The following is a 72,089-nucleotide window of genomic DNA, read 5'->3' as shown; positions in this document are numbered from 1 at the left end:
ATTTGATAATCCTGATGTTTGTGATGCTTCTAATGAAAACACACCAATTCCACAGGTCACACCATCTGATGCATCCTTACTCATCTCACAACCTGTTTCTAACACATGTTCTTGTGGGAAAAGTAAGGGTGTCAGTAAAGAAAATAAATCTGAGACAGGCAGTACCAGTTTTAATAATAATCAGATTTGTTTTAATTGTGGTATTGGTGGTCATATAGCTAGGAATTGTCAAAATAGGATTTTTGTGCATTATATGTCACCAAGAAGGGAGAACAAATCTAGAGGAAGGTCTTTAACTAGAAAGTCCTCAAGAACTCGTTCTCGGGATGATGATTGGAAGGATGATCGAAGTAGAAAAGGGCGGTTTTTCAAAAGAATAAAAAGATTTTTCATAACAAAGTCTCAAACAGTTTGCCAAAACCGAACAAGGCTCCGCCAAGATCGGTTTCGTCAAAGAGCAATTCTGGATCTTCAACCACTTCTGGTAGAACTCCAGATGCTCAATGCGAACTAATAAGAAACATATTTCAAAACCACCTGTGACTGTTAGAAAACCTAAATATCATTGGATGCCCAAATTAACTTCCAATCAATCATCAGCATCCTCTGAAAAGATTAGAAATGATAATTCAGAATTGAAGGCTTGGAAAGATCAAACAGAGAAAGTGAAGAGGAAACCCAGGACAGTGATGACCTGGGTTCCCAAATCTAAATGATCCCGCTCATTTTGCAGGGACAGTTGCGGAGGAATGTCGTCAGACCTTGGTACGTCGACAGCGGCTGCTCCCGGCATATGACAGGAGACATCTCCCAACTGAGCGACATTCAGTCTTTTAATGGGGGATATGTTTCCTTTGTGGGCGGAGAAGGTGGCAAGATCACTCAGAGAGGAACCGTAACAAATGGAGTGCTGAGTTTTGAGAACGTCAACTTTGCTCCCGAGTTAAAACACAGTTTGTTGAGTGTGTCTCAGATTTGTGACAAAGGTTATTCTACACATTTCACCGACAAAGAGTGCATGATTCTCAAGCCAGACATTATCATCCCAGAAGAGTGGATTCTTGTCAAATCAAAGCGGGATGGAAATGCGTATATTATTGATATGAACAGCAACATTCCTGAACAAGTCACTTGCCTCTTTTCGAAGGTCTCAGAACAGAACGCAATGCTGTGGCACCGAAGACTCGGTCATGCTAACGCTAAGAACCTAAATCTTCTTGCAAAGAATGAGATGGTCTGAGGCTTACCTGTCAGAGACTTTATCACTTTTGATAAGTGTGTGTCATGTGCCCAGGGAAAACATCATAGAAAACCACACCTGCCAAAACAAGTTAACTCAATCAGTCAGGTGCTCCAATTATTGCATATGGACTTATTTGGTCCGGTCAACGTCCTGAGCATCAACAGAAGCTCGTACTCTCTAGTTGTGATCGATGATTTCTCTCGTTTTACGTGGGTATTCTTCTTATCCAACAAAGATGGGGTTGCTGATCTGATAAAGAAGTTCATTGTGATGATTGAGAACCAAAACAACAACCAGGTGAAGGCGCTTCGTACTGATAATGGAACAGAATTCAAGAATGCAATTCTTGATCACTTTTGCGCAGAAAAGGGAATTGTGCGTCAATACAGCTCTGCTCACACGCCTTAACAAAATGGTGTTGCTGAGAGGAGAAATAGAACATTAAAAGACGCTGCAAGGACAATGCTGTGTGACTCCAAGTTACCTGTTTTCTTTTGGGCTGAAGCGATTAACACTGCTTGCTACGTTCAGAATCGTGTTCTAATCAACAAAGCTCAGATGAAGACACCGTACGAGATTCTATATAGTCATAAGCCTTCATTCAGTCATTTCCATGTATTTGGCTGCCCTTGCACCCTTCTTCACCTGGAGTCCAACCCGAAGTTCAATGCCAAAGCCGATGATTGTTATTTCGTAGGATATGCTGCACGCACCGCGTATAGGGTTTACAATAAGAAGACAAAGTAGATTGTAGAATCCTTCGACGTGCGTTGGTTGGAGGAGAATGAGACGGATGCTCGAGTGGGCCCTGATTGGTTATTTGATTACACATCGCTCTTCAAGTCCATTAATGTGTCTTCAGATGGTTCATCTGGGTCTTCCTCTGGTTCGAAGATTGTTTCTGAAGACGAAGACGAAGAAGTTGTCTACAGACCTCCAACGGTATCCTCTTCACCACCTGAGGGGGAGTCATATGTTCCACTTGGTAGTCCAGAGTCTCCAGTTCAAAATGATAGTCCAGATGCTGATGCTACACCTCTTACTCCTGTTGAAAGAGAGTTCATGTCTAGAGATGCTTCCGCTGTCACTCCAACTTTTATGGAACTACTCTTTCCTGAAGAAATTGCTAATGAGTTTGTAGCAGATTCATCTAATGTGGATCAATCAGCAAATGATGGAGGTTTCAACATTCACACTCTTCCCGTTTCATTCAATGATATCAGCCAAGACATACCTTCAAGAATTCAACGCGATCATCCGATCAAAAACATCATTGGTCAGCTGGGTGATGGAGTTAGAACCAGAAGTCAGAGTGGAGATGTCAATACATGTCTCTATTCTTGCTTTATCTCTCAAATAGAGCCCAAGAATGTTAAAATGGCTTTGAATGAGCCCAGCTGGGTAGACGTTATGCATGAAGAGCTAAATCAATTTGAAAAGCTCGGGGTTTGGAAATTGGTTGAGTTACCAAAGGGCAAAAAGGCTCTTGACACACGCTGGGTCTATCGAAACAAGTAGGATGATTCTGGTGTTATAGTGTGCAATAAAGCAAGATTGGTGGTTTGCGGGTTTCGTCAAGTCGAGGGTCTTGATTATACTGAGGTTTATGCTTCAGTGGCTCGCTTGGAGGCTATTCGTATCTTCCTTGCATATGCTTCCTACATGAACTTCACGGTTTATCAAATGGATGTCAAGACAGCCTTCTTGTATGGCAAGGTGAAGGAAGAAATCTACGTTGATCAGCCCCCTGGGTTCGTTAACTCGAAGTTTCCTAATCATGTCTACAAGTTGGACAAGGCGTTGTATGGGTTACATCAAGCTCCTCGAGCGTGGTATCCGACTCTCACAAAGCACTTGCTCGATCATGGATACTCTCGTGGCAATATCGATCAAACTTTATTCATCAAGCATGTTGGTAATGATCAGATTCTAGTCCAGATCTACGTTGACGACATTATCTTCGGGTCTACCAGTCCACAGCTATGCAAAGAGTTTGAAGGCGTTATGAAAAATAGGTTTGAGATGAGTTCGTTAGGTGAAATGACCATGTTTCTGGGGCTTTAGGTCAAACAAAATTCAACCGGAATCCTGCTCCATCAAGCTAAGTATGTGGAGGATATTCTTGAGAAGTTCGGGTTTCAAGACGCAAAACCTGCATCGACGCCGATGGCCGAAAGACCCCTGCTGAATCCAGATACTGATGGCGAATCCGTAGATCAGACACATTACATATCGATGATCGGATCGTTGATTTATCTTACTGCAAGCCGTCGAGACATCATGTTTGCAGTTTGTCAATGCGCACGTTATCAGGCTAATCCTAAACTTTCACATCTTATTGCTGTCAAAAGAATTTTTTGGTATATCAAAGGCAGCCCAAAATTGGGTCTTTGGTATCCGAAAAATTCCGAATTTGATTTATATGCTTTTGCTGACAGTAATTATGGAGGCTGTGAGCTTGACAGGAAATCTACATCAGGAGGGTGTCAATTCCTTGGAGACAGGCTGGTGTCATGGCAGTGCAAGAAACAGAATACCGTCTCAACCTCAACAGCAGAAGCGGAATATGTTGCTGCATCTGCTTGTTGCTCTCAAGTTATCTAGATCCAACATCAGTTGTTGGATTACGGTTTGAATTATCTAGAAACCCCCATCTACTGTGATAATGAGGCTGCGATTCAAATTAATAAAAATCTTGTCCAACATTGCAAAACCAAGCACATTGATATCAAAATTTATTTTATCAGAGATTGTTATGAGAACTCGCTCATCCGGCTGGAACAGGTTCCTTCTGCTAATAATGTGGCAGATCTGTTCACCAAGCCTTTTAACAAAGCTCGATTCGATGTGCTTGTGGGATTTTTGAAAATGATTCGTTTTGAGGATTAAATTTTTGTTTTAGGTTAGGTTAGTTTAAATTTGCGCATTTTAGTGATTTCATTCTCACCCATGCACATATTTAGGGGGAGAAATAAACAAAAACCAAAAAAAAAAAATTGAAAATCTAAAAAATCCAAAGACATTAAAAAATCAGAAAATCAAAAAAAAATATGTTGCTAATAGTTTTGCTTGTAGGTGATGTGACGGGAAGTAATATTATCAAGTGATAACAGACAATCTGAATCTGCGTAACGTACCAAAATTAAATCGTCTACGCTCTGTGATTCGATGCGCTGGTAGGCACGAAAGATTCTAAATGGACTTGACTAGGCAGAGTTGAACTTAAGGAATTCAAAGACTTGACAAATCTTGACCTAGTTAAATCCGTTTAGCCTGACAATACGACGCTCGGATAGGTTGAGCAGGGAGATATACATGGGAATCTACTGGTCACATTAAAAGAACTCGTATCTAGAACTGTGGATTAACTTTTCCTCGATGTGCGGATTCTGTCCTTAATTCCGGTATTGATGGGGTGACTGGGGAATTCCGATAAGTTAGGTCTGTAGAAGATTATTTTCTTTCTCTCTATCTGTTAGTCATATGTTGCCTCCTTTGCGCGATCGGAAGATTCGACCTGGACTGTAACATATGCAACTCTATCTCTATGCATCTTCTATCTATGCAATTCTTTATATCTGTTAGCCATATAATGTCTCCTTTGCGTGACTTACAATCCGACCTGGTACACAGTATATGCATCATTCTTCTTCTCAATCCCTCTAAAACTTCAGTTAGTCATATGTTTCACCCTCTGCGTGATTGGAAGAGATCTGACCTGGGTGTATAACATATGCATTCTAAATCTATTTTCTCTCTTAATAATTGTCTGCTCACCCGATGTAAGGAGTATTCTGGAAGTCCTTGATTACTGGAGCATATCAGGATGCGGGAAACATGTTCTAGTACAATTAAAAATTGAACAATTACAGATTGTCTGTAGATCTCGCTGCTCAATTTAGGTGGACAACAATATCCCTCATCGTCGTCAGATAAATCGTCTTTGGGAAATATACTTGGGATCATAGGGTCAAAATGTCTTATTATTCTTAGTCTGTCCAAATTTATCATAAATTTTTCGTGTTTAGGTGGACCACAATACCGACGATCGACCAGACAAAGACATGAAGATAAAGGTACCGACAAGTGGATTAAGGCTGTCTAACAACTTTGATCCCAGTGTCACAAAATTATATTCAGTGATTATTGAGATCAATTTTAGTCTGCATTTATTTTATCTTATTTTTATTTTTATTTTTTATTTTATTTTATTTTATTTTTATAATTGTCAAAATTTAAATTTTTTAAATTCTTAAATTTTAGAAATTATTTTTATTTTTATTTTATTTTTAGTTTATTTTAATTTTAATTTTAATTTTTAAAATCCTCAAAAAGTTTTATTTTTGAAAAATATTTGGGATTTGGACTGTGCCTTATACTGTGTGGAAGACAGGTAAAATCGAATAGGGTATTTAAGGAGAGCTTACAGCCAAAAACTCTCTCACCTCTCACTTTTCAATTTCCGGCCGTAAACTCTCTCCCATTCTCTCTCCTCTCGAAAAAAATTTCTCGTTTTTTTGTGAAATCGTTCGTTTCATCTCAAAGGTATAACAAAATCGACCGTGGGAATGTGTTTTGTTCATCAAATCGACGGATTTTGGGGCGTAAATCGAAGAAAAACGATCTGTCGGAGCTTACGGTCGAAGCTTACGGCCAAGGAGCTTACGGTCGTAAACTCCGTTTACAGCCATGAGCTTACTGCCATGGGTTTACGGCCGTAAACCCCTAGTTGACCGTAAACTCCAGTTTGGTCAAAATAATTTCTTTTTTAAAGGCCAAAATTAAATCGATTAATTAAGAAAACTTAAAACATTAATTGCTCAAATTTTTTTGTTTTCTTGCCTGCTTGTTTTAGTGCAGATCAAATGGCAAATTTGAAGTTCGCTGACATGCACAACTTGGCTATCGTACTGGCTGATCCTCCTGCTGTTCATGGAGAATTCAGGTCGATGATCCACAGGCTGAGGGATTGCTGCTTGGCGTCTGCTATTACTGTGAATCCCGTGGTTTATCAGAATATCATCAGGGAATTCTGGAGGACTGCCAAACTGAAGACAGATAGTGATGGAGCAGTTACTGTTGAAGCTGTTGTGAAGGGTTGCAAGATTGCTATTACTGAACAATTCATCAGAGAAGCGTTGCTAATTGATGATCAACCTGGCTTTCCTACTGAGATTGGGATTGAAGATGCCCAGAAGGTTCTTAAGAAGATGGGTTACGAAGGCAACTTTCCTCCCACTGTGAAAAAGCTTCTGCCACCGTACTGGAGATTCTTGGCTCATGTATTTGTGAGCTGCATTTCTGGGAGAAGGTCTGGAGCTGACGAGATTTCTCTAAGGAACACTGGAGCCATTGCTTCTCTTGCTGCCGAAATAGACTTCAATTTCTCAAAGTTTATCTTAGACGAGTTCGTGGTGAACATCAACGCAATAACCCGGGATACTTTCTTGATGTATCCTAGGTTCATCCAACTGTTCATCAATATTCATTTTCCGGAGATGGTCAAGGAGGGAGATACCCTAGATATGAAGTCATTAGGTCCCCATACTGTTGGGCTTATAAAGCAGAATCGCAAGGGAAAGGTCGTTTTCCAAGGACTGTATCCGCTTGTGAAGTTTGGAAAATTTGCTTAGCTAAACGAAGCATCTGAGTCTCATGGATCTTCAGATAAAGTATCCTCTGAGCCTACTTCTTCAGAGAGGGTGATTTCAGAAGATGATGTTATCACCATGTCAGATCATGAAGAAAGAGAAGAAACAGCAGCTCCAAATGCTTTTGTGGCAGAGGAACATAATCTGACATCAGTTCCAGTCCAAAGTGATTATGATGAAGGGTCTTCAAAGAATGTGACTGAGACTGATTTGTACGAAGATCTTGATCTTTCTGGCTTCGATAAGGATGAAATTTCGTTGAATTTTGGAAGTAATGAAGATTTCTTGTCAAGTGAAAATCTCAACTCGCTGCTTGACAATATCAATGATGTTGCTCATCCAGCAACGGAGATACGAGCAACTGAAGACGTTCTTGAATCTACGCCTCCTACTACCAAACAAGTGGCTGAAACAGCAACTCATATGGTGACAGTGTCAGGGATTACTCCCCTTGATATTGTTTCTCCTACATCTGAGCCGCTTGAGAGTGATCACACAACAACACAGACCTCTCAACCTCCTCTGAAAAGAAGAAAACGTGACCCTAGACAGGGAATTCCTGTTTCTGGTGTACTTCAAGGCCTTTCAACACCACCGATAACCAGTCCTGCCATTGTCTCATCAGAACCTTTCAGTGAAGGTCCTAGCACCACTTATGAAGCTGGTGGTTCTTCTATCCCCGCAGGATTTTCTCCTCCTAGGCCCGATCATGATGCTGCTTCAGTGAGGCTGGCCATGTATTTGGTTGAAGAGCAATTCTCAATGCCTCCCTCCCGTGGTAAAGGAATATATTTTGGGGAAGGAAACTTTGGAGAAGAGAATCCTACTATTCTTGGACTACAAAAGGAGATCAACGTACTAAATCAGAAGAATATAGAGCTTGATATCCGGGTTACTGACCTTCAGACTGAAAACACCAAGCTCACCATTCAAGTTGCTGATCTTCTAGAAGACAAAGCTCTGAAGACTAAGCAGATCACTGATCTTCAGACTCACTTTGGTCTGTTGACTGCCAGTTACTATGACTTAAAGAAGAAGCTGGAAGAAGAACTTGGTGACAAATTTAAGACGTCTGTCGATGAGCCAAGGATCTATATTCCTAATCAAGCTGCTCCCATAGTTCCACCACCTATAAGAACAACCCGAGTTGTAGATCGTTTTGATAAAGAACCAGCACAGGCTCCGAATGTTGTGGCTTTGAAACGTGCCAAACTGGCTAAGTCTGCGGAGAAGAGACAATTGTTGTTCAAAAAGAGCTCTGATCAGAATGCTCCTGGGGATCAACCCGAAATCACCATCACAGACCTTGAGAAGAAACGGTTTGGAACCGAATATGGTGACAGGTCAGGAATTGTCTCTTGGGGCTTTCACGACACACAAAATATGTGGTATGTGAGACGCAAGAGTGGCAACACGGAGCTATACAAAGACCAATATGATTTTCATTCCTGGACCAGGGTTGATCTTACAGAACTATCCAATGCTCCTTTTTCAAATCTTTCTAGTAATCCCAAGGCAACACACCTTAAGATGTTTCTGGAAGATCAAGTGAAGAAGTGCTTTACTGCGATGAGGACTGCAGAGTCAATCGTCATAGAACACCCTGATATACTTGATCCCAAGACAAACCTTCCTATCCAGACGGTGATGTGGCCTCCCACAAATCAAGTGAAACATATACCTGTATTGAAGAGGCTTGGTGATGGAGTTCTAGAGAATATACCTGTATTGATGTGGCCTCCCACAAATCAAGTGAAACATATACCAGTTGTATGTTTACGGCCGTAAACCCCTTTACGGCCGTAAACCCAGTTTCCGGCCCAAGTTCCCTATATATAGAGGTGTTGTAGGTCATTATTGGTTGTTGATGCCATAGAGTTTACGGTTGCTGTAAGCAAGTTGTACCCAACGTTTTCAAGTTATAAAGCGTGTGCAAGCTTGTTTATATTCTACTTCTACTCCAATTCTTGTTCTTGTTGATTGTTTGATTGTTTGATTGTTTGATCACTGGTAAGATCCGTTTTAGGACCTTACATTCTTTTTGTGTGATTTGTAAGTGTTTGAGAAGTTTTTTAATACAAATTTTTTAATAATTGTTTTAGTGTTTTTATGTTATTAAAAGTTGTAATATTTATTTTTTATATTCTTTTGTTATTTGTTATAAATAGCTCATCATATGTTGAATAAATAATTTACACAACTTCAAATGTCTATAAAATTATCAATTAATTGTATATATCACTAATGATTTAAAACTATGATGTTTAATAAAACTAATAGGTTAAAACCATGATTTAAAACCATGAATCGGAGCTGATTGAAATAAAGATGAGAGGGCATCGCTTCACCTGTTTCCGTAATGAAGATTCGAAACTCAGCAAACTAGATAGATTTCTTGTTTGTCCGGGATTCCTAGATTTTTCCCCTCAACAACGGTCACGACACTACCTCGAAAACTTTAAGATCATTGCCCCGTGCTTCTATCTTCCACCTGGTGCGAATTTGGCCATTGAAGTTCTTTAATTATTGGCTAGCAAGAGACGGTTTTGAAAGCATCTTTATTAAGCCGTGGAATAATTTCAGAGGTTATGGCAACCCAAATCAGTATTTTGTAGCGAAATTTAAACATATCAAAGAAGAGTTGAAACGTTGGCAAGCCTCAGAATCTAAGAGGGAAGAAGCAGAGGTTCTAAAAATCCAAATGGTTGTTAATGATTTAGACAAGTTGGCGGAGTCCAAACCCTTAATAGAGGAAGAAATTGAAACCAGAAGGAATGGGTATAAGGATATTGCAGAAAAGGAAAAGCTTGCGGTTATCGAAGCGAAACAAAAATAAAAAATCAAATGGGTGATTGATGGTGACGAGAACACTAAATTTGTCCATGGATATGCTAATAACAATAATCACAGAAATCGAATTGACGGGCTAATGATAACCGGGGATTGGTGTACGGACCCGATAACGATAAAGGCGGAGGCTTTACGTTTCTTTCAAGAAAAGTTTACCAAAAATGGCCACAAAGACCGAAATTTCGAAGCTCCCGGTTCAACAGGATACCCACATCTGATGCACTATTTTTAGAGGCTCCATTCACACTGGAAGAGATAAAAGCTACAGTTTGGGCATGTAGCAATGAAAAATCCCCTGGACCAGATGGAATTATATTCAAATTCATCAAAACATATTGGGAAGTCCTTCTAGGTGACATAGCAGCGGTGGTAAAGCAATTTGAATGGTATGGCAGACTCGATAGATCTTGCACTTCATCATTTATCTCCCTTATTCCCAAGATTAAAGATCCACTCAAGCTAAGTGAATTCCGCCCAATAAGCCTCATCAGGTTCATCTACAAGATTATAGCCAAAGTTCTTGCACTACGAATAAATAAAGTAATGAGAAGTTGTATTAACGAAGTGCAATCAGCTTATGTGGAAAGTAGAAGTATACTCGAAGGTCAGCTCGTGGTTAATGAGTTGTACTCTTGGGCAAAGAAAACCAAAAAGAAAATCCTTCTCTTTAAGGTTGACTTTGACAAGGCATTTAACTCTATCAACTGGGAATTTCTAGACAGCAACCTTGTGCAAATGGGATTGGGGAAAAATGGCGCATGTGGGTGAATGCCCGTCTTCGCTCGACGCACACATCAATTTTGGTAAATGGGAATCCAACAGACGAATTCACAACTTCGAAGGGTGTCCGGTAAGGAGACCCACTCTCCCCCTTCTTATTTATTACCACAATGGAAGGTTTGAGTGTAGCTATGGAGGAAGCATGTTACGCAAGTGTCTTCCATCGTTTGCAACTACCAAATGTAGGCTCGTTGATCTCCCATCTATTGTACGCTGACGATGCTATATTCGTAGGAGAATAGTCCAAAAACAACATCAAGAACTTATCCTGCATTCTCCGTTGCTTTCACGTAGCCTCGGGCATAAAAATCAACTTTAATAAATCACGTGTGTTTGGTGTTTGTGCAGACATGCAGGAAGTCACACGTTGGTCCCATCCCTTAGGGTGTGAACCCACGACGTTACCCTTCACTTACCTTGGTGTACCTGTGGGAGCTAATATGTGGCTCAAAAAACACTGGACCCCCATAATTGAAAGGTTTTAGAAAAATTGTCAACATGGAAATCAAAAACACTGACGTTCGGTGGACCTTTGACGTTGGTCAAGTATGTCATGGGTAACTTACCAAATTACTACATGTCTCTATGATGGGTTTGAGCCAAAAGAACATCCTATGTGCTCATACAAACCCTAATGCTTGGATCTAGGTTTCTCTATTGTACATGCAATTCATCCAAGACTTTCTAACCCTATATCTAGTGTATATAATCGAAATTAAAATCACAAATCAGATCTAGATCTTTACCTTGTTGTTGATTGAAGATCTTAAAGCCTTGAGAACTTTAGCACCTCAAGTGTTGTGCCTCTAATGAATCACAAACACCAATAGCAATTGGAGGAAACAAGAGAGAGATGAGAGAGGAGAATTTCGGCTCTAGGACTTCTAGGGTTCAATTGGCCTAAATTCCCATGCCTAGGGGTCCTTTATATAGGTGTAGGAATTAGGGTTTCAATGGTTATCTTTATCTGATTACTTAGCCACCAAGCAGCCCAAGGATAATTCTAGTATCCCTAGAATTCTTAAGGCTTTATCCCTAGAATTCGTCCACCCTATCTATTAGGGTTTCCTTGCCCAACTTTGTAATTATCACATAATTACAGTTCATCCCCTTAAGTTCAATTAACTTCTTTTGATCACAAAATTAATTCTTAATTAATTATTGACCAATGTTAATTAAACAAATATGATTTCTCTTTTAATATATTAGTCTTATAATATATTAATATACCATAATCACCTCTTCCTATATTATTCCTCCAGTCAAGTTGCTTTGGTGAAGGCAACCCAAAAGGACCATGCATAACCGGGTTAAGTACATACCAAATATAGTTATGGACTTAGACACTAATCCAACAGTCTCCCACTTGGATAAGTCTAATAACTATAAATGCAAATGCAACTTCTGGATCCGATTAGCAATCGCAGTTCTCAAAACTCTTGAGCTTATCAATAACCTGTCCTTAAGATAAGGGATCGTATAATCCTCTGTTCTAGATTCGTGTGGACAATTACATGGAACATAGTCATACTTATTGTCCAACAGTTAGTTTCTCGATATCTGATTCATTTGACATAGAACTTAATTGAACACATCAATTCAATCCTGACCGGGCCCGACACATAAGTCAAACCAAATCATCGAGGGGCCCTGATATCGCTTTTACCCTCTTAGGATAAAAGGAATAGATAAACGTCGACTTATATGCATTTACTATCCACTAATCAAATCACACACAACAATGCGTTTTATAACATCAAGTTACTGATGCGTTTACACATTATCAATGCACAACTAATTAGCAAACAATAAACCATATATCTAGGTTTTAAGACCATATGATATTATCGTCTTGCAATCACTCATGATAAATTCCATGAAGTGATTCCAGCAAGCGTGGGTTTATTCCAATGCTCAAATCAAGTTCATAAGCACTCATGAACGTTGTATCAAACTTTTGCTATGTCTAATACTCTTTAGACAATCTACACACCAATTCATGACAGTCTTCATTCATACCTACTTCCAACATATGAACGACTGTGGATCGTTCGAATAATCTTGTTATTCAGGAAGTCAACACATGCAAAAATGAAACAATAGGTAAACAATTAACATAAGACAGTAACATTACTAATAAATAATACTCTTTTATTTAATCATCGAATGTTAATTACAATTTATCTATTACACGTTTCTAAACTATCTAATCTAAACTAATATCGTCCTTCAGCCCGATGCTCCTAGCGTGCTGCAAGTGCTTAACCCTGCTCAGTCCCTTCGTAAGCGGATCTGTTGGGTTATCCTCTGACGATACCCTCTTCACTACGAGGAGTCTTTCTTCCACTCGATGTAGAATAAAGTAATATTTTCTGTCAATATGTCGAGATCTGCCATGATCCCTCGGTTCCTTGGTCAAGGCAACCGCTCCTTCATTATCACAGAAAATCTCCATAGGCTCTCGTATGGCCGACACAACTCCAAGGTCTCCAATGAAGTTCTTCAATCATATTGCCTCCTTTGACGCTTCGCTCGCTGCAATGTACTCTGATTCACACGTTGAATCAGCCACGGTCTCTTGCTTGGAACTTTTCCAAGTCACTGCTCCTCCATTTAAGGTAAAGACCCAGCCCGACTACAAATGGTAGTTGTCCCTGTCGGTCTGAAAATTGGCGTCACTGTACCCTCGCATCTTTAAGTCATCACTCCCACCGAGGACTAGAAACTATTCCTTGGTCCTCCGAAGGTACTTAATAATATTCTTGACTGCGGTCCAATGCGCTTTGCCAGGGTTCCCTTGATATCTGCTGACCATGCTCAAAGCAAAGGCCACATCAGGGCGAGTACAAGTCATAGCGTACATGATTGAGCCAACTGCGGAAGCGTAAGGTACTTGACTCATTTCTGCTATCTCGACTTCGGTACTCGGACTTTGAGTCTTACTCAATTTGGCATTACTTTGGATTGGTAATTCCCCCTTCTTTGAATTCTCCATACTAAAACGTTTTAGTACCTTGTCCAAGTAAGTATTTTGACTAAGTCCTATTAGTCTCTTACTTCTATTTCTCACTATCCTTATTCCCAAAATATAGGCAGCCTCTCTGAGGTCCTTCATAGCGAAGCACTTCCTAAGCCATGACTTTACTTCCTGCAATGACGAGATGTCGTTTCCTATGAGTAGTATGTCATCAACATACAATACCAGGAAGCTTACTATACTCCCACAGGCTTTGACATATACACATGATTCATATTCGCTTCGTAGAAAACCAAACTCTTTGACTTTCTCATCGAAACAAAGATTCCATCTGCGAGACGTTTGCTTAAGTCCATAAATGGACTTCTCAAGATTACACACTCTATTGGGATGCTTCGCATTGACAAAACCCTCTGGCTGAGCCATGTAAACATCCTCAGCCAACTTCCCATTAAGGAAAGTGGTTTTGACATCCATCTGCCATATTTCATAGTCATGAAATGCAGCAATGGCCAGCATCACCCTAATAGACTTTATCTTTGCAACTGGTGAGAAGGTTTCATCATAGTCAACTCCGGGAGTTTGAGTTAAACCCTTCGCGACCAATCGCACCTTATAAGTGTGCACATTCCTATCCATGTCGGTCTTCTTCTTGAAGATCCATTTGCACCCGACTGTCTTACGACCTGGTACATTGTCAACCAAATTCCAAACTTGGTTGTCATACATGGACTAAATATCGCTGTCCATCGCCTCTTTCCACTTTGCAGACTCGGGGCCTACCATGGCTTCCTTATAGCTGTTAGGTTCGTCCAAATTCACTAGTGTACTATCACTAATGAACGTATCCCCTTCGGTAGTAATATGAAAACCATAAAACTGGGGTTGAACCCTAACCCTTTCGGAACATCTAAGAGGTAATGACTCGTCAATCGGTTCAACCGGAGTCTCCTCCTCGGGTTGAGCGCCAGCGTTAGAGGTTCCTTCATCGCTCGATTCTTGAATCTCTTCAAGATCGATTTGCCTCCCACTGTCCCCTTGACTTATGAGTTCTCGTTCTCGGAAAACCCCTCTCCTCGCAACAAAGACAACATTGTCACTTGGTCTATAGAAGAGATATCCAAAGGACTTTTGCGGGTAGCCGATGAAAATACATCGCTCACTATGAGGTTCGAGCTTGTCGTGAGTCTCTCGTCTTACGAAAGCCTCACAACCCCAAACCTTAATATGTGCCAACGAGGGAGCTTTCCCTGTCCACATCTCGTGAGGTGTTTTGGAAACCTTCTTTGTAGGGACTAAGTTAAGGATATGGGCGACAGTCTCTAAGGCATACCCCCAGAATGAGATAGGTAGTGAAGCACGACTCATCATGGAATGCACAATGTCTAGCAAGGTTCGATTACGCCTCTCAGCTACACCATTCAACTGCGGTGTCCTAGGTGGCGTTAATTGCGAAACGATTCTGCATTCCTTGAGGTAGTCGTGGAATTCAAGACTTAGGTACTCTCCTCCTCGATCGGATCGAAGCATCTTGATTTTCCTGCCCAACTGATTCTCCACTTCTTGTTTAAACTCTTTGAACTTTTCAAAGGTTTCTAACTTATGCTTGATTAAGTAGATATACCCATATCTGCTATAATCATCGGTGAAAGTCACATAGAAGCGGTTTGCATCCTTTGTGGTGGATCTAAAGGGCCCACACACATCTGTGTGTATGAGATCCAATAAACCCTCAACCCTTTCACAAGTGCTAGTGAAGGGTGATTTGGTCATCTTTCCAAGTAAACAAGACTCGCACACGTCATCGTCCCTAAGGTCGAATGACTCCAACACTCCATCCTTTTGGAGTTGGGCTATGCATTTCTTGTTGACATGTCCAAGACGACAATGCCACAAACATGCCTTATCCATACTATTGGACGAATCAATACACACCACATCATTTCCTAAGTTATCTACAACCATCATAATCTCATATATTCCATTACAAGGCAATGCTTCAAAATATAAAACACTATTAAGATAAGCATAAATAGAACCCTTTTCATTATCAAATGAATATCTAAATCCTTGTCTATATAAACCATGAAATGAAATGATGTTTCTTGCCATATCTGGCGAATAGCAACAATTATTTAAATCTAAACCTAATCCATTACTAAGCACTAAGGAATATACTCCAATCTTGGTGACAGGTGACGATCTTCTGTTTCCCATGATTAGGTTTATCCTTCCACGCTCCACATCCCTATTTCTTCTTAGTCCCTGCAAATCAGAACATATGTGAAAACCACATCCTGTATCAAGAACCCAAGAAATAGCATGCGATGAATCATTAGATTTAATAGTGTACATACCTGCGAAGGACGGCTTGATCTTCGCATCCTTGATAGCTTGCAGATATTCTGGACAGCTTCTTTTCCAACGCCCTATCTTGTGGCAGTGATGGCACTCTGCCTCTTTTGGGTTTGAGTTCGGTTTAGCAGAACCAACTTTGGTTCCACTTGAAGAGGTACCATCTTGGGACTTTCCCTTGTGGTGGCTCTTTGAGGGAGCCTTCCTCTTCTTACCCTTCCCTTGCCCTATTGCCAAGACAGGGGCAGCATCGGGAGGTGGAGTTGATGCAACAGACTTATCCTTGAGATTGCTCTCAACAGTCCTTAACAAGCCTTGAAGCTTGCTCAAGGTGACCTCTTCCTTATTCATGTGGTAGGTCATGCGGAACTGTTTGTTGCAGGGAGGCAAGGAGTGAAGGATGATGTCGATTGCCAGCTCTTCATCGAAGTTAACATTTAACTTTAGCAGACGATCAACATATCTCTGCATCTTTTGCAGATGAGCGGTAAGGGACTCTCGATTACCCATTTTGGCAGTGATCATCGAAGTGATGATCTCATACCTTTCTTGCCTCGCACTTTGGTGGTACCGGTCCAACAAGTCTTGATGCATTTCATAGGGATACATGTCCTCATAGGACTTTTGTAGTTCTGCAGTCATAGTCGCTAGCATGATGTAATGGAATTTCGTGGCATCACGCTCATGGGCCTCAAAGGCGGCGATCTCTTCAACAGTGGCAGTGTTTAGGTTGATCTCCTTTAGGTTTTCATCTAGGACATACTCTTTGTCTTCATAACGAGTGACCATTCGGATGTTGCGGATCCAATCATTGAAAGTGGACCCGTCAAAGATTACTCTCCCACACAAGTTCATGAGTGAGAATGAGCCGGAGGAGTTCGAGCCGGAAGCATTATTAACGTTCGACATCTGAAAGGGAAAAAGAACAAAGTTTGATTAGAAATGAATCCCCAATCAAACACCCAAATGAGAAATTAGGGCTAGGATCCAACAACATTATTTACAAATTAGAAGAGGGATGCCGTAATCTAATATGCAAATAATTTGAAGGTAAGTGAATGACGATTCACTAATTCTCCACCATGAAAAACGAAAAAGAGATTAAGTTTTAAATGTTTGGAAAACTCCTAGATCTTTTGAGATTCATTGAACTTTTCAATGGCATGTTTAAATCTTGATATTCCCCTCTAGTTTGTGACTAGGATGCCGAGGATCACAAAGTGGGTGTGAATAACCATGCAAATGTACATGATGCCCTCATTGTTACAGTCACCTATTCGATGTGCCGGTTAACCACACACGATCCATCGAACTATGACAAACAATGAGTCACCCTTTGCCACCTTTACTTAGAACCCAATTAGTGTGCCGGTTAACCACACACGCTCCACTAACGTCTTAGCAAGAGTACAAAGTGTAATTTCATGGAATTGCATCAAATTCACTTTTGCCTAAAGTAACTAAGATTGGGAATTTTTTGTAAAAACGTTTAGTTACTTTTATAATTCATTATACTTATTAATGAGGAAGGGGTTGCCCTATCCTACCCGTTCGGCTAACGACCCTCCACCAATCAAGGAAGCGGTGGGTGAGAGTGGACACCCATTAAACGGCCATTTTAAAGGCCATAACCTTATACCCCCTTATAGATCAGCTTCGTGAATGAGGCCTACTAACGGTAAGACTAGCATTTAAGTTATATATATATATATATATATATATATATATATATATATATATATATATATATATATATATATATGGAAATTATCATTTGTTTTGGAAAGGATAAACATATAACAGTAATAAAATTCGGATTTTATTAGTCAAAAACGATTTAGGTAATTATCCTTAAGCAAAACAGCAAGAAATCCCGAAAATCCCTCTGTCTGACGCTCCGACTCGCCGAGTCCCCTTATGGACTCGTCGAGTTCATCCTACTCGTCGAGCCCACATTGGGACTCGCCGAGTTCGTCAGGCAGAGAACACAAAAACTCGATTTTCAAGAGAGGATGAACAAGCAAGGCATCAATACAAAAGAAACCAAACAAATCTCTGATACCACTGATGGGTTTGAGCCAAAAGAACATCTTATGTGCTCATGCAAACCCTAATGCTTGGATCTAGGTTTCTCTATTGTACATGCAATTCATCCAAGACTTTCTAACCCTAGATCTAGTGTATATAATCGAAATTAACATCACAAATCAGATCTAGATGTTTACCTTGTTGTTGATTGAAGATCTTGAAGCCTTGAGAACTTTAGCACCTCAAGTGTTGTGCCTCTAATGAATCACAAACACCAATAGAAATTGGAGGAAACAAGAGAGAGAGAGAGGGGAGAGGAGAATTTCGGCTCTAGGACTTCTAGGGTTCAATTGGCCGAAATTTCCATGCCTAGGGGTCCTTTATATAAGTGTAGGAATTAGGGTTTCAATGGTTATCCTTATCTGATTACTTAGCCACCAAGCAGCCCAAGGATAATTCTAGAATCCCTATCATGGACGAATTCTTAAGGATTTATCCCTAGAATTCTTCCACCCTATCTATTAGGGTTTCCTTGCCAAACTTTGTAACTATCACATAATTACAGTTCAGCCCCTTAAGTTCAATTAACTTCTTTTGATCACAAAACTAATTCTTAATTAATTATTGACCAATGTTAATTAAACAAATATGATTGCTCTTTAAATATATTAGTCTTATAATATATTAATAAACCATAATCACCTCTTTCTATATTATTCCTCCAGTCAAGTTGCTTTGGTGAAGGCAACCTAAAAGGAGCATGCACAACCGGGTCAAGTACATACCAAATATAGTTATGGACTTAGACACTAATCCAACACTCTATTTATGGCTCCTAATGGCGTTCTAGATAAGCTAGAAAGAATCAGACGACTTTTTCTATAGGGTGGCTCGGAAGGTAAAAAGTCGATACATTAGGTCTCTTGGGATAAAGTAATTGCAGAAAGAAATAAAGGGGGATTGGGGGTTGGTTCACTGAATTCCCTAAACATCTCTCTCCTGGTGAAATGGTGGTGGCGACTGAGATCGGAACCAACCATGTTTGTGGGTAAAAGTGATTACAGGTGTTCACAAACTACATAACAAAGTGAATGATTGCTACTCCATGAAGACGATGACATACTCCGTGAACATGATGACAGGTGTGTGGAATAACATAGCATGAATTAGATGTGAACTAGAAAAGAAGGGCATTACACACGATTAAATCATAAAAAAGCAGCAAATTGACAATAACATATCATGGAAATGCAAAATAACAGTAGATGGGATTGGGAACTATATGGTAAGTGCACTTCGTCACATCTTGGCGGACAATGGACCAGTGGATATCAACAAATTTAAGTGGATCAAGGAAGTACCATTGAAGGTCGTGTGTTTTATTTGAAGGGTAAAATGGGGACGTATACCATCAACGGTTGTCCTTTCTAAAAGGGGTATAATTCTACCAACCACTATATGTTGTCAATGTGAGCTTGCGGAAGAAACATATGACCACAGCCTAGTACAATGCCCTTTTGCCAAAACTATCATGGAATGGGTTTTCAAATGGTGTACGTTCCGATGGTAAACTATCAAACGGTCTATGACATTCTCAACTATGCATCTAATTGGGGACATTGTCCAAAGAAGAAAAAACGACTACTGGGTATTTGCTATGCAACCTTATGGAGCATTTGGAAAGCTAGAAATGAACGAATCTTCGCCTATCAACGGATGTGTGTGACGAAGGTGGCAGATATAATCAAATCAACTACTTTTCTATGGTTTAAACAGAAAGGCGAAAAGAGGAGTCTAAATTGTGTTCATTGGAACGTATTACCTTTTAATTCTTTGTAATTCACTTTTTATTCTTTTGTTTTGAGACTGTTCTGTACTTGTTTCCTTTCATCCTAGCACCTTGCTCGGAGTGATATTTTTCAACATATTTACTCCTCTTTTGTCGGTTAAAAAAACTATATATTTATTTACTACTGACATTGGGTTTTTAAGTAGAAACATTAAATGATAATTTGTTAAGAGTTATTATTTTTACTACATAATTATATTTTCATGCAACGTGATAGGATTCACCTAGTTTATATAAAATAAAGAACTTTCCCTTTGTTGTCAATTAGCCTATCTCCTCTCCAAGTTCGTAAAAAACCCATGAAACCGGTCCTTTACCGTTCACGATGAAACCATACAACTCATCCCCCCATGCCTTATTTTAACCTTAAAGACCCTATCCATGTATATATTTTGCATTCTGCTAACTTTGTGTGCATGTAAGATAGTCATCATGGCTCTTAAGCTTCAAGTTCCTTTTCGACGACAATTGATTGTTGAAACAAAGTTTTATGTTTAAACCCGAGTCATCTACCTTTGCTAAACTTTAAATAGCGATCAACAACCTTAAAAAACATCAAATTAAGGGTTGAATTCCTATCTTGATTTTTCCTCCTGATAAATAACCAAATGTTGTAGGACGATTGGGAAACTAAGTTCAAGGAAGCTACTGTAGATTAATCATGATTGGAATGATATGTTTGTGTGAATATCCTTAATGGCTATTACATTTGATATTCATGGAGCTTTTTCAACATCTATATATGATATATTATATCATTTGTACCGATTTACCACCTATGTTTTGTTTAATTTATTTAACAAGTAATCTATGGACACCTCTAAATAGATGCAACAGTTTTTCACTTATTGTATGTTTTGTTGAATACATATATACTCGTATTACTACTAGAAAATATGTGTTTAATGACACATGAATTATGATATACACTAGTTTTATAATTGGAAAAAGTGTGTGTAGTAAAACAAGTGTCATAGTTTTGTAATAACTAAAGCATTTACAACAATCAAAAAAGCATGTCATGTTTAATGTCATAAAGAATAAAAAATAGGGGATGCGCTTTTTTATTCTCGTCATCTTCATTTATGACTTGGCTTTAATGACATATATTTACCTGTTATATGTATCCTTTAAGGACACATAATGTATGTCATCAAAAACCTATTTCTAATAGTGTTTTACTCTTACCAATATACTCATGTACTTTGGCAATATTTAAATGTGGGGTTATGTTCATGGTTTCAGGAACAAGACAAATGAGATTCTCGTTGAAAACGTAAAAGAGTTAAAGCTAAACGCCTTTGAAAGACATATCCAACAACCCAAATACAACGACTAAAAGGGGCTTGTGGGGTCTATTTTATTAATACTATATATATATATATATATATATATATATATATATATATATATATATATATATATATATATATATATAGAGAGAGAGAGAGAGAGAGAGAGGTAAAACTTCAACAATGAGTCATTTTATACCATGGAAAAGGAACTAATCTCATCCACAAATTTTGATTACTTAGGGTGGACGTGCATGCACCGAGTTATAACAAAAAACTTATTTTTTTTACTTTTTATGACTAACCCTTTTTCAAAAAAAAAAAAAAAAAAACTAAAGATACCGAAATTCACAATTTTTTATCCTCTTTTCATAGACATCCACATTGATATACATAAAATGATTTAAAAAAAAAACCCTACTTCGTTGTGTTAGATTTTTAAATCTTTAGGCTTATTTTTTATTGAAAAAATAACACACACACACACACATATATATATATATATATATATATATATATATATATATATATATATATATATCAATATTCAAAATTTTTGGTATTCTTTAAATAAACATTCATATGGATGATTAAAAAACAAGATTTTAGCTTAGATTCATGTTGTGAATGCTGAAGTTGTAGTATATATGCAGTACTATCAATCTAACCAACAAATTGAAAAAAAAATTATATCGATATATTATTCTATTTATAGAGGACACAAAATTGAGAATTTTGGTATATTTAGTTTTTTTGGACAAAAAATAAACCTAAATGTTGAAAAAATAACAAATCGAATTGTATTCACTTTATATTCACAATGTGAATAATAATAAGTCATATTCACATGGTGAATCCTTAAAATTGGATTATATGCACTTTAGATTCACAATGTGAGTAAATTCTCTTCTGAATTTTATAAAATCAATTTAAAAGTAATCAAAATGTTAAAATATTATAAATTTACTATGAAATATACTTCGATTCGCATGTAAATTTCACTAAATTAATTTGTGAATGATCAAAGTGTTGAAATAGTAAGTCAAAATTATATTGTGAATGCTAAAAACAAAATTCTATGCAGTTCAGATTTATAGTGTGAATGTAACCTGTAAAGTTAAAAAAAAAACAAATGTTTTACATTGATTTAAATGTTTATTTAAATAATACCAAAAATTATGAATTTTGATATTTATTTTATTTTTTCGATAAAAAATAAGCGTAATATTTAAAAAACAACAAAATGTAGTGAGTTTTTTTTCGAAAAAAATTTTTGTTTTTTATATATCAATATGTATGTCTATGGAAAGAGGGTTAAAAATTATTTGGTATATTCGGTTTTTTCGATAAAAAATAAATCTTAAAAATTAAAAAAATAAAAAAAAACAAAAAAAAGATATGAGTTTTTTTTGCTATGATCTGTTGCATGCACGTCTAACTTTTAAATGTACAACCCTTTTTTTGCCGTTGATCAATTGTTCTCTAACGGTCAAGATTGGTTTCTTGGTTCTACGGTTTAAAATGATTCATTGTTGAACCCAACTATATATATATATATATATATATATATATATATATATATATATATATATATATATATATAAGGGATCATTATAGAACCAAGTAAAACTCATAGAACTATAGAACCATACTTATAACCTTAGGACATTACATGAATGATTTAGATTATAAGGGTATACAATAAAAGCAGACACCCTTATAATGGAATCGCATACACACAAAGGTATAATTGAGATATATTCACATCTAAACCTAGTTGTCTTCACCTTTATCACTACACACCAGTCAAACCTTTCAGATGTCGATCACCACCAATCAAGCAACAAACAATCGCAAAAATCCAAACGCTCCACTAATATCAATGTGAAAAACGATCAACAATGAGGAGGTTTATGTGAAAAAAGAGATCGAAAAAGTAAATAGAAACAATATTATTGTGAAAGTGCATTGTTATTTGTGTGTGTGTGGATATCCTATCAAAAACGCACATATCTACATCTTACAAATATAAATTTCTAGAAAAGGGTTTATTTTCTATAAATGTTTATTTATGAACATATATGAAATCAATGTTCAGTTATGAACATTTATCAATGTGTACGAGTTTGTATAAATGTTCAAAAGGTAACATGTATGAACATATGATGAACAAAGGACATTCAAGTTTATAGACATATGTTCATTAATCGATTTTTTTCATATAATTTACGAGTTTTATATAGATATTCAGTTATGAATAAGTATGAACATAACTAATGTATGAATATTTGAGAAATTTATATACATGTTCAACAATAAACATTAATATGATAATCAACTTCTATTTTTTTGGGATTTAATCGTGGTAATATTCTATAATTTTGGCTATTAATTTTTCATTTTGAAGTTATTTTACCATCATACCCCTAGTTATTTAATTTGATCTAATGGTTAAAAATATGATTCTATGGTTCTATGATTTTATATGACTTTATGTTGCACTCACCCAAATCTATATAAATAAATTCCCATTTGGAATGAATGTACTAATGTGTTTATACCTCTTTTAAATCGGTAACCTATGGAAACATATAAAATGCTAACTTTAATAAGTGAGTGAATTCATCACGCCTAACAACTTATTCATATTCATTCTTTTTATTTTGCTTGACTATAATCACCATAATTTTGCTCTTGACTATAACCATCACAATATGTTATTATCTAAATAATATTAAGCCCTTAATTAGTCATCTTTACATTTTTTGTTGCACACGTTATGCTTTGATTCTATTTGGAAAAAATAAGCTTGATCAAAATGAAAAAACATATATCTTTTTGGGATATTCAAATTGTCACAATTGGCATTCTAGCTAGGAAATTTTGTTCTAATCAACTCTTGTAATACTTGTAATCTGAGTGAATATCATGTTCAATGCTTAATCAAAACTATTCATTTGAATCAAAACCCCTGAGTGAGTTCAAAACCTAATGGAATACATTTCACATATTCAACTGTGAGTCGAAAACCCTAAACACCCCAGTTCAAGTTTATTATGGACTAGGATCTTCTTATTGGAACTAAGGGACCAGTAAGTTTTCAATTTGACTATCTTGGGCCAAGGAACCCTATCTGGGCTCTAATTGGACCCACATCCATGAAACTAAAGTATTTTGGGCCATGTGGGCCTAGAATGATTCATCTTATCTCTAATGGGCCATGATGGGCCATATATGGTTTTCATTAGCCCTAATGGACCGTAAACTACCTATTGGGTTTCTTTTGGGTTGTGAACCCTCCTAAGGGCCCAATAGGCCGAAAAATATTATTTGGGTTTTAAAAAATTCGAGCTAAGCCAAGAAAGAGCCAAAATCATTCCATTTCCATTTTTCCTTAGCCCATTCTCGGCCCAAACCAAAAAAATGGGTTTTTCTAATGGCTTGACACCTCTTTATTGTCTAGAGGTAATCCAAGCATTAAGACCCATGTATCTAGATTAAAACTCCTTAAACCCCCCATGTAATGTCCAACAAAATCTTCCCCCTTCCTCCTTAAAATTCTCGGCCCAATATCACCACCATCTTTTCTCATCCTAACTCCTTTAAACATCTTTCCTATAGCATAAGAAGTTTCCTCCTATGTTCTCCAAAAAAAATCGTGAGTTGTGTGTGTGTGATCAAGAACACTACATCAAAGTTCATCACTCTTGGTAAGTCTTTACTTAAACCTATGGTTTAACTTCAAGATTGCATCAAAAATCTCTTCTCTTACACCCCATTTTAAGATCTATGCTCCTTAGAAACCTCCTAAGTTCGAGATCTACTCAAGAAAGCTTACTAGGACCGAGATCTCTCCATTTTCTTCACCACAACTGAAATCAACAAACCAAAGTGAGTTCATACCCCCTATTTTCAGTTTTTACTAAATTTTGGTGGAGAATACAAGTTGTTTTGTGTAGATCTATGTGTATATGCATGACTATGTGTGTTTTTCATGGTTTATTTGGTGATTATGTGTTGTTTACTTCATAAATCTAAAAATATGTTAAAAACATGAAGTTTATCACTTAGGTCTTCATAAAAACTATGAGAAAAGTATATGTTGTCATGTAAACTTGCAGATGTGAGATTTATACACTCAAAATAGCAAAAACAAGTGTTGTGCTCAAAAATCTATAACCTCAACTCAAAAATCAGCTTTTAACAGAAACGTTTTGGTCTAGTTACGGACTGTTTTGACCAACTTGATGGTAATATTTTTCAAAAATGTTTTAAGTGAAAAAGGCTCAGGTTTATACCTTTAAAATGACTACTCTCACGTGTTCATACGATTTTTCTATAATTGTTGGCGATTTTTACAAATCTGCCTATCATTTCAGGAAGGATTTCGGACTGGTCTGTGAAGATGAACATTTTCACAATGGTTTGAGATCACTAAAAATTATAATAACAATTATGAAGAAAGTAGACACATTTTCTAAACTCTCAGAGTTGACGGATCCAAATTTCGACTTACAATGATTTTTCTATAATTTTTCTAAAAATAGAGACGTAAATGCCAAAAATCAGAAAATTGTTTTAACTTACTAAAAGTGTTTATACTTTTGTTAGATGCAAGCTTATATGACGTACACATATTTTTAAATCATCTAGACATGTTAACTTATGTGCATTTAATATATATATGATTACAAAAGTGGTATTTTTAGGTCAATTTGACAAACAATTGAACAAATACTAACAATAAAATAACAAACAGACTAATTTTGCCATTCGTATAATATTGGGCCTTAGTGGCCCATTATTATACTTGATAGGTCCTGAATACTATTTATTTGTTTATTGGGCCTCACTGACCCATTAACATGCGCGACGGACCTTGGATACTATTTGCGTGCTATTTGGGCCTATAAATACCTTACATGTGATATGGGCCTTAGTTGTCCTTTTACATATATTTTGGGTCCATGTTATATAATCTCATTTCTTTCGGGCCTGAAAATGACTTACGTGTTCAGTGACACTCAGTGGTCCGCAGACATGGTTCATTGGGCCCGGAATGAGTTTATATGTTTCTCTTCGCGTAAAATTCGATTAAGGATCTAGTGAGACTTGTCGGTTGACACCTATTGAGTGTACGATCGTTGCCTGTAGTTATAATCAAAGTCTCTTGGAGGGAGAGCGGGGTTTTGTGTATAGATCTATACGGGGATGATACCCCACACCTGAGCTGTTCGCTACAGTTAGACTACATTAGTCTAGGGTGACCATAACCTTATTTTATTTTTCCGTCGGCGTTCACAAACGCCAAGACAGGCGAAATTGTCATTATTTATCATGGTTATGACGGATCACTTAGAAAAATTAACGTTATGAAGTTTGCGGAAGACCATTCTTTTTTTTTCTCTTGGATTACTCGGAAACATACTCACGCTGGTACTCAACCTCGGGGTTGGTACGGCAGCATTCTCTTTTCTTCTTTTACAGGCAACATAGGGTTGTCTGGGGGAATTCTATCTACATTCTTTTCATTCACTTTTGGCGTTCTATAAATCAATAACTGTGACAACCGTCAATTTTTGGTCAAGTCAAAGTCAACTAAAGTCAACGAGTCAAACCGGTCAACTCATCTAACCCTTTTATATTAGGGTTTCCATTATGTTTCTTATTGTACAACTCGCAATCTTAATATAATGTATCACTTAGAGTTTTCACGCGTTCGGAAATTCTAAACCCTAATCAGTGTAACTGATGGATCAACTCAATAAAACATTAATACATACCCTTCGGGGGCGTATAACGCTCATAACAAGGCAAAACGGGGTTTACGAACCTTGCGTGGCGAAGCTAAATATCCAAAAAGGTCACAAACGAAGTCTCTCCCAAATCTCTCCAAGTATATGAAATCTCTCCAAGTATATGAAATCTGTCCCAAATCTCTCCAAATATGTGAAATCTCTCCCAAATCTCTCCAAGTATGTGAAATCTTTCCCAAATCTCTCCAAGTATATGAAATCTCTCCCAAATCTCTCCAAGTATGTGAAATCTCTCCCAAATCTCTCCAAGTATGTGAAATCTCTCCCAAATCTCTCTAAGTATGAGAAATCTCTCCAAGTATGTGAAATCTCTCCCAAATCTCTCTCACAATCTCTCTCAACTTTTTATAATCACTTGGGGCATCCCGACCCTTGAATTAGCCAAAAACAGTTCGAAAACGGAAGTTTACGCGAAAAACAGCTTTAAGGAGCCGAACCCTCTTAAGGAGCCGAACCTAGCTTAAGGGCCGAACTCTCTTATAGGAGCGAAACCCTCTTAGAGCCGAAACTCCTATTAGAACCGAAGTCCCTATGAACCGAAACCGAACCTCGGAAGACCGAAGGTCCCTTCGGACCGAACTACTAGCCAGCTTCGCCTTCGGTCCCTTCTGATGAGTTCGCCTGCGAGATAGCTCGGACCGAACCTCCTCCCTCTCGGTTCCAATACACCAACCGAACCATGCCTTCGGTCCTAATGCTTCTAAGACCGAACCTCGCCCCTGACTTCGGATTTTCCCATTTTTCACCCGGTTTTCGACCACGACTCCGTTTTAAGCCCGTTTTTGATTATTTTAACGTGAGATTTTCACCCAAACTTTTATTTTGTCATATAAGACCCCATATAATCATAAATTAAGCACATTTTTAGGGAAATCTTTAATTAAGAATAAAATCTAGTGGGTGAGATATTTAGGCGGACTGTTGACTTATCCTTTGGGCAAGGACACAAGTTACCTCCCATACCCACTCCATGACCATTACCAGTCACTATTCACCCATACCTAGTCAATCATTGTCCTTTTACACTCATTTCCAGCCATAATCTTGATCAAAGGCTAGAAGGATCCTTATCTCTCCTCCCATTTCACTCACTTTTCACCAAAAAGCAAAACCCATTCTCTGTCACTTCCTCTCACTAAGAATTCGAGATTCAAGGCTGATCTTGAGCCCTTCACACACCTTTGGTAAGTAAATCTCTTCCCACACTTGATTTCCTTACACTTCTTCACTCAAATCATGAGTTCCTTACACAAATATCGTCACATTTGTTGTTAGATCTTCGAATCTTCAAGCATCTTCTAAAGTGTTCTTGAGTTGAACACTTCCTTTCTTCATCATCCATCTACTGAAACCACACAAGGTGAGTTCATACCCCTACATTTTCATGTTTTCTTCAAGTTTTAGGAGGGGAATACAAGTTAAAACACCAAAAACTTAACTAAACTCAAACAACAGCTTTCATCAGAAAAGTCGAGTCTTATTCACGGACTGTTTTGACTATCTTAAACTTAATAGCTTTCAAGACTGTTTAATATGCAAATAGTTCAGGTTCATACCTTTAAAATGACTACTTGCACATCTCCATATGATTTTCTCTACGATTTATGGTGATTTTTACAAAACTGTCTATCATTTCAGAAACGAATTCGGACCAGTCTGTGAATATGAACATTTTAACACAAGTTAAAGACTTCTAAAAATCATAATAATGAATAAACTAGACACATTTTCTAAACTCTCAGAATTTACGGATTCAGCTTTCGACTTCGCATGATTTTTCTATGATTTTTCTAAAACAGTGCAGAAAGGTTAAAAACTAGTTAACAACTTACAACTTTCATAACACTTTGTAGTATGTTGAGCAAAGTGTATAACAATAAGTTCTAAATATTGAATGTATTTTCTTGTTAGTTTATCATCATAAACTTAAATTTAGTCATTAATGATAAGGATTCTTCATTCATTTCGAACACATATAATAAACTATAATAGGCATAGTTTATGGATTTTTACTACATGGAAAAGGTTTACATCATATACAAAGAGGATTTCTACCATTACAAAACGTTTTGATAAGCTATAATAGGTATAGTTTATGTTTCCATTAACACAACATACACATTTCGGAAGGTTTTATTCCCACAGAAAAAGGTTTTACACTTACGCACACCACACGTAAACTTGTTAACGTAAATTGTGAGACATTCTTCTTAGTACTCCTAGAGTACGGGTTAAAATTCCTGGTAGTTATAACCAAAGTCTCTTGTAGGGAGAACGTGATAATTGTGTATAGATCTATATTGGGTTTGACAAACCACACCTGAGCTGCATGCAACAGCTAGACCGGCGGGTCTGGGGTGACAAGTGTCATTATCTTTTTCGACGCCTGAGAAACGTCGTGGCAGGTTCATTAGTCATAGTATGGTTATAGCGACTCACATAGGGAGTTAACAACACATAAAGTTTACGGGGATTTTCTCAAATCAAAAGGGTTTTATGTCGATTAAAAATCACTTTTTGTATCAATAAGTATGGATATTACTGTACACTTTCGGTCTTGGAATTAAAGACTATACATCACTTTTGTAAGGAAAATATTGGATTTTTCTTGGTATCACACAATTCATAACAAAGATCGGTTTCCAAACTCTTCATCTAAAAAGCTTATGAACTCACCAACTTAATTGTTGACACTTTTTCAAAACTACTTGTATTCTCAGGGAATCAACGAAACCAGGTAATCACAAGCTTTTGAGGATGGAACGCTACGGCGTTGAACAACTATTTTTTTTTATATCATGTTGTAATCAATCATTGAAATATGTAACACTTGAAACCATGTAATTATTTTCCGACTATATTTATGATTGGTTGTATTGCTTTGATCACTATTATACTCGTTGTTATGATACTATACATGAAGTCCGCCACCCCCGGACGTTTCCGCCACCCCCGGACGTTTCCGCCATCCTTGGTTTGGGGGTGTGACAGATTGGTATCAGTGCATTGTTTATAGTGAACTAAGTATATCGAACCACATAAGATATACAAACTATAAATGCATTGGGACTAAAGTCTCTGATTTAAACGGTTTCAAATAACTATACTTTTTAGAAATAAATAGTTTCTTGTTAAAAGTATAAGTACATACATGCATACCGATATAGTGTCACGTCTAAGGAAAACACAAAAGTAAAACGAGGAGTTGGACACTACGAGTAGACCTTGGGATATGTAATCAGACTTGGGATGAATATAGCCTGATCAACTATATTTATCTGAGGTGTGACTATTATATGCCGGGGCATGGTCGTAGTGAGCAACAAGCCTAAAAACTTCCCATACAAGAAAGTTGCTAAGAACCAAACATAACATTTAAAAATACTATAGGAGTATATTGTAATATTATAACTTATGTGAAAACTAAACAGATCCTTAATAATAGGTCTATAGTCACTAAGTGGATACTCTAAAGTTATATATAACTTAGAGATCATAGACTTAGAATCTGTGGTCATTGCCTTATTTCCTTTTCCTTGTTTGGATGTGGACCTAGGGTAGGATCACTTATTCGAAGGTCTATCATATCTTTGTTATATATAAATAGTATGCACTATGTCATTATAGAAGTAACTAATGAGGATCAAACGCCTATAAGTATTTCTAGGAATACGACTAATATATGCTTCCTACCCCTCCTATTCTCGCACGTATAACATGGAAAGATTCTACTTACCAGGCGACTCCTACTTTCCCAACCAGGGAAATGGTGGACGGTTAGGAGAAGAACCCGAAGAAGACCCCGATGAAGAACCCGAGGAAAACGAGGAAGAAGAATCTGAAGATGAGGAAATCGAAATAATGACGAGTGAAGATGAAGACGAGGCAGAATCAGAAGAGGAACCGGAGGTGATCAAACCTCCGTACATAGCCAGAGTTCCCACAAACCGCTTCGACTACGTCGGACCTGTGCCCCGTTGGGCAACCGTGATCGAGGGTTGGAGTCGACAGCAACGATATCGATCACCATTTGGAGACCAACGAGGTTGCTATGACCTCAACCACAGGGGACCGACTGACAGAGCCCTCCCGGTGAAGACCCGGCAGATCGCGAACGTCGGAGATTAAAACAGGGAGACTGCAAATCGAGTTCGGAAACTACGCGTTACTACAGATCCTACCATCTCACGTACCCGAGACTTGGAAAGAGAATGATATTTCAGAGACCAATTTCTTAAGGACCTTATCGCCGCTCGGGCGGAGGCAAAAGAGTAACAGGGTAGACACACGGCACTCGAATAGAGAATGGTTGCAGCCAAGCGACGATTGGCAGAACTGCAAGGTGCATCGACTTTGTTTCAGGCATCACAAGGGTCGGATCGTCGTGAGTAGAGTTCATACTGCTCACAAGACCTTGTAGATTAGGTTTATGAGTATGCGTTGGTGCTACTCTTTTCTATGTGTAAGCTCAACCCTGCGATTTAAGTGGTTATACTAATCAGGGGGATTTATTTGCTGTCAAAACTTTTCCTTACAATGATGTGGTGTAGACCTGCATCGAGGTCAAAAATTTTCTATGAAACTAAAATTACTAGAATCATATCAACAAAATGGGCTTACGGCAGACCCATTAGGCTTAAAGGTCTATTAAGTCTTACTCATGCAACTAAGCATACATCAAGTGGTCGTAAGAAGGACCTAGCTTGGTTCAAATTACAAGGTTTCACTTGGATACAGAACTACTAAAATACATTCGTTTATTACAGACTTTCATTAGGAATTGCTTTCAAAACACCATAAAAATCGAAATACAATACACTTAGAACTAAGATAAACTTAGTTGGATAACCCACGACGCATAGCCCTTTCTAACGACACATTATCGTCTCACCTTTAAAACATTTTGGTTGAAAGGTGCCTTCTTCGTAGACCTATAGGGTGCGATCATACCAACACTAATACATCGGATCCCATCTGAACTCCTCAGCTAAGAGTGTTTGGGCAAAGATAGTAACTAGGATGGGTAAATTTAGCATTCGTACAAAACCTACTTCTACCCATTTCCATAACTTCATCTCAGGAGTGTTTAGCAGAAACACTAAGAATAGTACAACAATGTGCGAAATTTACATATGTGAATATAAATTGTAAGAATGCACTTGAGATAATCATCCCCACTCACAAAGTCGTTTTTCATCATGAAACAGAATTATGTATTCACCAAGAGGTAACCAACCAACTAGCAAGAAACCAACCCTGCAGATAGACTCTACAACTTTTCAAGTTGCAGTCACGGCAGCCGTGGCAGCCGTCATGGCGCAAATCAATGCTAGCCACGCCAGCGGGCGCGGAGATGGCGCCGGAAATACTAACCGCGATAACAATCAAGAACACCAGCGGGCGACTACCAACGAAAATGCCTCAAACCACAAACCTAAGAGCAAGAAACGAGAGTTTTGGGACAAAAAGAAGTGCAATCTATCTCAAAAACTCGCTAAAAGACAACAATCCGTGGCTGCCCCTGTAATTACAACAGCAGTCACAACTCATGCCTCGAAATCAGCCACAACATCTGTCACTCAAGCCCCGGACAGACAATATATGGGGACACTTCCAAAGTGTAACAAGTGTAAATACCATCACACAGGAGCTTGCCGGATTCTACACTGTATCAACTGCAACAGGAAAGGACATACTGTCCGCTTCTGTAGGACCCTGACCCAGCACATCGCTTCAACCACCAATACTGGTGTAAGTACAGTGTGCTTCCTATGTGGTGAAATGGGACACTTCAAGAGATACTGTCCAACCGAGAAGAATGACGGAGGAACGGGAGGAGTGTGTCAACCGAACCAGAGAAAGCAACAAGGAACCTTATTAGGACTTTTGTAATGCTTCCAACAACAAAAACGTTTAAGTACCATATGTTTGTAATGAATATGGTATGTTTGCTAAAATTACCGTCTTTCAAAAAGTAGTTAAAATACTCCCTCGTTAAATCAAATCAAAGACACTCATATATGACCTTAGCATCATTACCGGTGAGCTGTGATGAATTGATCTATACATCAGGATTAATTATAATCAAAATACTATAGACTTAAAGCGAATAATTCCGTCCTAATTCCTGTTCCATGTCTAGTGGTGGGATTAGGGTAGAGCCATTCACTCGTCGGTTTCATCAATATCAAATGACATACGACTTGCATATACCGATCGATCATAGAGCGACCTGTCAGGGATCATGATATAAAGCATCATTACTAGCTATCAGAACACACACTTACTACCAGTACTAGCTGTTGTGGTATGAATCATTTGCAGTAGCAATAACACCGATCAAAACAGAACACACTGAAAAGAAACACAGGATGCACAATCACTCTAGTGAATATCTCTTACGAATACAACTTAACACATGTTTTACCTAAAAGATCTGTTGTCGTCATTCGATTTCGATTGGTATAGCCCTCACCTTCCCGTTTAAACGGCTACGAAAAGACCCTTCACCTAACCCACTGAATATCGAAACCCTCGCCTCTCATAAACGCAAATCCGACACGGACCTCCGGGTCATCTCTCGTTGATAAACCCCAAAAACACTCACCAGAGGAGTATTATACCTTCCGAAACCTTTCCACAAGTATTTCCAGAAGACCCTTCGAGAATATCACTCGTATAGCAGGTCAAGATCAAGCACAGAAGCTTGGGACGAATACAGTTAGTCTATCACTACTAAGTGTATACGCGAGGATAATATATAACTAAGATTCTACGGACATTGGATGTGTGTTTCCGCCCTATTTCCTGTTCCTTGTATGGTTGTGGACTTGGGGCAGAGTCACGCATTCAACTGCCTTACCAACCTTAATTACATACGACCTTTATGCGCAAGTTAAAGATAGATGGACCAAGTACGATTCCTACCAGGAACTGCGGGACAAGGCTACCCAGGAGTACGAGTGAACGTTCTACCATCCGAATAAGTCTAGTCGCGTAAACTAAACCCATACGCTCCCTACCGAACTAATCAATCGAGAAGCTCTACAGCAGGCCCTATGCAACGCTCTGAGGATAAGTTATTACTTATGACTTAAGACAGCTAAAGACGTACGGGATCGGCTAGGTCACGCATGACCTCGAACTAGGAGCGGTAGTATTCGCCCTAGAGATCTAGAGGCATTATCTCCACGACACGAAGTGTATAATCTTCACCGCTCATAAGAACCTAGAAGGCAAGAACGACAGGGCATGTTATCCCATGAACCGGATCTGGACACCGAAGTTGATGGAATCAGAAATGACGTCATGATCAAAGCACACAAAAACTCGCCACTCAGTTCATCCAGGTTCAGACCAGATGTATGTGGACCTTAAGAAACATTATTGGCGGCCGAACATGAAAACCGACATCGCTACATCGGTGGACAAGTATCTGACTTGTGCCAAGGTCAAGGTAGAATAACAGAAGCCTTCGCGTTTCCTACAACAACCATTGATACCCGAAAGGAAGTGAGAGCGGTTAACCATGGACTTCATAACCAAGTTACCCAAGACAATGGGTGGTCTCGATACCATTTGGGTAATCGTCGACAGACTGACCGAATCTGCACACTCCCTACTAATAAAAGAAACCGACAAGATGGAAGAATTGGCTAGAACGTACATCAAAGAGATTACATGACGACATGGTGTTTCAATATCCATTATCTCTGACAGAGATAGTAGATTCATTTCGCGATTCTGGCAACCCTTACAGGGACTAGACTAGGCTTGAGTACGACCTACCACCAGCAAACAGACGGGCAGAGCAAAAGAAACTGTTCAAACCTTGGAAGATATGCTAATAGCTTGGGTGATTGACTTCGGTAAAGCGTGGGAATGCCCACTTACCACTCATTGAATTTTCAACAACAGCAACAATCACCCTAACATCAAGGTCGCTCCATTCGAAGATCTCTAAAGCAGCAAGGGCAGATCACCACTGCGCTGGGCTGAAGTGGGAGATACACAGCTAGCGAAGGAGCAAGTCCCTAACAGTACCCTCAATGGCCCTGAAATCATAAGAGAAACAACGGAAAAGATCGTGCAAATTCGAGAAAGACTGAAAGCGTCTCGAGATCGACAAAAGAGCTATGCAGATAAGCGACTCACACCCTTGGAATTCCAGGTTGGTGACCATGTACTACTGAAGGTCTCACCGTGGAAAAGAACGGTGCGTTTTGATAAACGTGGGAAACTAAATCCAAGGTACAGCGGGCCGTTCAAAATCCTTGCCAGGGTTGGCCCAGTTACGTACAAACTCCGACTGCCACAAGAACCTAATAATGTACATCCAACCATCCACGCGTCAAATTTAAAGAAATGTATGTCTGACGAGACTCTGGTGATACCTCCTGACGAAATCAAAACCAACGAGAGTCTCCACTTCGTGGAAAAACCGATAGAAACCATGGATCGAAAGATCAAAAGAATGAAAATCAAAGTCGCATCCCTGTTGTGAAGGTCCGTTGGATCGTAAAACGAGGACCCAAGTTCACCTGGGAACGCGAAGACCAGATGAAACAAAAATACCCGCATCTTTCCACAACTCTCGAAGTCCCGGTCAAAGTGCTAATTTCGGGACAAAATTCCTTCTAACGGGGGGATGATGTGACAACCGTCAATTTTTGGTCAAGTCAACGAGTCAAACCGGTCAACTCATCTAACCCTTGTATATTAGGGTTTCCATTATATTTCTTATTGTACAACTCACAATCTTAATACAAAGTATCACTTAGAGTTTTCACGTGTTCGGAAATTCTAAACCCTAATCAGTGTAACTGATGGATCAACTCAATAAAACATTAATACATACCCTTCGGGGGCGTATAACGCTCATAACAAGGCAAAACGGGGTTTACGAACCTTACGTGGCGAAGCTAAATATCCAAAAAGGTCACAAACGAAGTCTCTCCCAAATCTCTCCAAGTATATGAAATCTCTCCCAAATATCTCCAAGTATGTGAAATCTCTCCCAAATCTCTCCAAGTATGTGAAATCTCTCCTAAATCTCTCCAAGTATATGAAATCTCTCCCAAATCTCTCCAAGTATACGAAATCTCTCCCAAATCTCTCCAAGTATGTGAAATCTCTCCCAAATCTCTCCAAGTATGTGAAATCTCTCCCAAATCTCTCTAAGTATGAGAAATCTCTCCAAGTATGTGAAATCTCTCCCAAATCTCTCCAAGTATGTGAAATCTCTCCCAAATCTCTCTAAGTATGAGAAATCTCTCAAAGTATGTGAAATCTCTCCCAAATCTCTCTCAAAATCTCTCTCAACTTTTTCTAATCACTTGGGGCATCCCGACCCTTAAATTAGCCAAAAACAGCTCGAAAACGGAAGTTTACGCGAAAAACAGCTTTAAGGAGCCGAACCCTCTTAAGGAGCCGAACCTAGCTTAAGGGCCGAACTCTCTTATCGGAGCGAAACCCTCTTAGAGCCGAAACTCCTATTAGAACCGAAGTCCCTATGAACCGAAACCGAACCTCGGAAGACCGAAGGTCCCTTCGGACCGAACTACTAGCCAGCTTCGCCTTCGGTCCCTTCTGATGAGTTCGCCTGCGAGATAGCTCGGACCGAACCTCCTCCCTCTCGGTTCCAATACACCAACCGAACCATGCCTTCGGTCCTAATGCTTCTAAGACCGAACCTCGCCCCTGACTTCAGATTTTCCCATTTTTCACCCGGTTTTCGACCACGACTCCGTTTTAAGCCCGTTTTTGATTATTTTAACGTGGGATTTTCACCCAAACTTTTATTTTGTCATATAAGACCCCATATAATCATAAATTAAGCACATTTTTAGGGAAATCTTTAATTAAGAATAAAATCTAGTGGGTGAGATATTTAGGCGGACTGTTGACTTATCCTTTGGGCAAGGACACAAGTTACCTCCCATACCCACTCCATGACCATTCCCAGTCACTATTCACCCATACCTAGTCAATCATTGTCCTTTTACACTCATTTCCAGCCATAATCTTGATCAAAGGCTAGAAGGATCCTTATCTCTCCTCCCATTTCACTCACTTTTCACCAAAAAGCAAAACCCATTCTCTGTCACTTCCTCTCACTAAGAATTCGAGATTCAAGGCTGATCTTGAGCCCTTCACACACCTTTGGTAAGTAAATCTCTTCCCACACTTGATTTCCTTACACTTCTTCACTCAAATCATGAGTTCCTTACACAAATATCGTCACATTTGTTGTTAGATCTTCGAATCTTCAAGCATCTTCTAAAGTGTTCTTGAGTTGAACACTTCCTTTCTTCATCATCCATCTACTGAAACCACACAAGGTGAGTTCATACCCCTACATTTTCATGTTTTCTTCAAGTTTTAGGGGGGGAATACAAGTTAAAACACCAAAAACTTAACTAAACTCAAACAACAGCTTTCATCAGAAAAGTTGAGTCTTATTCACGGACTGTTTTGACTATCTTAAACTTAATAGCTTTCAAAACTGTTTAATATGCAAATAGTTCAGGTTCATACCTTTAAAATGACTACTTGCACATCTCCATATGATTTTCTCTACGATTTATGGTGATTTTTACAAAACTGTCTATCATTTCAGAAACGAATTCGGACCAGTCTGTGAATATGAACATTTTAACACAAGTTAAAGACTTCTAAAAATCATAATAATGAATAAACTAGACACATTTTCTAAACTCTCAGAATTTACGGATTCAGCTTTCGACTTCGCATGATTTTTCTATGATTTTTCTAAAACAGTGCAGAAAGGTTAAAAACTAGTTAACAGCTTACAACTTTCATAACACTTTGTAGTATGTTGAGCAAAGTGTATAACAATAAGTTCTAAATATTGAATGTATTTTCTTGTTAGTTTATCATCATAAACTAAAATTTAGTCATTAATGATAAGGATTCTTCATTCATTTCGAACACATATAATAAATTATAATAGGCATAGTTTATGGATTTTTACTACATGGAAAAGGTTTACATCATATACAAAGAGGATTTCTACCATTACAAAATGTTTTGATAAGCTATAATAGGTATAGTTTATGTTTCCATTAACACAAAAAACACATTTCGGAAGGTTTTATTCCCACAGAAAAAGGTTTTACACTTACGCACACCACACGTAAACTTGTTAACGTAAATTGTGAGACATTCTTCTTAGTACTCCTAGAGTACGGGTTAAAATTCCTGGTAGTTATAACCAAAGTCTCTTGTAGGGAGAACGTGATAATTGTGTATAGATCTATATTGGGTTTGACAAACCACACCTGAGCTGCATGCAACAGCTAGACCGGCAGGTTTGGGGTGACAAGTGTCATTATCTTTTTCGACGCCTGAGAAACGTCGTGGCAGGTTCATTAGTCATAGTATGGTTATAGCGACTCACATAGGGAGTTAACAACACATAAAGTTTACGGGGATTTTCTCAAATCAAAAGGGTTTTATGTCGATTAAAAATCACTTTTTATATCAATAAGTATGGATATAACTGTACACTTTCGGTCTTGGAATTAAAGACTATACATCACTTTTGTAAGGAAAATATTGGATTTTTCTTGGTATCACACAATTCATAACAAAGATCGGTTTCCAAACTCTTCATCTAAAAAGCTTATGAACTCACCAACTTAATTGTTGACACTTTTTCAAAACTACTTGTATTCTCAGGGAATCAACGAAACCAGGTAATCACAAGCTTTTGAAAATGGAACGCTACGGCGTTGAACAACTATTTTTTTTATATCATGTTGTAATCAATCATTGAAATATGTAACACTTGAAACCATGTAATTATTTTCCGACTATATTTATGATTGGTTGTATTGCTTTGATAACTATTATACTCGTTGTTATGATACTATACATGAAGTCCGCCACCCCCGGACGTTTCCGCCATCCTTGGTTTGGGGGTGTGACAATAACACACATACATTAATACAAGATCGTACACACACATGCTAAACTATTTTAAGAAAATATAGGATTTTCTTGTGATTACAAAGTTATACAAATCATTTTCTCAAACATGCTTATGAACTCACCAACATTTTTATGTTGACCTTTTTAAATTAACTTGTATTCTCAGGAAACCGTTGAAGCAGGTTGGGCTGAGCAAACTAATGGATGTTTTGTTATATTTTGTTTCATCAGACTTTAATTATTTTAGCATGTAATATTCAAACACTATAATCGATGTAAACAATGATTGTTGTTATATTACATGTATGGTGATGATGATGTTATGTTTCAATTATATACTTTGTGATGATACTTTAAGGATAAAGTCACGCGCAAGCCCCTAGACGTTTCCGCCGTCTGGTTCGGGGGTGTGACAGATTGGTATCAGAGCATTGTTTATAGTGAACTAGCATATCTAATCATACAAGATATGGAACTCTAAATACAATGGGACTAAATAACTCTGAACATAATAATTAAAATACATACCTATGTGTTCATTTTAGAGTAATAACACAACAAGAACAGTAAAAGTCTTTGGAGGATTTGAACTTTGCGATTAAACCCGGGCAGTCATGTAGTCGTATTGGGGGTGAATGTAGCCTGATCAACTACATTCATTCAAAATACGACCAACATGTGTTCGGGAGTAATCGTGATGGACAATGAATCAAAAACTTACCATCTAATTATCCAAAGAGCTTATAGAACAAAGCCTAAACAAAAATTAAAATACTATAGGAGTATTTGGTGTGCTATTTGTTTCTAGTATTTATACACTTTCGTGCAGACACTATGGCCGGGTATCATTAGCCAGGAGACCCCTATTTCCCTAATCAGGGTAATGCAGGGTGGTTTGATCTAGAAGAAGACTCATAGGAAGAACCAGAGGAGGAACATGAAGTAGAACTTGAAGATGGACTCATCGAGCCAGTGATGGACCTCGAAGAAGGAGAGCTCGAGGGAAATGACGATGATGAATCGGATGCAGAGTCCGAGGTCATCAATCCTCCATACATGGCCAGAGTACCGGCTTATCGTATGGGCCCCGATGGCCCCACGCCCCCATGGGCACACGATATTTGGAGATGGAGTCACCAACAGGGGATACGACCATCTCACGGTATGAACCGAGGTTTCTTCAATCTCAGTCATGGAGGACCAGCTGACCGGGCCCTCCCAGTCATGGTCCGGCGCACCCGAGACATTGGCAACCAAGCTCAGGACACCCCAGATCAAACGGACCAAATGTGGGCTGCTGTTGAGAGACGTGAGAGACAAACACAGGAAGTGATCGGGGACTTCCAAGCGAGACAGTCAGATTAGGAGGCACGACTACGAGACACCGAGCGACAAGTAGCTCATCTCCAGGGTGCATCCACTTCATCAGCACCACCACCAGACACTTTCCGCCACAATTAGGATCAGCTTTTCCCCCACTGCTATCCGTTAAGACCCTCTTTCGTGTACTAAGATGGTACTCATTAATGAAACAACTATTTGTTCTTCTTATTTCGTGTTATCGTATGAGTCCACTTATATGCACAATCGAACCCCCCCGAAACCGCTAGACACTCAAGGATCTCGAAACCAAAACAACCTATATACTCTATGGATAGACTTAATATTCATGGCAACTCTACGATTACCCACTACCATATATACATCATAGGGATGTAGATTGAAACATTGTGAATCATACGACAAAACGCGAAGTTTATAGAGTACAACCAGAAATGACCATAGTTACTTACGATCTTGCTTATCATCATGCAGCAGAAAATGTCATCCCACAGAAATAACAAGCACACCCGTGAGACACCAATCCTGCAGATGGACTCTGCTACATTCCAAGTTGTTGTAACGGCTGCCGTAACCGCTGCTATGGCACAAATCAACGCAAACAACACCAACAGAGATGGAGATAATGTCGACAACTCCAGCCGAAGTAACGACCATGGGAACCAACGAGTGACAACTTATCAAGGCACTCCAAAACTCAATCTTAAGAGCAGGAAGCGAGAGTCTGGGAGTAAGAGGAAGGGACAACCAACTCAAGGGTCCTCGAAGAAACAACATGTTGTTGCTGTCCATGCGGCCATGACACCTACTACATCAACACCAGCAAGAGCATATGCTAGAAGTATTCCAAAATGCAACAAGTGCAATTTCCATCATAAAGGAGCCTGCCGGAAGTCGTATTGCAATGGACGTCTTGTTAACAAATTTACTAAAATTCTAATAGCTGAGTTGGTTGCATTACAATTCTTTCAGTGCAGCTTGTTTTGGTAACTCCGGTTCGAATCTTCCTATGTGCGGTTTTTAACACAATTTGCTTTATTTTATTGAGGATCCATGTTATTGATACTTAGGCTTGAATCTTCCTATATGCAGTTTTTATGCATTTGCTTTATTTTATTGAGGGTCCCATTTTCTTCTATTAATTCATTTTATTGTAATCATACGATTTCAATTAGATGATTCAAATATCGATGTCCTCACTTAGTGAACTGGAATCCAAATTACAACAATGGTCATTATATTCTTTTTTTATTATACATAAATCATCCAAATTATAAAAATACTTTTTTTTACTGTTTTTAATTTTTGACAAACAACCCAAACACTTATTTCATTTAAAACTTTAGCTTTTTTTTATGACCAATTATCATGCATAAATTTCATGCTTATATATGAGATTTTCTATTTAGAATCGTAATGTATAATGACTATTATTTATAGGTTTTTGTAGCGAAAATCATATTAACCAATCGGTTAGATGAGTCATTCTTTATTTTTTTTTCAGTTTTTACCAACATAAGATTTTTTTTTCAAACACACATTTTTGTTAATTTTCCAAAGACTGGCCGTTTTTCAAAATGGTTCGGTTGTTCGATTTTTTTTGATTTTGTTTTGTCATTGGTTTTTTTTTACTCACGCCCTTCAAACACAATTCAATTTTTTTTCATCATTTAATAACAAGTCCTCTAGTATTCGTATTATCGTTTTTTATTATGAAATTTTGAAGGGCCACATTTTTTGGTTTTGTCCCGGGCCTCAAATCGTCTTGGAACGGCCCTGCTACCATAACAACAACAACCACAACAACAATAACGCTGGGGTTAGCCATACTTGTTACAGATGTGGAGGGACCAGCCATTTCAGACGCAATTGTACCGAAGCGAACAACCAGGGGGGAGGAGAATCAGGAAGAATCTTGACTTTGGGTCAAGGTGAGACAATTCAAGACCCGACGGTTGTTACTGGTACGCTTCCATCTAACAACACTTTCGCTTGCATTTTATTCGATAGTGGAGCTGAGCGAAGCTTCGTTAGTAACAAATTCAAACACTTACTAAAACGACGACCTCAGAAGCTAAGCGAAGCCTTCACGGTGGAGATGACTAATGGGAAAACCGAAACAACCAAATATATTTACGTAGGGTGCACATTAACACTAAACAATCACTCTTTTCAAATAGATTTGATGCCAGTAAATATTAGGAGTTTTGATGTGATAATCGGCATGGATTGGTTAAGCCCCCCACCGTGTCGATATTATGTGCCACGAGAAGGCTGTTTGCCTTCACCTCCCCAATCACGAAACTCTAATAATCTATGATGATAAACCTGACGCCAATCTTTGTCTTATCTCGTGCATCAAGGCACAGAAGTGCGTGCACAAGAAGAATTATGCGTTCCTCGCTCATGTTGTAGACAAAGCCAAAGAAGAAATCCACATTAAAGACATCCCAGTGGCATGCGAATTTCCGGATGTATTTCCTGAAGACCTTCCGGGAATACCCCAGAAAGACAGGTTGAATTTCGAATCGACCTCATACCGGGAGCCATATCAATTGCCAAATCACCCTACAGGTTAGCTCCCGCCGAAATGCAGGAGTTATCCAATCAATTAAGCGAATTGTTGAGCAAAGGATTCATCAGACCAAGCTTCTCACCATGGGGAGCTCCAGTCTTGTTCGTCAAGAAGAAAGACGGATCCTTCAGAACGTGCATCGATTATAGGGAATTGAACAAGCTCACTGTCAAAAACCGATACCCACTTCCTCGGATTGACGACCTATTTGACCAGCTTCAAGGAGCTAGTTACTTCTCCAGAATAGATCTAAGATCCTGATATCATCAACTCCGAGTCCGGGAAGAGGACATTCCAAAAAAAACTGCTTTCCGAACTCGATGAGGTTATTGCGAATTCGTTGTGATGTCCTTCGGACAAATGAATGCCCCCGCGGTATTCATGGACCCCACGAACCGAGTTTTCCACCCATTCCTAATTAACCTTTTAATTATTTTCATCGATAACATACTCGTCTACTCTCGAAACAATAACAAACACAGTCAACACCTACAACCGACTTGGGAGACATCGGAGCCGGAGAATACCGCGAAGGAAGCACTGCGTGGAATGGATAAAAATCTCGAAGTCAAAAAGGCAAAGCATATTATTACAAAAGTTGGATTAGGCGCTAACTGGATGATCGCCATTAGGTTAACCAAATCTACCCATTTCCTGCCAATAAAGGAATCATACAAGACGAAAAGATTAACTCGAACCTATATAAAAGGGATCGTGAGACTTCATCGGGTATCAGTATCTATTATCTCGGATCGGGATAGTGGATTTACTTCAAGATTTTGACAGTCACTCCGGAAAGCTATGGGAACACAGCTAGACATGAGCACTGCTTACCACCCTCAAACCGATGGCCAGAGCGAGCGGACCATCCAAACACTTGAAGACATGCTTCGAGCCTGTGTGGTCGATTTTGGCAAGTAATGGGATACCCACTTGCCTTTGATTGAATTTTCGTACAACAACAACTATCACACAAGCATAAGGGTTGCTCCTTTTGAGGCCTTATATGGTCGCAAACGCAGTTCGCCTCTCTGCCGGGCTAAGGTTGGTGATACCCAGCTGGCAAAAGGGCAGTCATCGGACAGCACCCTTACAGGACCATAAATCATTCGAGAGACTACAAAGAAGAATATCCAAATTAAAGCTCGACTCCAAGCATCGCGTGACCAACAAAAGAGTTACGCTGACAAACGATGAAAACCTATGGAATTCCAAGTCGGAGATCAAGTGCTATTGAAGGTCTCTCCCTGGAAAGGAATGTACCATTTTGGGAAATGGGGTAAAACTAAATCCGCGATACATCGGACCGTTCGAGATTCTTGCCCGAATTGGTCCAGTAGCGTATAAGCTGCAGCTACCTTCGGAGCTCAGCAACGTACACCCCGTGTTCGACGTCTCGAATTTGAAGAAGTACTTATCAGATGAAACTCTTGTCATTCCTTTAGAAGAGATCGAAATAAACAAGAATCTCCTGTTCGTCGAGGAACCAGTAGAGATAGTGGATAAAGAAGTGAAGCGTACGAAACAGAGCCGCATTCCGATTGTGAAGGTTCGATGGAATGCTAAGCGTGGACCGAAATTCACATGGGAACGCGAAGACCAGATGAAGCAGAAGTACCCTCACTTAATCTCTCATTCATGATCCTACCTTTTGAAAGAATTTCAGGACGAACTTCCCTCTAACGGGGGGATGATGTCACAACTGGCATTCTAGCTAGGAAATTCTGTTCTCATCAACTCTTGTAATACTTGTAATCTGAGTGAATATCATGTTCAATGCTTAATCAAAACCATTCATTTGAATCAAAACCCTTGAGTGAGTTCAAAACCTAATGGAATACATTTCACATATTCAACTGTGATTCGAAAACCTTAAACACCCTAGTTCAAGTTTATTATGGACTAGGATCTTCTTATTGGGCCTAATGGACCAGTAAGTTTTCAATTTGACTATCTTGGGCCAAGGAACCCTATATGGGCTCTAATTGGACCCACATCCATGAAACTAAAGTATTTTGGGCCATGTGGGCCTAGAATGCTTCATTTTATCTCTAATGGGCCATGATGGGCCATAAATGGTTTTCATTAGCCCTAATGGGCCGTAAACTACCTATTGGCCTTATTTTGGGCCGTGAACCCTCCTAAGGGCCCAATAGGCCAAAAAAATGTTATTTGGGTTTTATAAAATTCGAGCTAAGCCAAGAAAGAGCCCAAAGCATTCCATTTCCATTTTTCCTTAGCCCATTCTCGGCCCAAACCAAACAAAAAAAAGAAGAAAATGGGTTTTTCTAATGGCTTGACACCTCTTTATTGTCTAGAGGTAATCCAAGCATTAAGACCCATGTATCTAGATTAAAACTCTTTAAAACCCCCATGTAATGTCCAACAAAATCTTCCCCCCTTCCTCCTTAAAATTCTTGGCCCAACATCACCACCATCTTTTCTCATCCTAACTCCTTTAAACATCTTTCTTATAGCATAAGAAGTTTCCTCCTATATTCTCCAAAAAAAATCGTGAGTTGTGTGTGTGTGATCAAGAACACTACATCAAAGTTCATCACTCTTGGTAAGTCTTTACTTAAACCTATGGTTTAACTTCAAGATTGCATCAAAAATATCTTCTCTTACACCCCATTTTATGATCTATGCTCCTTAGAAACCTCCTAAGTTCGAGATCTACTCAAGAAAGCTTACTAGGACCGAGATCTCTCCATTTTCTTCACCACAACTGAAATCAACAAACCAAAGTGAGTTCATACCCCCTATTTTCAGTATTTACTAAGTTTTGGGGGAGAATACAAGTTGTTTTGTGTAGATATATGTGTATATGCATGACTATGTGTGTTTTTCATGGTTTATTTGGTGATTATATGTTGTTTACTTCATAAATCTAAAAATATGTTAAAAACATGAAGTTTATCACTTAGGTCTTCATAAAAACTATGAGAAAAGTATATGTTGTCATGTAAACTTGCAGATGTGAGATTTATACACTCAAAATAGCAAAAACAAGTGTTGTGTTCAAAAATCTATAACCTAAACTCAAAAATCAGCTTTTAACAGAAACGTTTTGGTCTAGTTATGGACTGTTTTGACCAACTTGATGGTAATATTTTTCAAAACTGTTTTACATGAAAAAGGTTCAGGTTTATATCTTTAAAATGACTCCTCTCACGCGTTCATACTATTTTTCTATAATTGTTGGCGATTTTTACAAAACTGCCTATCATTTCAGGAAGGATTTCGGACGAGTCTATGAAGATGAACATTTTCACACTGGTTTGAGATCACTAAAAATTATAATAAAATTATGAAGAAAGTAGACTCGTTTTCTAAACTCTCAGAGTTGAAGTATCCAAATTTCGACTTACAATGATCTTTCTATAATTTTTCTAAAAATAGAGACGTAAATGCCAAAAATCAGAAAATTGTTTTAACTTACTAAAAGTGTTTATACTTTTGTTAGATGCAAGCTTATATGATGTATACATATCTTTAAATCATCTAGACATGTTAACTTATGTGCATTTAATATATATATATGATTACAAAAGTGGTATTTTTAGATCAATTTGACAAACAATTGAACAAATAGTAGCAATAAAATAACAAACGGACTAATTTTGCCATTCGTATAATATTGGGCCTTAGTGGCCCATTAATATGCTTGATAGGTCCTGAATACTATTTATTTGTTTATTGGGCCTCACTGACCCATTAACATGCGCGACGGACCTTGGATACTATTTGCGTTCAATTTGGGCCTATAAATACCTTACATGTGATATGGGCCTTAGTTGTCCTTTTACATATATTTTGGACCCATGTTATGTAATCTCATTTATTTCGGGCCTGAAAATGACTTACGTGTTCAGTAAGACTCAGTGGTCCGCAGACATGGTTTATTGGGCCCGAAATGAGTTTATATGTTTCTCTTCGCGTAGAATTCGATTAAGGATCTAGTGAGACTTGTCGGTTGACACTTATTGAGTGTACGATCGTAGCCTGTAGTTATAATCAGAGTCTCTTGGAGGGAGAGCGGGGTTTTGTGTATAGATCTATATGGGAATGACACCCCACACCTGAGCTGTTCGCTACAGTTAGACTACATCAGTCTAGGGTGATCATAACCTTATTTTATTTTTCCGTCGGCGTTCACAAACGCCAAGACAGGCGAAATTGTCATTATTTAGCATGGTTATGACGGCTCACTTAGAGGAATTAACGTTATAAAGTTTGCGGAAGACCATTTTTTTTTTCTCTTGGATTACTCGGAAACATACTCACACTGATACTCAACCTCGGGGTTGGTACGACATCATTCTCTTTTCTTCTTTTACAGGCAATATAGGGTTGTCTGGGGGCATTTTGTCTACATTCTCTTCATTCACTTTTGGCATTCTATAAATCAATAACACACATGCATTAGTACAAGATCGGACACAAACATACTAAACTATTTTAAGAAAATACAGGATTTCTTGTGATTCCAAAGTTATACAAATCATTTTCTCAAACATGCTTATGAACTCACCAACATTTTTATGTTGACCTTTTTAAATTAACTTGTATTCTCAAGAAACCGTTGAAGCAGGTTGGGCTGAGCAAACTAATGGATGTTTTGTTATATTTTGTTTCATCAGACTTTAATTATTTTGCATTTAATATTCAAACACGATACTCGATGTAAACAATGATTGTTGTTATATTACATGTGTGGTGATGATGATGTTATGTTTCAATTATATACTTTGTGATGATACTTTAAGGATAAAGTCACGCGCAAGCCCCCTGACGTTTCCGCCGTCTGGTTCGGGGGTGTGACACAACTCATTTCAAAGCATATAGACTAGTTGATCTGAATGAAAATCTATTGTAATGAGTAGAGATTACAATTTATTTAGCAATAAAATTGGATCACACGCATTGCCAAACCTACATTAGATTAAATTTTGGATAATAAAGGTGAATGTATTAAATTATGGATAATAAAGGTGAATGTATACACAAAGATCGTTTGGGTAATCCTTAAACTCAAAGTTCCAAGAGAAATTAATCCTTGTGATCCAAGAGAAATTAAATATCTTTCTATTTTTTATTTCTACTTATAAGTTAAATAAATGGTGACAAATATATTTAAATATTATTAAATATTCTTGTCATCATTTAACATAAATAGAAGGATGAATAGAAAGAAAATATAGAAGAATATTTAGTTTCTCATGTTTGAATATGCTTAGTAATGGAAATCTTGTATCAAAAATCACCTTTTGTGTGTCTATGATTCGAACACTTCAAAAATTCCTTTAATTTCCTCTTAAACGCACAAAGAAATAAGTCGGTTACGATATTGACTCTCTAAAATTTAGTAAATTTATTTCCTAAAACTATTAGATTCACAGTTTGTCAATTTCTCAATTTACAAATCAAAAATATGAAATTTACAACTTCTAAAATAAAATCTGATTAATATTAAATATAATTCAAAAATAGTGCAAAAGATAGATAGAGAAAATAAAATAAAGAAAACAACATAGAAAGTCATTAAAAAAAAGTTGTAGAGAAAATCAGAAAACAGTTGATTTCATTAACAAATAAAAGTCAATTTCATATCTTAGTATTAAAACAATTATAAGTGCAATAAAGGGGAACATCCAAACTTTATTAATACACTAATTATAAAATTTTAGATTTCATATAATCAAAATTTTAAGGTAGGGACAATACATGAAAAAAATCATATAAGAGAATTAGAAAATGTATAGAGAAAAAAAATCTATATTTTGTAGTAAAGATGAAATGGAGAAAATAGAATCTTCTCATTGAATTGAATTAACAAAAATGAATTACATCTCGTACTTCATAAATAATGATCTAACCAAGCTAACTAACAACTAAGATGTTGACTAACATATTTGTAAACAGACTAATTTACCCCTAAATGGTTAACTTACACAACTAATAGTAAGAATTGTTCTAACAACCTCTAATATTCCCTCTCAACGTATTTGGAGAATATATGTTCTTCATTTGCATCTTGGACATAAAAGCCTCAATCTTTTTAGATGGAAATGGCTTGTTGAACATATCTGCTAATTGAAATGCAGATCGAATGGGAATAAGTCTGACATTATGATCAAGCACTTTTTCACGAACAAAATGGCAACCGGTCTCGATTTGCTTGGTTCGTTCGTGAAAGGTAGGATTTCTGGCGATTTTGACAGCAGCATCATTGCCATAAAATATTAATGTTGGCGCTTTATGAATGATATCAAAATTTTGAGAAGTTGTTTGAACCAAGTGATAATACAAGTTGTAGATGCCATTGCCTTGTATACAGCTTCAGCAGAGGATTGACAATAGTGGGTTGCTTCTTTGATCTCCAAGACACCAATGAATTACCTAAGAAGATGTAAAAACCAAAAATGGAATGCCTTCTATCAAGACATCTATCCCAATCAGAATCAAAAAAATGTTTTTAGTTGGAGATTAGACTCGCTTGAAAAGAATACTGATAGGTTTTGATTATTCTAACACTCCTATGGTGTATATGCAACCCTAGATGCTTTGGATCTATGTTTTCTCTATTACACATGCATACATTTAATATTTTAAAGCATCATACTAACTAGCATACAATGAAGCATAAACAACATGAAATACAAGTTATATGACATACCTTTTAGTGTAGTTGGAACCTTGGACCTTTAAGAACTTAGTGCCCCAAGTGTTGCACCTCAAATGGAATCACACAACACCACTAATAATGGAGGAACTTGAGAAGAGGTCACTTGCACTCATAAAATCGGCTTGCCCTCTTGTGTTTCCACTAGTGCCAATTTCATGAGCTAGAGGGGTTCTTATATAGTGTGGCTTAATTAGGGTTACACCATGCAAACCCTAATGTGCATGACCTTCCATATTCCTCATGCTCCATGGGTTTAAACCTCCATGGATCATCCATGGGTTACCACATGGGTTTAGCCCAACATAAGGAACTATGGATCACAAGCCCACATTATAAGAATGAATGATTTACATAATCAATCCCCATATATTTAATTAGTCTCTTTTGATCACAAAATTAATTCCAAACTAATTCTTGATCAATACTAATTAAATAATATGATTTCATATTAATATATTAGAACTTATAATATATTAATAACTCATAAATAACCTCTTCTCAATTATCCATCCTTCATATTGTTCTGGTGCCATGCAACCCAAATGGACAACGCTACTCTCGGGTCAAGTACATACCAATTATAGTTATGGACTTAGACACTAATCCAACAGTCTCCCACTTGGATAAGTCTAATAACTATTATTGCAAGTACGACCCCACAACCCGACTAGCAATCGTATCTCTTAAAAGCCGTTGTCGAACTCTGACCCAGTTAATGACGCGTCCATTAGATAAGGGATCATATATTCCTCTATTCTAGATATCGTATGGACTGAGACATGGATTATAATCATTCTCTTTGTCCATCTGTTGTTTCCCGATTTCCGATTTATGACGACTGACTAATTGAACAAATCAAATTAGTCCAGGCTTGGCCAAGCACTTAGGGGTGTCATCACTAAATCATCGAGGGGCGCACAAATATCGCTTTTATCCCCATGGGGTAAAAGGAATGGATAAACTTCGACTCAAATGCTTGATTGTACTTACTCCCCAAATCACACACAACGATATGTTTTATAACACCAAGTTACTGGTGCGTTTACATATGTCAATGTGCAACCGACTTGAAACTACAACTCACATGTCTCTGTTTCAAGAATGTAAGATATAATCATCTCACAATCACTCGTGATAAAATACATGAAGTGATTCAGATGAGCGTGGGTTGAATCCAATACTCGAATCTTATTCCAGGAGTACTCATGAACACTGCAGCTATGTCTAAAACACCTATGCAAACTACAGACCCATTCACGACAGTCTTGCCTCAATACCTACTTCCAAAGTATGATCGACTGTAGATGGTTTGAATAACCTAGTTATTCGGGAAGTCAAAACATGCAAAGTGAAACACAATAATAATACTAATCCTATATGGCCCAAAAACTTTTAAGTCATATTGATTACTCATTATTCATTATATAATGTTTCGAATAGTCAACTTAATACTTGAATTAAAACAATAGTAATGCCATGATCCAAGCATGCAGACTATGTTTTTCTAAACAATAGCTATGTCGTGCTCCAAGCATGCACACTATGTTTGTCTATGGTCCTTACTTTGTGAAATAGATCAATTGGCAATATCTTCAACGAAACTCATTTCACAATTCCAAATCTTTATCACCAGTGTAAGAATTCTAAATTCTTGTCACTGCCAAAATGTGTTAGATTCTAAACTATCATGCAGTAATTCCTTTGTAATGTCTAGGTACCAAAAGTCACAGAGACTTGACCAACGATATTACAAAATATTCCTTTGGAGATTGTTACAAGACAATTCCATGGAAGCGAAGTCTCAAATTCAAAGTACATTCCTTTGAACATCCTTCTTGCATAAAATTTTCTAACTTTCTAATCTATTCTTAACATCCAACTCCCAATATGGAAACATTCAATATTTGCCACACGACAACTCATTATCAATAAAATCTTGTCTATTCATAATAATGTCAATATGGTTCATCCATTACTATACTTCCAACTGTCCTTAAGCGAGCAATCTTTGGTGAACCTTACATTGTCCTTAACAGTTGTTTAACCACTTTAGTCATATCCGGTTCTATTCCTTTTTCCCTCTTAATGCCCTAGGCATTTGGAAAATTAGAACACGAGAATATTATAGCATATGCAATCGATCCTATACCTGAAACATATGGGATGCGATTCATAATGTCTAACATAAAGACATGATACTTGATCAGCCTTTTGCTATAATATTTCTATTTTCCATGTTCTTATAATTTTGATTATGAAGAGGGATGCCATAATCATAATCAAATTTTGAGAACGCAATTAACATTTCCATATATAGAATTTCCTTATGTTGAACCATTCCAACATAACATTCATATATATATATATATATATATATATATATATATATATATATATATATATATATATATATATATATATATATATATATTTATGGGAAAAGGGAATATACATTACAGCCCCACCTAAGCTTAGGTACTAAACCTCTTGAAAATACATTGTTTTACTATATAAAGCTTACGGTTAATGGATTCACGATTAATACTTCAAGATGTAAATTCAAGATCGACAAATATGATTTAGGGTTTAGGGTTTAGGGTTTAGGTTTAGGGTTTAGGGTTTAGGGTTTAGGTTTAGGTTTAGGTTTAGGGTTTAGGGTTTAGGGTTAGGGTATAGGGTTTAAGGTTTAGGGTTTAGGGTTTAGGTCTAGGGTTCAGGGTTTAGGGTTTAGGGTTTAGGTTTAGGGTTTAGGGTTTAGTTTTAGGGTTTAGTAATGTTCACTTGGGTGAAGTAATAAACGATAATGGAGGAAAGAAAACAGAGATGGTAAAACGATAATGAAAGAAATAAATGTTATGGAGGATGATATATTTACCAAGTGAAACCAAACCGAGTATATTTAGCAAGTTAAAACGACATATTTTAGAGGTTTAGTACCTAAGCTTAGGTGGGGCTGTAATGTATATTCCCTATCCCCTATATATATATATATATATATATATATATATATATATATATATATATATATATATATGACTAAATTTGATTAAAAAAACTCAATCTAAGTTTTTAGATTTGAAATGAAGTATAATGTCCTCTCCCTTAATTATAGCAAAACAACTTTTCAAATCCACAACTTTGCGAATTGAAACTTTTGTTTTCTATAATTAACATTGCTAACTTGCAACACTTACCATAATAATTATGCTCCCACTTGGATAATAATTATTATCTTACTTGCATAACACTTATGCTCCCACTAGCTTTGACATGTACCCAGAAATCAGCTGGACTTCTAGAAATCAATACTTATTGACTTTCATTACCAAAGTTCAGATTTATGATACAAGATGCTTTGATAAGACTTTATCTCGGCTTCTCAAACTCATACAACTTTCCTTAGATATCTCACATGTGTGTCTAAACAATTTAAGAACTTACAGCAATAAGTCTCAAATGTTTAGACTTTTTGCCATTCCTCACAATTCGAATTATGAAAAAGGATTCCATAATCATAATCGAATTTGAGAATGCAAATATCACAATTGCTAACTATAAAAATCTACTTAGTGAAAGCATTTCCTCACAATCATTTTCATGAATTGGAGAGAAACCTTATGAAACTTAGATTTTATGTTATATGTGTTCCTATCCATGTGAATTTTTCATAACCATAATCACAAGACAAGGTTTGTGACAAATCCAAACTCATATGGACTGAACTTGTTTAATCTTAATTTCTTGCCACATGGCAGCACAAGGGCCTACCATTGCTTCCTAGGTTGTTATGCAAACAACTGAGAACTCATAGAACTCACATGCATAGTCAACTTAACTGGAATGGTCACAGAAACAAGAAAATGTCAACACGATAGGTTACAAACCTCAAGTCGTGTGCTAGTGTTTAACAATAGGTTTACTCTTGATTAGTTCTTGAACCTTTCAAGATCTTTAAGACTCCCACTGACCTCTAGACATATAAGATTCACTTTGTCAAGGAACATTACTTGACAAACAAATATTCAAGAGTTAGTGCGGTTTCTTATCAAGACATATACTTCACACAATTGGTCTTAGTTGGTCTTTGTTTTATCCAAAACATCACAACTTACCAATTTCAAATGTACAAGAGTAAGAAACATGTTACTCTACATTTGGTGAGTGTTATAAACCTTTCTTAAGATTATGTCACTCAAGGCTCAATCTTGGAGTATGACTCTAAGACTCTATTTGGAACGAAGTATGGTTCACCTTTTTGATTTAACCATTCCAACAATTCACGATTCCTCTTCTTAGCCATAGAAATGCACTAAGATGACCTTAGAGGATCGATTGTGATACGGTTTTCATAATCATTAAGATGATCATAAAACACGATACTAAAGTACTCTCCCATCTTTTCAGATTGGAGAAACTTTTATCTTCCTACCTAGTTTGATTCTTCCTATTCATTCTGCCATACATTGAAACTTTTCCAACGATTCAGAATTATACTTAAACTTGTAAGCATAATCATATTTAATAAATTTAGTAAATCATAACGAATAGTCTTATCGTTCTTTGTGGTGGACCTGATCAGCGTACAACCAAGTGTACCCGATCCCCTAGTCCTTCACTTGACTCACATATACATGTGAACAAGGAATTAGTCTTAATTTCCCAAAGATGAAGTTCTCATCCATCACACAATACAAGTTGCATGATTCCAAGTTTCTTTCCAGCGGAACCTTGGGTGATGGGAATCTTTCCTTATTTGGTAAATTTAGACACTACCACAAACGAAAGAATCAAATCCATATTCCAATATTGCTATCAATGGAAACATATAAGCAACAATTTTTTCACAAATCCCATTGTAAGGAAATTTTAAAAATAAGATAAATTTCAAAATTTTTCTTTATTTATAAAAACTTACGGAAAACTTATCCTTACAATGTAAATACAAGTGAAAATATGTTGTTATCTATTCCTAAGAAATCTATCATAACTCTTCAGCAGCATCTCACAAGCCTGATCATCGAACCATGCGATCGAAATCCATCTCTTCGCGATCAGACTCATCATACTCTTCCTTTAAGCTTCCTTTCATTTCTTCGATTCTTCAAAACATCAAAATGTAATTACATTACATCATGTATTAAGAATCTCCAAATAGGAACTTAATAGAGTTAGACAGTGGATTTTACCTGAGGTAGAGTTAAAAGTTTTGACTTTACCATCCTTGTGACCTTTCAGGTAGATATGGCAGCTTCGGAAACAATGCCCCTTCTCTTGGCAATAGAAACATATGGTCTCTTTGGGAATGGCACATGGGACAATCTCAGACTTAGCCCTTCTCTTTACCATTTGGTCAACCGTGTTGACTATGGCCGATCCCTTTCCATTGGGAAGAGAAAGCTTTTCTAGACTTCCAATGTTACCATTCTCAATATCCATGGAAGTTTGGGGAGTAGATCTTCCAGTCAAATTTGCTTTACCAGTGCGCCAAATCATTGCTGATTCAGCAACAACAAGAAAATATGTTAGATCAATAAGGGTCATGTCGTGGTCTCCCATATAGTAGTCCTTAAGGGAACCTGCTATATGACTTAGAAGTGCTTGAAGAACCCAGTCAACCGCCAACTTCCTTGAGACTTCGACACCCAACTCTCCCAGTTTGTCAATATGTAACTTCATCTCCAAGACGTGAGTACATATGGACTTTCCTTCTTGCCAATAGGACTTTGAGTGACCTTGAACTCGTGTGTTAGGAGAATTATTGGACTTATTGGAGGAGGTGAAGGAAGTGAAGTTCCACTAAAGCACGAATAAGGGATTAATCTTTCACCTTGATTGTCTTGTGGAATATCATATTCATGAGGAAAGCTAACTCCAAAAGATTTAGGAAGACCATAGTTGTCTGAACTAGACATCTATACGGGAGAAATTCAAGTTTAGTTGATTTAAGTCCTTAATATAACACCCAAATGAAATATTAAGGCTAGGATCCAACACAATAATTTACAATATGGAAGAGGGATGCCGTAATCCAATTGTAAACTATTTGAAGGTAGGCAAATGACGATTTACCAAATTCCACCACGAAAAACGAAAAAGAACCTTTAGGCTTTAAGTGAATTGAAATTGCTAGATCCTTTGAGATTCATTGAACCTTTCAATAGCATGTTTAAATCTCGATTGTGCCCTTCAAGTTTGTGACTGGGATGTCGATGATCACAAACAAGGTATGGATAACCATGCAAATTAGCTTGGTACACTCAATGTTACAACCACATAATCAATGTGCCGGTTAACCACACACGCTCCAATGATCTATAGTTAACATCAAGCTACCCTTTGCCACACACTGTCAGTCCCAGATTAGTGTGACGGTTAACCACACGTGCTCCACTAACGAGTTAACAAGGTGCAAAGTGCAATTTCATTATACTTTTAATGAAATTAATGTCTTGTCAAACCCGTTCGGCTAACGACCCTCCACCAGTCAAGGAAGCTGTGGGTGAGAGTGGACACCCATTAAACTGCCATTTTATAAGCAGTAACCGTATTCCCCCTTATAGACCGGCTTCGTGAATGAGGCCTGCTAACAGTAAGACTGACTTTACTCTATAATATTATAATAGTATAAGGGTTGAATTTTAAACTTTTAAAATTTTAGGGTTTGGAACTAAATGTTTCAAAGTAAGACTTTTCATTTACAAATTACAAAACTTTAGGGCAAGTTTTGAACTACTCAAAAACTTTTGGAATCCGTAACATATGAGTTTAATATAGGCGTTAATGAAAAGACTCTTGAAAATTCATAACTTGAGGACAAGTTATGGAGTTCATAAAAACATTTATGAAAAAAAAAACTCTTCAAGAACATAACGTATGAGTTTAATAAAGTCTTTAAAAGAAAAACTTTTCATTTTTCCATAACTTGAGGACAAGTTATGGAGTACATTAAAGGCCATAAAGATCATGAAATAAACTAACAAGCATGTCAAATAATGTCCATGATCTAGATTAAACTCATATGAACAAGATAATTCATATCAAACAAATTTCATGTAATTAGCATAATCATATAAACTAATACCAAAAAATGAAACTTTGACAATTATCTTCTAAATTGGATAAGCATGATCATTACCACATCAAAAACAAGTTTATAAGTTCAAAAACAGTTTTGGGGTAATGATCCTTGTCCAATTCCATCCTTAAAAGTCGAAAATCTGCACTCTGGAGCACCAACTCGTCGAGTGCAAGAACAAACTCGGCGAGTTGGTCAGATTTGTGCTTGGACTCGGCGAGTCCACTGTCCAGAATAGCAGAAAATCGATTTTTCAAGCTTAACCAACAAGTAGCATCAAATATAATTGAAAAGAACCCTAGGCTATGATGCTAGTGATGGGTTTTGAGCATTCTAACAGTCCTATGGTGTACATGCAACCCTAGATGCTTTGGATCTATGTTTTCTCTATTATACATGCATTCATTCAATATTCCAAAGCATCATCCTAACTAGCATACAATGAAGCATAAACAACATGAAATACAAGTTAGATGACATACCTTTTAGTGTAGTTGGAACCTTGGACCTTTAAGAACTTAGTGCCCCAAGTGTTGCACCTCAAATGGAATCACACAACACCACCAACAATGGAGGAACTTGAGAAGAGGTCACTTGCACTCATAAAATCGGCTTGCCCTCTTGTGTTTCCACTAGTGCCAATTTCATGAGCTAGAGGGGTTCTTATATAGTGTGGCTTAATTAGGGTTACACCATGCAAACCCTAATGTGCATGACCTTCCATATTCCTCATACTCCATGGGTTTAAACCTCCATGGGTTACCACATGGGTTTAGCCCAACATAAGGAACTATGGATCACAAGCCCACATTATAAGAATAAATGATTTATATAATCAATCCCCATATATTAATTAGTCTCTTTTGATCACAAAATTAATTCCAAACTAATTCTTGATCAATACTAATTAAATAATATGACTTCATATTAATATATTAGAACTTATAATATATTAATAAATCATAAATAACCTCTTCTCAATTATCCATCCTTTGGATTGTTCTGGTGCCATGCAACCCAAATGGACCATGCTACTCCCGGGTCAAGTACATACCAATTATAGTTATGGACTTAGACACTAATCCAATAAATACTCCTTCCTCTGGACTTTGTTTGAAGTACCTTAACAAATGTTTTGCTGCCACCATATGAGGAGTACGAGGATTAGACATAAATTTTGAGAGTTGCTAAATAGCAAAAACCATGTCAGGCCTAGTGATGTTAATATATAGGAGTCTACTAACTAAACACCTATTTTAAGTTGGATCTTCCAGTAATTCATCAGTAAAATCATTTAATACTTGTCTTGGATCCATAGGCGTGTTAAGTGGTTTAGAAGCTACCAAACCAACATCATCAACCAATTGTAAAGCATAATTTCTTTGTAATAAGAAAATACCATATTTAGATTTTGCCACTTCTAATCCAAGAAAATAACCCAAATTTCCTAAGTCTTTGAGTTTAAAAGCATTCCTTAATTGTAATTTAATTTTTTCAATTTCTAACTTAGATACCTCCGTGATGATGATATCATCCACATAGACTAACAAAGCCACATAATTCTCATTGTGACCTTTATGAAACAAAGAGTAGTCAGATTTTAACTAAATGAACCCCATTTGAATCATAAAATTTGAGAATTTCTCAAACCACTATCTTGAGGCATGTTTTAATCCATAAATGGATTTATTTCATCTGCACACTAATTTGTTGTTTGTATTATGTTCTCCCTGAAGGTGAACACCAGGAGGGATGTTCATATAAGCTTCCTCATGCAATGTTCCATTAAGGAAAGCATTATTCACGTCTAATTATACCAAATCCCATGATTTTGTTGCTGCAATTGCTAAGAGTATTTTAACTGTTACAAGCTTAGAAACTGGTGAATATGTGTCAAAGAAATCCACACCCTCTTATTGTGTAAGTCCTTTTGCTGCAAGGCGTGCTTTGTTTCTTTCTATCTTGCCATTAGAACCATATTTTATCTTGTACACCCAACGACACCCAATTATATTCTTTCCAGGAGGGAGGGGTAAAATGGTCCATGTGTTATTACACTTCATAACATCCAATTCAGCATACATAACATCATTCCATTCTTGAAACTGACTTGCTTGAGTATAACTCTTTGGTTCAAAATTAGCAGAATAATCCATAACAAAAGCATCTGTGTTGTGATGAAACCTTTGCATATGAAACAAAGTATTCCAAAGGGTAAGAACATTGAGGAATGGTAGTAGCGTGTGCTGAATAGAAATGAAAATCACGCATGTGAGAAGGTGGATTACGTGGTCTAGAAGGTCTAGCATTAGGTGGATTTGGATTATCATCAATGCGATGATCATCAGGATGATTGTCAACATGGATATGTTAAGGAATAGAAGGTGAAACGTGAGAAGGGACAAAATGGTCATATGAAAAGGATAAAGGAAGAATAATATGGGAAAAAGGATCAACTAGCACAAATCCAATATTTTCCTGAAAAGGAAAGATGTTTTCATGAAACTTGACATCTCTTGAATAAAAAATCTTATTTGGTTATGTTTGCATATAATGTAGACACATATGCCAAGAAACCAAATGTTCTCAAATGTGAGAAATCAAGATTCTTACCATATAACCTGAAATAAGGAGACTCATTTTGAAGTAACTCAGATGGCACACGATTGATAAGATAAGTAGCAGTAAGGACACATTCAGTCCAAATTTTGCAGGCATAACAGCTTGAAACATCAATTCCCTTGATATATTGAGTAAATGTTGATGTTTACGTTCAACAATTGCATTTTGTTTAGGCCTTGCAACACATAACCGTTGATGTAGAATGTCCTTATCATGAAAGAAATTGGAGAAATAAAATTCTTTAGCATTGTCATATCTGAATTTCTTAATCTTTTTATTAAGTTGTTTAAGAACCATATCGTAGAAACGTGGTACAACCATCTGAACATCTGACTTATTTCTAATTAAAAATATCCAGGTATATCTGCTCCAATCATAAAAAATGGTCACAAAATATCTAAAACCTTGAGTACTAACAACATGAAATGGTCCCTATATATCACAATGAATCGAATCAAGTTGATCATTACACATTGTTCATAGAAACAAAAGGCAACTTCTTTTGTTTAGCAACTGGACATAAAAAACAATGAAAAGATGAAGAATCTTTAGAAATGAAATATCATAACTGATCTTTAACATCCAAGATTCTTTTATTTGATGGGTGACCAAGCCTCTTATGCCAAACATCTAATGAAAGATTATGAACATGATGATATGTATAAGCTCCCACTTGATTTAGAACATACATATCATGCACTTTATTAGCCCTGCCAATCGTCCTCTTGAGGTAGGTATCCTAAATAAGGGCATGATTATAAGTAAATTGAATCATCAATTTTTGTAACTTTGTAATAGATCCCATTATTATTGGATTGAGATCAAATTTGGGAACATATAGAACTCCTTTCAAGGTAAACAAGCGGTCAATTTTCACATTGCCAACTATGTGAACAAGTAAAACCATCTTATTATGTAAGTTTACTGTATGATTTTTAACCTTCTTTTTCTTGAAAAACATATCAATATCATGACAAATGTGTATACCACCGGTCGGCGGCAAAAATGTCGGGCTGTGTGACGTCATTTTGTTGGATCACAGATATTGAACATACATTGAACAGTACAAAAACAATATATATATATATATATATATATATATATATATATATATATATATATATATATATAGCATAAATATGACTTCCATTAAGTGATACATATTACATTGAAATATGTTTTATAAAGCTAGGAATTTAAATGCAAGCGGTTCCTTGACGTTTAGACATAATAATACAGGATAAGAATAACAAGCTTCTGTTGAGTATTTTGAGATATTGAAACTGATTTGACATTTTTGGTTATTTAGGGAAGGATTTTTAGGGTTTTGTATTTTTGGTAAATGTTTTATTTTCCCGATAAATAATCATTAGGTTAGCTTGTGATGTAAGCTTTTTCCCAGAAAAGGGGTTCTCTGTACGTTCAAATCCAAATTATCGAGAATTAGAAACTTTATCAGATTACTTGCACATTATGGTGATTGATTCATGATTATTCTTCAGATTCCACATTCGTCATCTCGTCCTTATGTCTAATAAGTGGTATCAGAGCGGGTTCTTGTAGATCTCAACGAGTATTGTAACATCCCAAATTCCGAGTCCAAAAATTTCTTTTAAAAACATTACTGATTCATAGCATTAAGTCATTCAAAGATACTAAAAGGGTTTATATGACGAATCATAGTTTCATTTCCAAAACACTTGTTTAATTATCAGAGTAAACATCCCAGGCTAACTTGTCATGGTGTGTGCACTGCAACCCTTCCGAGCTCCTCTTCTGAAAACTAAATACCTGAAACCAAAACTGAAAACCGTAAGCACGAAGCTTAGTGAGTTCCCCAGATACCACATACCATACAAACCAACCGATCCATACATACCATATGTAACCATGAGCCATACATAACAAACATATCCATAATCAAGTAAAGTGCTATGTGCCAAACATAGTCTTGCTGTATTGCCACGGGCCGCATGTGGGCTTTCTTGTCAAGCCTAGGGCCACTCCCTGGGTCTTACAGACAAGTGCCAAGGGCCACCCCCTGGTCTTCCATGCAAGCATCACAAAGACAACTATACATACTACTCTACTAGGCTACTCAGCATACAGTGTGCCAGGAGCCACCTCATGGTCTTTCATTCATAATAGTATACAGTGTGCCAGGAGCCACCTCCTGGTCTTTCATACATGTTGCCTAGGGCTAACCCCCGGGTCTTCCTACCATACATAATAACATACTATGTGCCAGGAGCCTCCTCCTGGTCTTTCGTGCATAATGCCTAGGGCTAACCCCCAGGTCTTCCTACCATACATAATAACATACTGTGTGCCAGGAGCCTCCTCCTGGTCTTTCATGCATAATGCCTAGGGCTAACCCCCGGGTCTTCCTACCATACATAATAACATACTGTGTGCCAGGAGCCTCCTCCTGGTCTTTCATGCATAATGCCTAGGGCTAACCCCCGGGTCTTCCTACCATACATAATAACATAATGTGTTCCAGGAGCCTCCTCCTGGTCTTTCATGCATAATGCCTAGGGCTAACCCCCATGTCTTCCTACCATACATAAACTAAATGGGTCGGCATTGTGGCCGTAGACCCATACAAACAGTGAGGAGACTCACCTCGCACTGCTGACTTTGCTGATAACCCTCTGGCTGCTGTCCGACCACTCTCTGAACCGCTGCTCCGCTAGCTCCCAGAGCTACTAATATCAATAAAACACTTAGTTCCAAACTGAACTCTAGAAGTCAAACTAAGTCAACTCTGGTTAAAGTCAAAGTCCTGGTCAAAGTCAACCTTCCAGTTGACTTGACTCGCCGAGTCCTTAAACTCAGAAGCTCTCAAAATACGACCCAACTCGCCGAGTCACCCCAGGACTCGTCGAGTTCAACGATCACTGAGTCCCATCCTGTCCAACTCACTGAGTCACCGCTCAACTCACTGATCTGCGTCTTAACCAGAAGAGGTTGGGGGTTCTGCGACCTGACTCGTCGAGTCCAAGAACAGACTCGCCGAGTCCTAGGCGATCTTCAACAGACTCGCCGAGTTGTTCTTCCAACTCGCCGAGCCCATGCACATATTCATACAACTCGTCGAGTACACCCATGTGACTCGCCGAGTCTCTCCAGTTCTCAATCCATACAGTGGATTTTCGAGCCATGCAGGGGCTCCAATCCATAGATCCACTCTTCTACAATCTATCCCCCACGTAAAGTTGCAAACTTTACGTGAAACCAAGGAGCTAAAGGCCCAAAACACTCTAGGGCTAGGGTTTAAGGCAAAGGGGCTTCACCAATAACTTATTGACATAAACTTTATGACCTTCTGGACCATCACAAGTCTAGATCTGAGGTAGCAACCTCAGATCTAGGCCTCTAACTCGACATAGATCTCAATCATGCCCAAAATGCCCCAAATCTTAAACATAAGATAGATCTATTTGTAATAAAGCCAAAGCAACAGCTTATTACCTCCAATATATGCTCCAACTGAAGTAGATCCCGGATCTACACCACTCCTTTGCAGCAAGCCTCTTGATCTTCAAGCCCCTTTCCACCAAAATCACTTATCTAGGCTCTAAATTGCTTCCAAGGGCTCTCACTCACGATTTAGGGTTTCTGGGTCTCAAAAGGGGAGTAAAGAGGCTGGGGAAGGGATGTAATGTTCTTTAAATAGGGCACAACCCCCGTGATTTGGGTTTTTCTCGCCCAGACCAGACTCGCCGAGTCTACTAGCCGACTCGTCGAGTCGGTCACTTACTCTATGCCCCAGATCCCGCTTCGACTCGTCGAGTTCCTCCCTGGACTCGACGAGTTGACTCTTGACTTAGAGCCTTTCCTTCCTTTTCTTGGTCTTTCTGATTTTGGGTGTTACAACACTCCCCCACTTAAACCAAACTTCGTCCTCGAAGTCTGCCACAGCCAACTACCTTACGATCTGGCCGCCACTTTACCACTAGGTACACACTCCGCCCATCCCATCCAAACCTTGAAGATGTCACCTTCAGAATAACCCGTTACTTACTACCCTCGATTACAACACTTTTATCCACCTGGTAATCATACCGATACTCCTGATACACTTACCCTGGATTCGCAAGGGGTTTACCCTTTTACCCTACACTGTCTCTGGCCTTTCTAAGGCACTTTCCACAAGCAACAACCTTCCCAATTTCCTTCGAGGACCGATCCTCTGCTGAAACCGCAATCCCGGCCACTCCCAGTGCTGGCCATCATACCAATACTCACGGAATAACCCCCATACAATGCTCCAATACTGAAAGCTCCACCCAATCGTGAGAATTCAGACAATCCTTCGGGTAGCAGATCCCTCTCTGCTACGCTTAAGGCTCAGAAGAGAACGGCGTCACCGAGCCAAATCCTTTACTCTGAGATCATTCGATCCCGCGATGAGCAGCTTAGCATCATCCGATCAGCTCACAGCTTTTCACACCGAAAATCTTACCATCATTCCTGCATGTAGTCGTGTTGACTCCCATCCGCCTACCGGATGATCTGAGACCGCCCTGGTCCCAGCTGATCTACCATTACCCGGAATACCAGTTTCCCCCATGCTACCTCGGAGATACGGGCCCCCGCCCACACTCCGCAAACTAAGCTACTAATGAATGCCACGGCTTACCCGCAGTCGTACGCCACTCTTGGTCTCCAATGACCTACCGCCTTCCGGACCCAACCATAATGTGGCCCATTCACATCCGGGCGGCTGCCCCGTCCTGAACTTAACTATCTGAAAAACCCTGCCACTGAATCACACACCTGATACATTCGCACTAGCGAATAGGGACCGACGAATGCTAGGGGCCACCCTGTAGTCTTACTACACTTCTGCGCTGCCAGCCAACTTAAAGCTACGGGCCACCTCGCAGTCTTGCTAAACCAGTGCTACGGGCCACACTGCAGCCTAACTATACTCACATATGATTGCTACGGGCCACACCGCAGTCTTACTAAACTAATGGTACAGGCCACACCGCAGTCTTACTAAACTAATGCTACGGGCCACACCGCAGTCTAACTATCCTCACATACGATTGCTACGGGCCACACCGCAGTCTTACTAAACTAATGCTACGGGCCACGCCGCAGTCTTACTAAACTAATGCTACGGGCCACACCACAGTCTAACTAAACTAATGCTACAGTCCACACCGCAATCTAACTATCCTCACATACGATTGCTACGGGCCACACCGCAGTCTTACTAAACTAATGCTACGGGCCACACCATAGTTTTACCACACTCTTCTTACTATCTGACCACTGGTGAATGCTACGGCCATCCGGTAGTCTGACAACACCTTTCCACACCGACTGGCTGCTAGTGGATGCTACGACTAACCCATAGTCGAGCATACAAGCACAATCTAGTACCCCCAAAAGGCATGATAACTAGCATCGCCTTGATGTCGCTAGCGAAAACCCGAGGATTTCCATTCCTTCCTCCCTTGCACAAAAGGCATGATAACTAGCATCGCCTTGATGTCGCTAGCGATCCATCACTAGTCCGTTCCAAATATCGTACGATTACTGAATACTAGATGAACACCTCCATCATCCCCGATACTGATAATCCCATGAGCTCCAACTAATGCCCTTAAGGTCCGAATCACTAATGCTCAGGGTAACCCCATCAGTGATAGACCACTTCCCTTGATGCTTCCAAAAGCTATCCCAAGTACCAAGACTAGAACCACCAAACCCTAATGATGGTGGAGGGCTACTCCATGGACTCTGTCCACCAACCTCCATGCAACGCTCCTGAACCGCTTTGGTCATAATCGAGATAATACTGGACACTTCGAACCCGAAGTGAGGGATGACCCTACACTAGCTACTAATAGTTCCCGGTATGCAATTGGCATATGACAATTCTGAAAGAACAATCCGAATACAAGCAGAGAGACAACTCATACATACTATTACCTGAGTCCGGGTAAGAACAACCCTAATACATATAGAATCGAAAAATAGCCATAGATACGTACCTGCAACATTCCCTGCTGTAATCCAGATCTCCCTCATCTGTCACTGCAAGACCCTACCCTCTCACCCATCCGTAATCCTCGAAGTTTTCGGGGCAGACGCACTCCCTGCTCCTCCCCTCACCGTCGGGCAGTCGGCCTTCTTGTGTCCCACCTGATTGCATTGAAAACATAATGGGCTTGCCCCCTGTGGGCAGTCCCTGCTGACGTGACCATCACTGCCACACTTGTAGCAGCCTGAACCCCTGTAACGACAAACTCCCTCGTGTGGTTTTCCGCACGTGCTGCACTAACTTCGGACCTGCCGACCTACTAATCGCTGATCTGAAGTCTTGGGTCTCTTCTCGGGACCCTCCGAAGTATACGTCTGATCCGACCTCCTCTTCGCAATGTGCTCCAAATCAATCTCCCTTTCCCGCGCCCTGGCAATCATAGAGTCCAGGGTCGGGCATGCCGAGAAGCTGACATGCTCCAGAATATCAGCTCTCAACATGTCATGATAGCGGGTCCTCTACATCTCATCATCCCCTGCATACTGAGGCACCAATAAGGCCCTCTCCCGAAACTTGGCGGTAATCTCCGCCACCGACTCCGTCGTCTGCCTCATGTCTAGGAACTCTCTGGCCAGCTGCTGAAGCTCCACCGCCGGCGCAAACTCCGCCCTAAACCTGGTCACAAAGTCTGACCAGGTCATAGCCTCGACGACCGAGGCTCCCAATGAGTCACCAACCGACTCCCACCAATCTCTAGCTCTGTCTTTCAAACATCTCGCCGCAAAGCAGACCTTCGACCCCTCCGGGCAGAAGCTCGTCAACTGCGCAGACTCAATATCTGCGATCCATCTCCTGGCAGCAATGGGGTCCTTCACCCCGTGAAAATCCGGCGCACCACTCCTTCTGAAGTCCTTGAAGGACAGTGTGCGCGTACTCACCTGGCCAGACGCCAAATCACTCCTGAAAGCTCGGAGGCGATCCTCCATCAGCTCAATGATCCCCTCCTTGATCGACCCGAAAATGACCGGGGTCGCCTCAAGGATGCCTCTCGTAATCTCAGACGCGATGAACTCGCGTAACCCATCATCAACTTGCTCGGATCCTGCGCCCGAGCCCGATCCTGATCCAAATCCTGAGCCTCCTGCTCCTTGTCGCGTGGTCACCATACTGGAGATAAACACATAAATGACCGGATCAAAACATACCCCGAGAGGTCTCACACATTATCCAAGATTCCTGGTTCCATCTCGGCCCTCCTTGACTTGAGTACGGATCCTTTGCTTCCAGTAGTATGGGCCCATACTACCTTCCGCATCTATCCGTACTTTCCTCAAGGGTTGCTTCAACTTCACCAAGTCCCTTTCACTACTAGTAACACTGCTCCCAGCACTACTCTCATCCTAGGCTTTCCTAGGTTCCCGAACTCACCCAGTCCTCAGCTGCTGAAAGATTCCCAGTAATGTCAACTAGCTACCTCATGAATATAGCTAGCTCACATTACTAAGAGTCTCACAAAGCACAAAGCAAGCAGCATTCAGACCATAGAAAATCTAACCATCATATTCCAATCAAATCATTCTATCCTCTAATCAGGAATCTGTACATGCACTTCAAAGGCTCATACAATCAGGCATAACCTAAACAGGCTATCCTATTACTGACTGGTCAGTACTAGCATGCAAGTCTACAAGCACATACAATAGGCATATAAGGCATCCTCCTAGATCCTTAGCCCTAATCTAGCATGCAATTCTCATAATCATAACATAACATAAACTTGTATGGGTAATTTGGGAGAACTTACTTGAGCTCGGCTGATTGCATGCACCACACCCTTTTCTCTTTTCAAAGTTCCTTTTTCTTTTTCTAAAACCCTTTTCTTTCCTCAAAATCCTTTTATAAATATGGTTTTTTTTGTTTCCTTTTGAAAATTTATACCACTTCCTCAGTTTGAGTTCAGACACACCCGAGAGTGTGCCCGAATCCCTCAAACCAAGGCTCTGATACCAACTTGTAACATCCCAAATTTCGAGTCCAAAAATTTCTTTTAAAAACATTACTGATTCATAGCATTAAGTCATTCAAACATACTAAAAGGGTTTATATGACGAATCATAGTTTCATTTCCAAAACACTTGTTTAATTATCAGAGTAAACATCCCAGGCTAACTTATCATGGTGTGTGCATTGCAACCCTTCTGAGCTCCTCTTCTGAAAACTGAATACCTGAAACCAAAACTGAAAACCGTAAGCACGAAGCTTAGTGAGTTCCCCAGATACCACATACCATACAAACCAACCGATCCATACATACCATACGTAACCATGAGCCATGCATAACAAACATATCCATAATCAAGTAAAGTGCTATGTGCCAAACATAGTCTTGCTGTATTGCCACGGGCCGCACGTGGTCTTTCTTGTCAAGCCCGGGGCCACTCCCTGGGTCTTACAGACAAGTGCCAAGGGCCACCCCCTGGTCTTCCATGCAAGCATCACAAAGACAACTATACATACTACTCTACTAGGCTACTCAGCATACAGTGTGCCAGGAGCCACCTCCTGGTCTTTCATTCATAATAGTATACAGTGTGCAAGGAGCCACCTCCTGGTCTTTCATACATGTTGCCTAGGGCTAACCCCCGAGTCTTCCTACCATACATAATAACATATTGTGTGCCAGGAGCCTCATCCTGGTCTTTCATACATAATGCCTAGGGCTAACCCCCGGGTCTTCCTACCATACATAATAACATACTGTGTGCCAGGAGCCTCCTCCTGGTCTTTCATGCATAATGCCTAGGGCTAACCCCCGGGTCTTCCTACCATACATAATAACATAATGTGTGCCAGGAGCTGTTGGATTAATGTCTAAGTCCATAACTATATTTGGTATGTACTTGACCCGACCCGACATGATCCATTTGGGTTGCACTTCACCGACACAATTTATATGGATAGTCTTTTGAGAATAGTATACTTATGATTTATATTAATATATTATAAGTTCTAATATATTAATATGGAATCATATTATTTAATTAGTATTGATCAAGAATTAATTTAGAATTAATTAAGTGATCAAAAAGAACTAATTAAATATGGACTCTTATATATATGGAATGGGCGAAGTTCATTTTGGTTGGGCTAAGCTTTCATGGATGGTCCATGGAGCTTTTAACACATGGATCCTATGTAAATGAAAGGTCATGGGTATTAGGGTTTACATGGATGTAACCCTAATCCTCCATAATATTTAAAGGGGTCCTTGGGTCACAAAATTGGCACAAGTGTGTGAAAATAAGAGTGGGCCGATTTTAGTGTGCATACATATTCGCTCAAGTTCTTCCAAGGTGTTTTGGTGATTTGTGATTCCATTTGAGGCTTCCACACTATTGGGGCTAAGCTCTTAAAGTTCAAGACTTCAAGCTTCGTTAAAAGGTATGTATTCTAACTTGTTATATTACCCAAGTATCAAGGATTGTATGCTAGATAGGGTAATACCTTGGAATATTCATATTTGCATGTATAATAGAGAAAACATAGATCCAAGGTATTTAGGGTTGCATGTACACTTAGGAGTGTTAGAATGCTCAAAACCCAACAGTGGTATTAGAGCCAGGTTGTTTTCTGTTATATTGATGCAAATGTTTTATTTTCAAGTTGGGAAAAAAAGGAAAAAAAACATGACGTTTGTCAAATTTTAACATAATTACTTGTTTTATGAAAAACGAATTATTTGTAAAATTTGAATAATTTGCTATATGAGTTGAATTAGGTCAAATTTAGTAAAAGATAAAATGATATGATTATTTTATTAGTTTTAAAAGTTTGATCTAAAGAGTTTTTTGAAACCTCCATAAGTTATGGATATGAAAAGATTTTTAAAAAAATTGATTCAAAGTTTTTTATGGAGTTACAAAACTTGGTCTTAATGTTTTAAAGAATTCCATAACTTGTTCTTAAGTTATGGAACATGAAAAGTTTCATCATAAAACAAGTATTTAACTCCATAAGTTATGGAATCCAAAAGTTTTCAAGAGTTACAAAACTTGCCCTCAAGTTTTGGAATTTGGAAAAAGTTTTTTTATGATAAAAAAAAAGAATTGAATTCTAAAACTCTTGGGTTCATAACTTAAACAATTAATAAAATGGTTTTAATTTGAATTTAATAATTGGAATTATGATGTTTTTATTGAATAATTCAATTAACTCTTATGGACTTTATTAATAGATAATTAAAGTGTTTAATTAAAAGAGAATTAATAATTCCATAATGACATGGTTTAAATTTAATTAAATTAAGAGTATAGTTTAATTAATAGATTAAACCACCAAGTATTTTAAATGTCTAAAATACACCCTTATACTATTATAATATTAAAAGTTTAATATATTATATGTATAAGAGCAAGTCGTCTTACCATTAGTAGGCCTCATTCACGAAGCCGGTCTATAAGGGGGATATAAGGTTACTGCCTATAAAATGGCAGTTTAATGGGTGTCCACTCTCACCCACCGCTTCCTTGACTGGTGGAGGGTCGTTAGCCGAACAGGTAGGACAAGGACTATAATTCTCCCTTCATTAAAAGTATTAATGATAAATACTAAGTAACTAAACCTTTTATTAATTCCCAATCTTAGTTACTTAGGAAAATGTGAATAAGGTGCTAATCAATGAAATTATACTTTGCACTTTGTTTAAGCTGTTAGTGGAGCGTGTGTGGTTAACCGGCACACTAACCTGGACTTAACAAGGTAGGCAAAGGGTAACTTAATGTTTATCATAGTATCGTTGGAGCGTGTGTGGTTAACCGGCACATCGATTGAGGAGTAAATATTAAGGGTACCAAGTATATTTGCATGGTTACTTCACACCTTGTTTTGTGATCCTCGACATCCTAGTCAAAAAACCTGAAGGGCACACTCGAGATTGAAACATGCCATTGAAAAGTTCAATGAATCTCAAAAGAATCTAGGAGCTTCAAAACCAATTAAAACCTAATAATACATTTCGTTTATCTTGGTGGAAATTGGTGAATTGTCATTCACCTACCTTCAAATATTTTATAGCTTGGATTACGGCATCCCTCTTCCAAGTTATAAAATAGTTTGTTGGGTCCTAGCCTTAATATAGCATATTGGGTGTTATATTAAGGACTTAAATCAACTTTACGTGAATTTCTCCCATTGTTGATGTCTGGTTTAGATAACAATGATCTTCCCAAACCAAGCTTTCCCAATGAATATGACTTCCCGAGTTTGGCTCATGGAAGTCATACTTCTCTTCCTCCACCTCCTCCAATTATTCTCCCTAACCCACAAGTTCAAGGTCACTCAAGCCCTAATGGCAAGCAAGGTCTATGTGTGATCACATCTTAGAGATGAAGTCACATATTGACAAGCCGGGACAGTTGGGTGTCAAAGTCTTGAGAAAGTTGGATGTTCAATCACTTTCTAAGTCACATAGTGAGTTCCTTTGAGACTACTATGAAACAGACTATGAAATGAACCTTAATGATCATATCTATTTGCTTGGTGATGTTAAAGTCAATAAGTTTGACTCTACATCAGGTAGAGCCCATTATCTAACTCTGTTAAGTTCTATTCTGAGATCCTCATTACATGATGTGACTGGGTCACATGTTGATGTTTTAAGAATCAAAGAATAGAGAGAAATCTTAAAGGAAGTATATGCTGATTCTGATCGCGAAGGTGGATTTCGATCGCATCAGAATTTTGAGCAGTTGCTTAAGAAGTTATGATATATTGCTAAGGAATAGATAACAACAATTTTCCATGTGGATTGTAAGGATAAGTTTTTCCGCAAAGTTTTAAAATAAAAGAAAATTGTTTAATTTTATTTATTTGAAGTATCCTTACAATGGCATTTGTGGAAAATTGTTGCTTATATGATTCCACTGACAGCAATATTGGAAAATGGATTTGATTCTTTCATTTGTGGTAGTGTCTAAATTTACCAAATCAGGAAAGTTCCTCATCGCCCAAGTTACAATTGGACCGAAACTTGGAATCATGCAAGTTGAATAGTATGATGAATGAGAACTTTCAAGCATTGGGAAATCAAGACTAATTACTTGTTCACATGGATGTATGAGTCAAGTGAAGGACTAAAGGGATCGAGTACACATTCTTGTGCACTGGTCATGACCACCACAAAGCTCGTTAAGACTATTTGATTTACTAAAGTTTAGTAAATATGGTTATACTTACAAGTTTAAGTATAATTCTGAAACATTGGAAAAGTCTCAATGTATGGCAGAACGAATGGGAAGAATCAAATTAGGCAGAAAGATAAAAGTTTCTCAAATCTGAAAAGATGGGAGAGTACTTTAGTATCATGTTTGTGATCATCTTAATGATTTAGAAATCATATCACAATTAGTCCTCTAAAGGTCATCTTAGTGCATTCTTATGACTAAGAAGAGGAGTCATGAATTGTTGAAATGGTTAGATCAGGAAGATGAGTCATACTTCGTTCCAAAACAATTCTTAGAGTCATACTCCAAGATTGTAACTTGAGTGACATATCTTAAAGAAAGGTTTAAAACACTTGTCAAATGTAAGAGTAAAAGTGTCCTACTCTTGTACATTTGAAATTGGTAAGTTGTGATGTTTTGGATAAAACAAAGACCAACTCAGGCCAATTGTGTGAAGTGTTTGTCTTGATAAAGAATCCGCACTATCTCTTGAATATTTGGAAAGATAGTCTTATATGTCAAGAGGATAGTGGGAGTCTTAAAGATCCTAAAAAGAATTTCAAGAACTAATCAAGAATAAAACCTGAGGTTCTTCACTAGCACACGACTTGAGGTTTATAACCTATCATGTTGACATATTCTGTGCCCATTCCAGTTAAAGTTGGCTTTGCATAGGAGTTCTGAAAGTTCTCAATTGGTTGCATAACAACTTGGAAGCAATGGCAGGCCCTGTACTGCCAGGTGGCAAGAAGTTAAGATTGCATAAGTTCAGT

The sequence above is a fragment of the Lactuca virosa genome, chromosome 9, assembly GCF_052849685.1.
Source record: "Lactuca virosa cultivar CGN04683 chromosome 9, Lactuca_virosa_CGN04683_v6, whole genome shotgun sequence".
Taxonomy (NCBI): domain Eukaryota; kingdom Viridiplantae; phylum Streptophyta; class Magnoliopsida; order Asterales; family Asteraceae; genus Lactuca; species Lactuca virosa.
The sequence above is the reverse complement of the archived record's forward strand: the minus strand, read 5'-3'. Positions refer to the sequence as shown.